This window comes from Primulina eburnea, chromosome 3 (genome assembly GCF_022965805.1).
Source record: "Primulina eburnea isolate SZY01 chromosome 3, ASM2296580v1, whole genome shotgun sequence".
In the NCBI taxonomy this organism is placed as follows: domain Eukaryota; kingdom Viridiplantae; phylum Streptophyta; class Magnoliopsida; order Lamiales; family Gesneriaceae; genus Primulina; species Primulina eburnea.
Genome location: NC_133103.1, coordinates 49,635,793 through 49,707,881, shown reverse-complemented (window position 1 = coordinate 49,707,881; position 72,089 = coordinate 49,635,793). Strand labels below are relative to the sequence as shown.

General features: G+C 35.3%; 1 protein-coding gene and 1 pseudogene across 2 annotated transcripts; both read left to right on the top strand.

Annotated features, from left to right (window-relative positions):
* Nucleotides 1–25,613: 25,613 nt before the first annotated feature.
* On the top strand, nt 25,614–51,299 carry LOC140827803 (germacrene A synthase-like). 2 transcript variants are annotated; one of them, XM_073190652.1, is made up of 7 exons: nt 25,614–25,730; nt 48,379–48,649; nt 49,260–49,635; nt 49,845–50,063; nt 50,230–50,368; nt 50,462–50,707; nt 50,927–51,299. In XM_073190652.1, exons 1-7 carry the CDS (start codon nt 25,635–25,637, stop codon nt 51,230–51,232), a joined length of 1,653 nt encoding a protein of 550 aa, XP_073046753.1. In that variant the 5' UTR covers nt 25,614–25,634; the 3' UTR covers nt 51,233–51,299. The 2 variants fall into 2 exon arrangements, with proteins under 2 accessions (XP_073046753.1, XP_073046754.1); XM_073190653.1 differs by lacking the exon at nt 25,614–25,730 and adding an exon at nt 47,292–47,451.
* Nucleotides 28,546–30,699, top strand: LOC140828439 (germacrene A synthase-like; annotated as a pseudogene).
* Nucleotides 51,300–72,089: the final 20,790 nt, after the last annotated feature.

Here is a 72,089-nt window from a genome sequence, read left to right as displayed (position 1 = left end):
CTTGAGCTTTTCCTTCTTAAGTTGCTCCTTAATTTTTGCTATGGAAGGATCGTTATTTTGCTTCAACTTGATTGTTTCTTGAATGCATGGTTGAGCTGAAAGAGCCGATAAATTTACTTTTCCTACGTCTCTTCGGCTCAAGGCATCTGCTCCCTTGTTGGCTTTACCCGTATCGTAGTTGATTGTTAGATCATAATCCTTCAAGAGTTCAATCCACCGTCTCTGCCTCAAGTTTAATTCCTTTTTAGTGAAGAACTATTTGAGGCTTTGATGATCGGTGAATATCTCGCATTTAGCACCATATAGATAATGTCTCCATATTTTTAGTGCAAATATGTTGGCTGCTAACTCAAGATCATGATTTGGGTAATTTTGCTCATAAAGTTTTAATTGCCTTGATGCGTAGACAATTACCTGAACTTCCAGCATAATTACACACCATTATCCTCCCTTTGATGCATCACTATATATGGTGAAGTTCTTGCCATCTCCGGGAAGTACTAGCACTAGCGTAGATGCAAGTTTTCTCTTAAGAATCTGAAAACTCTTCTCGCATTCTTCCCTCCAAATGAATCTAGAGTTTTTCTGTGTGAGTTTGGTGAGGGGTATGACTATTGAAGAAAATCCTTCAATGAATTTCCTATAATATCCAGCTAAACCCAAAAAGCATCGAATCTCAGTTACTGATTTTGGTCGAGGTCAGTCCACAATTTCCTCTACTTTCTTGGGGTCCACTGAGACACCTATTTCAGAGATTATGTGTCTCAACAAGGCGACACTTGTTAGTCAAAATTCATGTTTCTTAAATTTTCATACAGTTCTTTTTCTCTGAGTATCTGTATGGTGAGACGAAGATGTTTATCATGATCCTCCTAACTTGGTGAGTACACCAGGATGTCGTCTATGAATACGAGCATGAACCTTTCGAGTTATGGTTTGAAGACTCTATTCATGAGGTCCATGAATGTTGCTGGAGCATTGGTCAGTCCAAACGACATTACCGTAAACTCGTAATGGTCGTATCTCGTCCTGAAGGCTGTTTTAGGAATATCTTCGGCTTTGACCTTCAGTTGATGCTATTATGAACTCAGATCGAGTTTTGAAAAGACCTTGGCTTTGACCTTCAGTTGATGGTATTCTTATTTGTAATCATGTTCAAATCTCTGTAGTCGATACATAATCTCATACCTTCAGTTGATGGTATTCTTATTTGTAATTATGTTCAAATCTCTGTAGTCGATACATAATCTCATACTCCCGTCTTTCTTTTTCATAAATATTACAGGGGCTCCCCACGAAGATGCACTGGGTTGGATATGCTTTTTATCCAACAACTCTTGGAGTTGATCCTTTACTTCCTTTAATTATACTGTGGCCATTCTGTATGGCGTTTTTGAGATTGGTGTAGCCCCAGGGATCAAGTTGATCTCAAACTTCACTTCACGTTCAGGAATCGTGCCAGGCAATTCTTCAGGGAAGATGTCCGGAAATTCCTGAATAACTGGAATATCCTCTATCTTCATAGTAACTACCAACTCTGATACCACTAAAATGTCACGCCCCGAGACCGAGGCGTCGGTGACATCCGACATTGTTTATCAATTTACATGAAAACAATTAAGTCTCGTAGCAAATAACCAAACACCAGTCTTTTTCATAAATAAATATTGTCTTTACAATGACAACAAAATGAAAATTACATCAGAATTGCGGAAGCGAAATAAATACAAAGTCTTGAGTCTAGATCTTTTGGTGCGATCACGAGCCCCAGAACGTCTCATGTTCCTCCTCGTTCAATTGTTCATCATTCTTATTAGGGAAGAGATGTAAGGGGTGAGTGCTTTGGGAAACGCTCAGCAAGTGGGGGCCGATCGATTACCACAAATAAATACATATAAAGATAATTTTAAAACATCTTTTAACAGACTTTCAAAACTTATCGTATCAAACATTAACCGAATCAGACTCAAAAGGTGAAAAAAACTTATCAGAACAGAACAGATCGGAACAAATGGAACACTGTTATTCATCTTGTCCTCCATGGCCAAATTGTCCCCCATATGTTAGTCCTCTAAGGGGTTAGGCCAAAACACAGTTTTATACCCACTGATGGGGGCCATAACACAGTTTTATACCCACTGATGGGGGCCATAACAAAATTTACAATCATCGTTCCATATCCAACTCGAATCATAACAGTGTATTACAAAATCAGATACATCAAACAGTGCTTATCAGAATTATTAGAGGACTCAGCAGATTCAAAGAACGTCGAGACCAGAAGAACATATCGTACATCGATCGAGATTTTTATCATACATAATATAGAAATTTTCGAAAATGATTTGACACACATACAAGCAAGTCATACTTATACAAATTTTATGTTACAAAGAAATACATAGCAAAAACCCACTTACTCGATTATTATCTTCGGAATAAAACGTGAAGAACTTGTGGGAGGAATTCCACTCGAACTCTTACGAATAGTGGCAGCACTTGAGCAGCAACCTTAACTCAAAACTTGGGACAAAATGTGGGTAGGACGGAGGTAAACCGAGGCTTGAGAATAACCGCTATGGAGCTCGAAAATATGGACAGCTTGTGCCTTGTTTTTGGTGTGGTTTCCTTTAGCTCTTGGGGGGTATTTATAGCTTCATGGAGTGGAGGTGAAGAGGCTACCATTCAATGCCATTACCACCATGTTCATGGATGGGAGGTGAAGAGGCTACCATTCAATACCATTACCACCATGTTTATGGCCTCCTTATGTCTTTAAACACCATTAAAATGTTGTTATGTCCCTTCAAATTCTTCTTTGAATTCATGCCTTTATGTAGCTAATTCTTGGGTCCTCACATATATGTTTGATCAAGAATGTTATCTTTTAACTTTTAATAAATTTAAAACAATGAGTGACCAATTTCTCCCATGTACGTTATATATTTTTAAGTTGTCACCTGAACCTTGAAGCTATACACATTTATATTATGAAAAATGTATTCCGTATTTGTATTTTTATGGCTTTTGTCCTCTATTATATGTTATCAAATTTTAATCATTGTCCACCACATTTACTTTTAGTGAAATTATGCTCTTGATTTCCGATTTGGCAGAGATGTGACTCTCACACATGTAGTGTCAAATCAACACTTCTGAAGAAAAATGATTAAAATTGTCAAAAATTTTAAACATACGAGACTAATATTAAATTTTAAAATATAGAAGACTAAAATTGAGAATAGACAGACATATACAATGAAAATTTCATTTTCCCTATTATCAATCAAGTAAAGAATTTAATTGTTGACATGCAATTAATTAGCTTATTTCTTCTCGAATTTTTTTATAATAATTTTGAAAATCACATCAAGAAAATTAATTTATTTTCAATGAAACATTTTATTTTGCATATTTATATGAGAAAGAAGATGTTTTGAGAATCTAATAGGAAATCTAACAACACTGAATGACTAGCTTCACTGGACTACTGAAAATTAACAATGCGGAAACAATTCGGGTTGAATAGTGATAATTTATATGTTCAATGCCAACAACAATATAATTAACAAGAAACAGATGGATAAAGAATAGGGAAGAATGTAAAGTACGTAAAGGAAATAAGATAAAAATTTATGGATAGATGTTCGGAGATAAACATTTTTACATCTTACCGTTTTTTCCACAAATAAAGGAATCCAATAAAACTATTTGGTTTTACAACTTTTTGTAGCTGAAATTCATAGCTAGTGATCACTTTATAAGTTCTAGATGTTTAAGAACCCTCAGTTCACTAGACAACAACACAAAAACCAACAATTAGCTTGAACGGTTTGAATTGGTAAGGTGACACAAAGTGATCCTTGAATATCTGATATGTTCTGATGTATATACGTGTACTAAGTGAGAAGCTTGAAGTATTATTGCTTATGTGTACTCAGAAATCTTGAATGAATGCAGACTTGAAATATGTATGTTTCTTATCATGGGTTCAACTAACTGATTCTTCAATCTTGAGTTTGCATATTTATAGTTGAAATGCTTCAACAGTCGGGTATTGCTTTTCCATGATCATATGTACTTGTTACTGACAGAATGACCTTTTTATTATCAACACCGTGGACTGTAATAAATTTCATTTAATGTCCCCTTAGCTTTTTCCGTCTTTAGAACATATAGTCTCTAAAATTTGATTGACTTTGGATACTTTGAAAAACACTATATCATTTGGAGTTGGTAGAATATTGTACCGTTATACATTAACAGAAAAGGCTTGAGTTCAACATACAATCCTCGATTTTCTCATATCTAACCGGTTGAAGTGTGGTTGGACTTTAACGGTAACACTTATGCAATCACAAATTTTGTGGTCAGAAAACAGATGATCTTTGAAGTTTGCGGCAGAAGTTGTTAAAGTGCTGAATGGTCAGACTTGATCTACTGATCAGAAAACTAGAAACTACAAACAATAAGTGGTTGGATTGTGAAACAACTTAATGATGTTATTTGTCAATATCCAAAATTCAGGGTGATAAAAATATTCTAACAAACATGGATTTTTTTTTCCTTATTTGGGCGGGTGTGTGAGGAGTGAATATTTTATGAAATAATCAGCAAACAGGAGTCAATCGAACACAAAAGCAACATAATATATATAATCTTTTAAAGTTGTGCGTAATAGATTATTCAGTTTAAATATATCAAATATAATAAAATTTAGTTTTCACATTATTATTAATGAGATTGAGATTTAAACAAACAATTTTAAAACTATATGAAAAGATATATAAATTAAAAGACTAAAAAATTTAACATTACATAGTTTATATTTTAACATAACGAAATTTTAACAAGTTACATGACTAAAACCATAACATGCCAATTTACAATACTAAAATTGATTTTTTTTTCCTACTTTTGTATTGAAATATGATACTTTTGACATAAAAATAATTATTTTGAGTCAAATAAACATACACTTTCAAGTAACTTGTTAAAATTTCGTTATGTTAAAATATAAACTATGTAATAATTATTTTGAGTCAAATAATATATAAACTATGTAATAATTATTTTGAGTCAAATAAACATACACTTTCAAGTAATACAATTCACATAAAAAGTAATACATTTAATATAAAAACTAATAAGTTGGACATAAAAGTAATATTTTTATTCATAACTTAACTAACACTAAAATTTGCTCACTTAGTATAAAAATTATAAAATTTGATACTTTTACGGTGAAAACCAATATTTTTGACAAAAAAATAATATTTTTATAATTTAATATAAAACAATTCAAAGATAAATAAATATTTACTGAATCAAGAATCAATTTTAATTTCTAAATCGAAATGAGGAGAAACATTCAAGGATCATCATGAACTATAGACCATATAAAATTACAAGCTCTCATTTGCAGTGGTTTCATTTCTTTTGTTTCTTTCTTCCTTTTGTTCTCCACCTCATATCTCTTTAAAGCTGAAATTTTGTCTTTAAGTTCAAACACTCTACAACACATATTTCAAGTATAAGGACACGTTTTATAGCAGCACAAAAACAATTTAAAAACGTGCAATTTATATTCACCCCGTCTAAACATATCGATCGATCCTTACAGAAAGTACCAATCAAGCATACTTTCAATGCGAATTTTACAAGAAAAATAAGAGATGAAGGGGTTATCTCATTTGAAATAAATAAAATATACTCAGTGAAGTGTTATTTACATTTTAAATAGCAATGATAAAGTTTTAATTTGATTTTTAAATTAATGAAATACAGGATACATTTAAAATGTGTAAATTTAACAGAAAATTTATGATTTTAAATAATATATATTATTTTAAATTTTAATTATTGTGTAATGTTGTCAAGAGTTAATAAAATTGTAATCTAGTTTTAAATTTTCTAATGTCATTTACGTTACACTTCAAAAATTTAAAATTTCATAACAAAACTTATAATTTTAAATAATATATTGATTTTAATTTTAATTATTGAATAAAATCTATTTATTAGATAAGCAAGGAAAATTGCAATTTTAGTCTTGTAAGTTGACCTATTTTAGGTTTTAATGTCGTCACTTGTCAAATTTTAGTTTTCGTCCAGTAACTTGATTTAATTTTAGTCTTGTAAGTTGACCTATTTTAGGTTTTAATGTCGTCACTTGTCAAATTTTAGTTTTCGTCCAGTAACTTGATTTTTTTTTGGTCTTTTTTTTTTGTTCAAAACCACTAGATCTATTGAATACTGCTTATTTTACACATATGCTCTCCTATGTGGCTCATGTGACAATTATAAAACTTATATTACGCACATTAAAATACACATAAACAAAAATAAATGAAAAAGACAAAATTTGTTCATCCCATTTTGAATGATTGAGGATCGTTTTGCTTTACTTTTCTCTCTTTTTTTATAGATTTTTCAGGAACAATATTAGAAATTCAGAGGGGGATGAAACTTTTCATAAAGAGGGAGGGAAGTAAAACCCATGATTTGTAAAACAACGCCGATATCGCCTAATCTCGGTCTCGGAGCGTGACAAAGGGTTATCTCATTTGAAATAAATAAAATATACTTAGTGAAGTGTTATTTATATTTTAAATATCATTAATAAAGTTTTAATTTGATTTTCAAATTTCTAATTCAATTCAGTATAAATTTAAAATTTGTAAATTTAATTAAAAAATTTATGATTTTAAGTAATATATATTATTTTAAATTTTAATTATTGTATAATGTTGTCCAGAATTAATAAAATTGTAATTTAGTTTTAAAATTTCTAATGTAATTTACATTACACTTCACAATTTGAAAAATTAATAAAAAATTTATAATTTTAAATAATATATTGATTTTATTTTTAATTATAGTACTAGCTCTATTTATTAGATAAGCAAGGAAAATTGTAATTTTAGTCTTTTAAATTAGCCTATTTTAGGTTTTATTGTTGTAACTTGTCAAATTTTAGTTTCATCCAGCAACTTGATTTTTCTTTGAACTTTTTTTGCTCAAAACAACTAAATCCACCGAATATTACTTATTTGACATAGATGCTCTAATCCGTGACAAGAATAAAACCTATATTACACACATTGAAATATATATAAACAAAAATAAAGGGAGAAGACAAAATTTGTTCCTCCCATTTTGAATTTATCGAAGGTCATTTTTCTTAATTTTCTAATTTTTTTAACATGTTTCAAGTAGGAGAGAATTTGTGCCAAATATCAAGACGAATATTTTCAGCGTGCTTATGTCTTCACTCACACACACTACGGGAAACTTCTAAGGGGTCATTCATCCCAGAATTGCCCCAAGTCAAGCATACTTAACTTTGGAGTTCTTACGTCACGAGCTCCTGAAAAGAAGATGCATCTTCTTGATATGAGTAGTACATATCAAATCTTTTAATATCTTCTCAACTACATAGTCTCAAACATGAACAGTTTTTGAATTCCTCTCATTTTGGTCGGTTCATTCATGTTTTCTTCGCCTAGAAGCCTATCAGGAGCCGCTCATTGTCCATTCAATTTTATGGCACCGACGATCATCCTTGCCCTCTTCGAACCCAGGCGTCACATATATCACTACCAAAGTATTACTTTTGAAAAAATTACAAGTTATTGTATGAAAATCAAATTTTGGCAATTTATATGACTAAAACTCAAAATTAACAACTTACAAGACTAAGACTACAACTCTCCTAGATAATAACAAGATACTTTATCTTTTCTACTTTGGTATCATCATAACAATTTATTTTAAATAAACATCTACGCCTGGGACGTAGTCAGAAAATATTTTGAGCATGGGCTGAATAAATCGATAAACTTCAGTCAGGAGTTCCTCCGCCAGCGGTGGTGGTTACGGCAACAAGAGGCAGAACCAATGATGTAGGACAAAATTTGCAGCTTAGGCCCAAAAAAATTTTAGCCTAGGCTGGGCTGGAGGGACACAAATGATGAAGTACAAAATTAACAGCTTAGATCTATTAAACAGTTGTTAATAAAAAAATTTCTTAGGCCCAAAAATTTTAGCCTGGGCTGGAGCCCACCCCAGCCTTTGGGGTGGCTCGGTCCCTGATCTACGCCAATTTTTTACCCTTTTTTTAAATATATACAAACAAAGGACAAAATTCACAATTCAAAATTAAAACTTTGTTCATTCTTCACACTTTTATAATACACATGGATTACGTGTACTTTAATTTTCTTGCAAAATATAAATTGAAAAATCTGAATTGTGATGTAATCATCAAAATTTTAAATGCATGAGACCAATAATTAGCCTTTGCTACAAGCTAAATCTATCCATTTTTTCGAAACTATTTTCTTAAAAAAAATATATAAAATCCTTTCATATGATGTATAGTTCACTCTTTTTTTTTTTTTGCGAAATATAGTTTGCTACGAGCTAATTCTATTAGTTATTTGAAATCTTTTATTAAAAAAATTTAAAGTACTCCTTTCATACTACGAGAAATTTAATTTTTTGAAAAATATAAATAAAAACGATGATGTACTTTTATAAGATTTAATTTGTATGTACATAATAACTTATTCGATAAAGCTCTTCCAATAAATTATACTGATACATTAAATAAATACTATTATAATTTTTTTTATAAATAATTTTATTTATATTCAAATTAGGTAATATCATAACGGTAAAAAATTAATGGCGAGCCATACCGTAATTTGAAATTATTACATATATTAATTTGATTTGATTATATTTAAATGAGAGTCGTATCATAATTATGAAAAGAGTAATCCTATGTGTACAACTAATTGTACAACAATTTTTACAATACAAAAATTTCATTTATAAAAATACGTATAGTAATTTAAATAATGAATTAGAAAACAAGAAAAACAAGAAAACAATGAAAAAATAATAATCCATGACACTATGTTTTTCGGCTATTAATAACTTTGTAAAAATAATGAATAATTGGAGTGATGTGTAAGTGGAGATTGGGATAAATAAATATTTGTACAACAGAAAATGAGCCATGATTGAAGCTACATGGAATGGAATGCCAGCATATTATTTTTAATAGATTAATTTATATTAAAATACGAATAATATCATAATTATAAAAATTGACGAGAATCATAATGCATGCAATATGTGAAATTGGCCGTACCTAGGGATGTAATCGAGTCGAGCCGAGCCGAACTCTTGAATGTTTGAGCTTGGTTCGTTTATAATCGAGCCGAATAGTGCTTAACGGGACTTAACGTCTTAACAAAGTAGAAAATCAGAAGAAGTACTAACTTAATCAGAACGAATATAGAATCAGAAGCAGAAGATAGGACTTAACGGGACTTAACGTCTTAACGAAATCAGTCTTAAATGTTCCCGTTACTTTACCTAGTACCAGTATTAATTGCAGCATTAATTACTGTACAAAGTCATTTAATACGCTTTACCGATTTTAGTATAAAACATGACTGATTGTTCTGTAGCTTTTCTGCAGGAACCCATTTCGGTAATAAAGCTGATTATATCAGAAGACAGGAGACAATCTCTGATTATAGGACTCAGTTACCTATATATGGAACAAAACCACGTAGAAGAAATATAGCTGAATAATTTTCAATCCTATTTATCCAACGTTTTCGAGCAAATCGCGAATCTTTAATTATCTTCGGGCTCAACTATTAGAAAAGCAGCACACGCTTCATATCATATATCTAATCTGATTGAGATTATCTTGTGCTACTGTTTCTTACACTCTTTAAAATCACTCAAATATTTATATCTTGTTGAGAAGAGTTTGTAATCTGGAAAAGAGTCTTTTCCGGAACATTACTATGTTGTGTTGCAATTGTGTTGAGAAGCTAAGAGTTTCAGTAGGCAAAAGGTAAGCCCTGCTGAAGTGGGTGTGTACAAGTGTTGTACTGTAATATCCAAAGTCTTTTAGTGATACCTTCCGGAAACAGAAGAAGGGGAGACATAGAAGATTTTATCTTCGAACTTCCATAAACAACTATTGTCTACTGCCTACTGCTATTTACTGTTTTCACTTACTCCATCACATTGTTTCCGCACTCATTATTGTAATCTGCTGGAAGTATATACAATAAGATAAGTTATTATCTCTTGCAGGATTTTAGCATCTCCTTTACGTGAAAAAGTTAGAAGAAAAGGAGTTGAGTTTATTCAACCCCCCCTCTAAACTCTACATCGATCCCCAAAAATTGGTATCAGAGCGGGATAGTCTTGTTCGAGAAAATCTACAACAGATGGCACACTTCAGCAAGGTCCCTATGTTCTCTAAAGAAGACTTTGACGACTGGAAGATTAGAATGCAAGCTCAGCTTGCATCGCAGGATGATGACATGTGGTATGTCATCACAGATGGTCCATTGAAGATATTAAAGCCTAACACAGCTGTTGCTGTTACCGACGGTGCAACACAGATGGTTGAAAAACCAAGAAGTGAATGGACTAGCGAAGATAAGAAGAAGGCCAATCTTGAGAATGTTGCAAAGGACATACTGTAAAAAACTCTTGATAAGAACACCTTTAGCAAGATCAAGATGTGTTCTACTGCAAAAGAAATCTGGGAGAAGCTCATTCAGATATGTGAAGGAAATGAGCAGACGAAAGAAAATAAACTGTCTGTAGGAATGCAGATGTTTGAGAATTTAAAAATGAAAGCTGGTTAAACTCTAAATGAGTTTGATGAACGTTTCAGCAGCTTGGTCAATGAGCTGGCGACTCTGGGTAAAGAGCATAGCAACAGAGAAATAGCACTCAAGGTAATGAGAGCGTTACCCAGAGAATGTGATGTAAAAACTATGGCCATGAGAGTCTCTAAAGACTTGAACAAGCTGGAGTTACACGACTTGTTTGCTGATTTAAAGGCATATGAGTTTGAACTAGAAGTGAGAAGCGGAGAAGAGTCCTCATTAAATCATCCTACCAAGGCTCTTGCTGCTACAGTTACTGCTGCTACTCCTATTGCAGTTATTCCAAGTGCATCACCTACTATTGCTATTGAAAGTACCTCTGACAGAATTGCTGAACAACTTAGCAACGATGAAATGTCTTTATTTGTGAAGAAATTCTCAAGATTCATGAAGAAGAATCACAGAGCCTACCAGAATCCTAATCGGAATTTTAGAAAGAAATCACCATCTGGTGATATAGCGTGCTTTAATTGCGGAAAGATTGGGCACTTCATTGCTGATTGCCCGAAGCCCAAGAATGATGATCAAAAGAAGAAGGACCACAAACGAAATGATAAGAAGTTCAGAAGAGATCATAAAGCTATTGTCGCTGAGGAAAGCAAGCCCAAGTGAGAGGAATCTAGCTCTGAATCTTCTGAATCAGAAAGTCAATCCAGTGACAGCGATGCAGAAGAGACTAAATGTCTCATGGCAGATACTGAATCAACCTCGACATTTGAAGAGGTATTTGACTTTGACTCTAATGAATTCACAAGAACTGATTTAGTTAATGCACTGTATGACATGGTGGAAGAGTACTCGAGACTTTCTCAATCATTCAAGGAAGTTAAGACTGAAAATCAAAACTTAAAATATCAGATCAGTAAGTTTACTTGCTTGCAAGAAAACAGCTGTAATGATCTAAAAGTTGAGATAAATAAGTTGAAAACCGAGAATGAAAGAGTAAATGCAGAATACCAGACTATGAGATCTGAGAATCAAAATCTTTCACTACTGGTAAATGCATGAAACAATTCTTCTATTTCCTTGGAGAAGATGCATGAGTTACAAAGATTATCTAGAGACAGGAGTGGTCTCAGTTTCAGTAACAATGAATACACTTCTGAAATGAGTACTGAGCCAGAACTGAATAAAGGCAAAGGGAAATTCATTCACTTTGTTAAGTCCAGTGTGGTATATGAACCAGAAGTACCAAATGTTAGAGTTGAAAAGCCTGTGAATCAGACAAATAGAAGGAACCATTATGGTCTGGGCTACGTTGAACCTAAGAGCAGAATTCACCAGAGTGCTGGATCCAGTAGAGGATTCAACTCAAGAGAACAACCCTCTATGAAGGTTAGAAACTACCAGCACTATAATTGTAGACCTGTTCAGAAGAGATACAGACCAGACAAGAAAAACAGAAGGAAAGAACAACATTCTAAAATTCATAATGTTAGAAATAACAGACCTTCTATTGCACACACCCCTGTGGATACTCGAAGTACAAAATCTCCAAGAATTGTACAAGTGTGGATTCCTAAGGGACTGATAAGGCTTGGACCCAAATAAACTGGGTACCAGTTACTAAATTTGTGTTTGCAGGCATATAAGAAGAAAACCAAGATCAGTAGCTCCATATGGTATCTAGACAGTGGATGTGCCAGACATATGACTGGACAGAAGAGTCTACTATCAGAAGTAATGTGTTGCACTGGACCAAAAATAACATTTGGGGACAACTAAAAAGGTAAAACCGTGGGTAAGGGTAAGTTTATCCATGGTAACATTATCATAAATGATGTGCTTTTAGTTGAAAATCTTTGTTATAACCTAATCAGTATCAGTCAACTGTGTGACAATGGTTATTTAGTAGCTTTTAAGAAGCATATTTGCACAGTTAAAGATGCTAATGACTCTATGGTATTAACTGGGAAGAGGGAAGGCAAAACCTACAGAGAATATAAATCATGTCAATGTTCCCACATGTTTAGTTGCATCTCTCAGTGATAAACAATGGTTATGGCATAAAAGATTAAATCATCTAAATTTCAAGTCGATTAGTAATCTCAAGAAACAGAATTTAGTTAATGGTTTACCTAACATTAGCTTTGTTAAGAATCATGTTTGCACTGCATGTCAACTTGGTAAACAAGTAAGATCTAGCTTCAAGAATAAAGATAGTAAATCAACTTCAAGATATTTGGAATTATTGCATATGGATTTATTCGGTCCAATCCTTATTATGAGCTTAGGGGGAATGAAGTATACTCTTGTTGTTCTTGATGGCTTTTCTAGATTTTCTTGGGTAATATTTCTTGCTGGAAAAGATCAAACCAGTAGCCTTCTGATCAATCTTCTGAAAAAGATTCAAAATGAAAAATCAGTTTCCGTCATTAAAATCAGAAGTGATCGGGGCACTGAGTTTACTAACAAAGTTCTTGAGTCATACTTGGATGAACAGAGAATACATCATGAATATTCAGCTGCCAGAACGCCTCAACAAAATGGAGTCGCTGAGAGGAGAAACAGAACTCTTAAAAAAGAAGCTAGAACAATGCTAGCAGATGCAGAAATCTCTTAGAATTTCTGGGCAGAAGCAATCAATACAGCCTGCTATACTCAAAATAAGACTATGATCAACAAAAGACATAATCAGACTTTATATGAAATATGGAAAGGGAGTAAGCCTGATGTATCTTATTTTCATGTATTTGGTTGCAGATGCTTTGTGCACAATAATGGTAAAAATTACTTGTCTGCATTTGATTCAAAATCAGATGTTGGACAATTTCTTGGATATTCAGCAGTAAGCAAAGCATTTAGGATTTTCAATAACATAACTCTCAATGTTGAAGAATCTGTTCATGTTATATTCGATGAAGATAGTAGTGCTCCTGAAATTTCTAACAAATCAAATCTGAGCAACAGGTTAGACAAGATTCGCTGGAATTGGACATTGAAGATGACACAGAACCAAGAGTTAAGGATACTCAAAATCCAGAACCAGATATCCCTGTGGTGGAATCAGTAGAACAGACACAGGATGTGCCAGAACCAGTAGTTGATATTTCAGAACCTACTACTACTTTAACTGAACATGATCCAAACTCTTTAAATCAGGAAGAAATTTATTTAAACCCTTTTATTTGCAGAAAATCTCACCCTCCATCCTTGGTTATTGGAAATCCAGCAGCTCCACTGAGAACTAGAAGACAAATGCTTAATGAATATATGCATGCTGCTTTCATTTCTCAGGATGAACCAAAGAAAATTGAAGAAGCTCTTCTCGATCCCAGCTGGATTGAAGCAATGCAAGAAGAGCTAAATCAATTTAAAAGAAATGAAGTATGGTTTCTGGTACCTAGACCAACTCATCAAACAGTCATTGGTACTCGGTGGGTATTCAGAAACAAACTAAATGAAGAAGGCAATGTAGTCAGAAATAAAGCAAGACTGGTGGCTCAAGGTTTCAGACAAGAAGAAGTAATAGATTATGATGAGACCTTTGCACCAGTAGCAAGGCTTGAAGCTATCAGAATATTTTTAGCATTTGCTGCCTTCAAAAATATTAAAGTCTATCAGATGGATGTGAAGAGTGCTTTTCTAAACGGACTACTGCAAGAAGAGGTTTACGTCGAACAACCACCAGGTTTTATCGATCACTTCTCACCTCACCATGTCTTTAAATTATATAAAGCACTATATGGTTTGAAACAGGCACCTAGAGCATGGTATGACACTCTTTCACAATTTCTGATTAATCACGACTTTACCATCGGCACGGTTGACAAGACTTTATTCTCATTCACCAAAAATAAGCATATTCTCTTAGTTCAGATTTATGTTGATGATATCATCTTTGGGTCAACTAACCCTAAACTGTTTGAAAAGTTTTCTAAGATAATGCAGGGTTCGAAATGAGCATGATGGGAGAATTAACATTATTCTTAAGATTGCAGATCAAGCAACTGGAAACATGAATCTTTATAAATCAGGATAAGTATACTAAAGAACTACAGAAGAAGTATGGCATGGAAACATGCTCTGCTGCTTCTACTCCAATGAGCTCATCTACTAAACTTGATAAAAATGAAAGTGGAATTTCAGTAGAGGTAACTCAGTATCGTGGTCTCATTGGCTCATTGTTATATCTTACTGCCAGCAGACCAGATATTATGTTTGGTGTCTGTGTTTGGCAAAATTTCAGTCTAACCCTAAGCAATCACACTATATTGCTGCGAAACGTATTCTGAAATATTTAAAGGGTACTCAAAATGTCGGCTTATGATATCCTAAGGACATATCTTTCAATCTTGTTGGATATTCAGACGCTGACTACGCAGGTTTTAAACTGGACAGAAAAAGCACCAGTGGTCTTTGCCAATTTCTTGGTGATATGTTGATCTCCTGGTTTAGTAAGAAGCAGACTTCCATAGCTACGTCTCATGCAGAAGCAGAATAGCTTGCTGCTGGAAACTGCTGTTCCCAATTGCTTTGGATACAGCAACAACTAAAGGACTATGGAATTCAAGCTTCTGAATCACCCATATTCTGTGATAATACCAGTGCTATAGCTATAAGCATAATCCTGTACTACATTCCAGAACAAAGCACATAGATATCAGACATCATTTTATCAGAGACCATGTGTAGAAAAAGAACATGCGTCTGGAATATGTCCCTACTGATCAGCAAGCAGCAGATATCTTTACTAAACCTCTGCATGAGAATAAGTTTTCTTATTTTCGAAATATATTGGGATTAATTGATTTAACTTAATTTTATTAATGTTATTATCTGGTTAATTTTTTATCGACTTTGTGTTAACTATGTTCTCTTTGCAGAAGAATAAAAAGACAATTTACAATAATTACTGATATTTCATTAATCGAAACCATGTTACACGAGACAGTTTATCATCTACAGAATCCTGCCACTCAGAAATCCAATTATTCAACTCATGACTCCTAATCCTTTTAAAGGACTCTGTGCTGGAAATTTTCTCACGAAGATGCCACTCCTTCCAAAGCATCATCCGAAGCAGAACTCTGTCAGTAGCAAACTCAGAGACGTGATCAACCTCAAACTCCCGTTTGTACTTTCTTGCTCTTGCCCTTTGAGCAGTAGTAGTATTCAAACCATTCTGATACACACTCTGTAGCTCCTGCACTTTGAACCATACGGACATAAATTTTATCCAGACATATTCTTCTATGGTTCTCTTCAAAGCTTCCAGATGTGGAAATGACTCTTGTGTTACCAAGACATGAGTGCTGCTATAGGAATCCGAATTGCTTGAGTCCGACATATCGAATTACTGCTTTCTTAACACTTGTTGTCATATTATTTATAGACAGGTTGCAGTTAATGATGAAGAAGTTGAAGATTCAAGTCCAACGAACCATTCACTGTATTACACAGACTGAGTAATTTTATAGAGTCTTGAGAAGCTGAAGAGACGGCGATTTGACTACAGAATTACCAAGATTGATCTATTTTCTCAGAAACTGTATCATCGCATTTATTTATTGCATGAATTGAGGAGGAACAATAGCATTTTTCAAACTGTCACTTTCATACCCTGTCAGAAGCAGAAAGGATGTTTGTCTTTTTCATGAAACAAGTGTCTACTGGTTTTTGTATTAATCTGCTGAAAATAATTCAGCATCTAATGACTTTCAGTAGATATTATCATAAAACGACAAACCTTCTTCTGGTCTTTTTCAGTAACCATCTGGACAACCCGCTCTTTTATTGTTTTCAAATTTTGAAATAATTAGTGTCTCTCTGACACGCTCTGCATGACTTTTCTCATACTCAATCGTAAACATATTGAAAGGTGTCCTTGTGTTTACATTGACGGATGTACATTGTTGAAAACTTACCATTTCTTATTTTATCTTTACCTTTACTATTCCAGACTACTTGCAATCTCGCTACTACTTTCTCTCGTATTTCTCTCTACTGCAGCATCTACCTAATTTGTCTCTACTTACAGAAATGACCAGAGCATACACCCTCAACGCCTATCAAGTTAACTTTGCTTCAGTTCTCAAAATCAAAGATGAGAATCTCGTCAAAATGTTCCAAACCATTGACAAATCCGGACTCAGGAAATTTCTGGAAGCACCTGCTGTAATTTACAAGACTGCACTTTTAGACTCCTATGCCAAGGTAACTGTTCACGAATGAAAAATCATTCATTCTCAAGGAAATGCATCTATCTCCATTGATGCCGCACTATTGGGAACAACCTTTTTCCTTCCATGCTCAGGTATCTCTGAACTTTCTGATGTTTCTAAGCAGGAGATGTCAATTGCTCTCAGCACTTTCTCAGCTTCCGGAGAGGAAATTTCTCCATCTTTCTTCAAAAAACTTCTGAAAATGGAATATCAAGTGCTTGCTGATATTGTCGCAAAGGCACTGTTGGTCAAGGCCGGTACGTTTGATAAGCTGACCAAGGAGAAATTTCAAGTGATGGTTGCTATCACTTCAGGAATTAAGATGGATTGGAGTAGCTTTCTGTTTCGAATGATGAAGGAGATGATCACAAGGAAGAGTTCTGGATTTGCGGTTCAGATCAGCATAATGCTTAAGGATGCTGGTTTTGCGTTTACAACTGAACAAGATGTTGTTTATGTAACAATGATTGATGCTGACAACGTACTCGCGTTAAAACCAAAGCCAACTGTAGCTGAATTTGTTGCATTGAAAAAAGAAATTGGGGATGCTGAGGTTAAAGGACCTCTTACGAAGCTTAAGAGGAAGAGAGTGGTTATTATAACTGATTTTGATAAAAACCAATTCTGAGGAGTTTGCTGCTCCTGTTTTAGAATCTCTAACTGCTACTCCCGGCAAGAAGAAGAAGCCTCGCATTGTTCTCCTCATCAAAAGAACAGTTGATATTGATAACGTGGATATTGTCCCATTGCGACGAGTGTTTCCAGCAGCCACTTCATCTGTACCAAAAGTTGTCTATCGACCAGCAGCAACTTCTACTGCTACAACATCCATCACTGCACCAACATTTAGACCCACTTCTGGGGTTTTATTCGAGAATCTGCTTCGGGATCATCTGCTTTTCGACCGATATTGCCTATTTCATCCTCTGATAAGGGCAAAGGGAAGCTGATTGAAGAACCAAAATCTCATGGAGCCAAGTCATCCGTTTTGAGTGGTATTGATCTTCACATGACAGAGATCGAATATTTTGCTAAGAGAGCTATAAAATTCTTTGATGAATGGCATAAAGTTCGAGTTTTTCATCCGTTCTCCTACTTCAAGACGTTAGGTGCTTATGGAAAAATGATGAAAGCTGAGAAGAGAGTGTTTGCGCTTGCAAAGACAGAGAATGTGATTGAAACCATGCGTCGACGAAGTTTCATCTTTGAGCAACTGAAATGTCAAATTAGTTTTGAAAGATCTCGAATCAAATTTTGATCCAATGATTCCCACTGCTTCTCAAGACAGACAGGTTATCTACACTTTGACTAAGAGATTGAGATAGATGAGTGAGCAAATTCTTGTTCAAGAACACGCTTTTGGAGAGCCAACTCCATATCATGTAGGCTGTGTTCCTGATTTTTCTCAGAATCAAACAGTTGAGGATCGGACCCCAGCTTCACTAGAAGCTCAAGTTCCCAGTACTCTTGCAGCGACGAAGCAGCCTACTCCTTCTTTATCTCTTCTATCGGTTCATGAACTGGCTTTAGTAGAAGAAGTCATTCAATCAATTGTTCCTACATCTTCTACTGCACCAGCATAAGATCAAGATGTTGATTTGATTCAACCACCTTTTCCTCCAGCGGATCAAACAATGGCAGAATCAGATGCTGCTCCATCTCCATTATTGCCAAATCTGGAGAACTTTCTGCTGAATATCAAGCAGAAATAGAAGCTCTTTTGAACCAGCAATCTGAACCTGTTTCTGCAGAACAGCCACTAAAAACCTCTGAAAATATTCCACCTGAAGGAAACACAGTCCCTAATCTTACTGTTGCTGAAGAAACTGTTCCTTCTGCTACTGAGAACACTACTACAGAACCACATGTTTCTACTGCTCTAGAAGTAAGCATTGTTGAACCTGGCCCCTTTGCTGATCCAACAGATGTTATCCCTTCTTCTGCTCAGCCCACTGTTCAAACTTCTACTTCATTGGTATTATCCACACATGGACAAACTGCTCGTGATGATCGTCTTGGTGAGATAAGGCATAGTATGCTTGAAAGGACTCCGTCACCCGAACTAGAACCATTCAATATCGAAAATGAGATAGACATTCGACAGAAGAATCTCAACAATCTCTCTGATATAGTCAGGGAACTATCTCATAAACATACCGCAGAGGTCAGTGGTTCTAAGTTCTTTCGAGAACGTATAAGAAAGGAAATACTTAACACGGCAGAATCTGTGAGCAAGATGCATGCTGAGACTATTGTTTTCAGACAAACCATTTCCAAAGGTTACGGTACCATCATGCTCGGTCACACTGATATTCTTCAAAGACTCACTGATCATGATGCACTTATTCATTCATTCTCAATCACCATGGAATCTATGGATACCAAGATTGAGTCCCAATCTCAATCTCTCACTGCTCTTAATGAACGAGTTTCTACTCAGGCTCCATATCTGGAAATGTTGACGAACGGAATCCAAAACTTGTCTCGATGCATGGATGAGTTAATTCCTCGGGTCATTGCCAATGATGCCAAAAAAGGGGAAGCAGAACAAAAAGGAAGAGAACAAGAACTAGAGACAACGCATAATCATCAGCCAGACGAGAAGACAAGGATATCCAGAATGAAGAAATCACATTCAGAGATATTGGAACTGATGATTAAAATTCATGCTACTTTTAAATTTGTGCTCCTTAATTATCTTAATCTAATCTTTATCTGTTTATATTGCTTTTCTGATATTGTCTAGGTTTTGGCATCACCACAAAGGGGAAAATTGATAGACCTAAATTTATTTGTGGCGATGAAAATCAAAACCAGCAGATCTTTCGTTAAAAAAAGCAGACAAATGAAAAGCAGAATTTAGCGTATTGATAAACCAGAAGCAGTACTCAGTTTTAACAAAGTAGAAAATCAGAAGAAGTACTAACTTTATCAGAACGAATATAGAATCAGAAGCAGAAGATAGGACTTAACGGTACTTAACGTCTTAACGAAATCAGTCTTAAATGTTACCGTTACTTTACCTAGTACCACTATTAATTGCATCATTAATTACTGTACAAAGTCATTTAATACACTTTACCGATTTTAGTATAAAACAGGACTGATTGTTCTGTAGCTTTTCTGCAGGAACCCATTTCGGTAATAAAGCTGATTGTATCAGAAGACAGGAGAAAATCTCTGATTATAGACGTTGGACTCAGTTACCTATATATATGGAACAAACCCACATAGAAGAAATATAGCTGAATAATTTTCAATCCTATCTATCCAACGTTTTCGAGCAAATCGCGAATCTTTAAATATCTTCGAGCTCAACTATTAGAAAAGCAGCACAGGCTTCATAGCATATATCCAATCTGATTGAGATTATCTTGTGCTACTGTTTCTTACACTCTTTAAAATCACTCAAATATTTATTATCTTTTTGAGAAGAGTTTGTAATGTGGAAAAGAGTCTTTTCCGGAACATTACTATATTGTATTGCAATTGTGTTGAGAAGCTAAGAGTTTCAGTAGGCAAAAGGTAAGCTTTGTTGAAGTGGGTGTGTACAAGTGTTGTATTGTAATATCCAAAGTCTTTTAGTGATACCTTCTGGAAACAGATGAAGGGGAGACGTAGAAGATTTTATCTTCGAACTTCCATAAACAACTACTGTTTACTGCCTACTGTTATTTACTGTTTTCACTTACTCCATCAGATTGTTTCCACACTCATTATTGTAATCTGATGGAAGTATATACAACAATATAAGCTATTATCTCTAGCAGGATTTTAGCATCTCCTTTACGTGAAAAAGTTAGAAGAAGAGGAGTTGAGTTTATTCACCCCCTTCTAAACTCTACATCGATCCCCAACAGATTTGATATATTTTTATTGATTTTTATGGATTCTCACAGATTTATGTGAATTCATGTAGACTTTTTTACAAGATGTTTATTGACTTTCGTGAATTTTTTTTATAGAATTTTATAAATTTTGTACTTAATTATAACATATTATTTTTTATTAATTTCTTTGAATCAATAATTAATTGACAAACATAACATATTCAGTTTTAAATAATTTTTCAATATTTATATTAACAAATAAAAATACTTATTTAAAAGTTAAATTATTTAATCCTTATATGTGTAAACATGTGGGTTTGTCTGAATGTTTTTAAATTTTTTAAAATACATCAATTGACTAATCTGTAATCTTGTTTTTGAATTGATAATATACATGTGAAAATAATATTATCTACCATTGTGTGGATATAATTTTGTATAAAATATCATGGCTTATATATTAATTGAAAATGCTAAAAAGAATTTAAAAATCATGGTTTTTGCGAATTTTTTGGATCATCTTTTATTATTATTGAATATTACATTAATTTGTATAAATCATAAATTAAAAATCACAAAACCAATTCTAGAATTAAAAATTTCCTATGATATTCAAAATCAGCCAACAAATGAAAATTTTGAAAAGAAAAGATGAAAATATATAGAGAGTGTCACGCCCCGTGACGGGGGTTGGTTGACACCGGCGTTGCTATCAGAAGTACAGAATTTCAGAAACCAGTCTTTTATTCATAGTACGAAATAAATCAATTGTCTGTTACAACTCGAATACTGATGTTTTACAGCGGAAATGTAAAACCAAATATTACAATATCTCAACAGATGCAGCGGAATAAAAATAAACATAAACTGAGAACAACAATCTTCTTCACCAGCCCCAGAACTGGATCTGCTCTTTTTCTTCTAACATTTCTTCAGTACTCTTATCTGAGATGGGTTTGATGGGTGAGTGATATGATTGTCACTCAGTAAGCAGGGGCGGGAATAACTCCCAGTTTTCGAATTCATTTTCAACAGAAACAGTAACACAATAATATACAGAAAACTCGTATTTTCATAACAGAAATCAGAATTCAGAATTTACAGGTTTCAGAACAGAAATCAGAATTAGTAAGCACTGAGCACGTTAGTGAATTTCATGGCTAAACTGATATCAGCCCCTATATGTTCTCTCCTCTAAGGGGTGAGGCCAGAATCATAATCAGTATTCAGAAATGTTCAGAATATATATTCCTACCATTAGTTCACTAGGGAGTTTCAGTGCTTCGAAGCAGATCTCAGAAATCAAACATACAGAAACTATGCTTTAAAACAGATTTTAACAAACTGATTTGAAGATATTTATACATAAGCCCACTTACCGTAATTTGCTAAAAGTGTTTCGGTTGAAGTCTGAAATCTGCTTGTTCTTGCTATTGGTTCTACTGCTCGAAAATCAGCACTCTCTTTAGCTCGAAAATTCAAGTGATAAATCTCAAGATTTGTGTAACCCAATTCAGAGATTTGAGAGTGTTATTTATAGGCCAATTTCTGACTGTTAGACTCCCAATTAATGACCATAATCTGACATTAACAGCCTTTATTCCATGTTAATGCTTCAGTTACAAGTCCAAGCTGAATCAGTAACTGTCTGCTGCTTCCTTGCTCTTCTGCTGCTGCTGCTTTCTCGCTCTCCTGCTGCTGGATTCTGTCTGCTGGAAAAATACATGTCTGCTGAAAAAAATGCCAACTTCTGAAATATGAGTTGCTACTGAAATTTTGATAGCTACTGAAACATTTTTAGCTGCTGGAATTTCAGGTTCTCACATAGAGATACACTTCGAAAATTTTGAGAGAATGATTGTAAAGCACAAAATCAGTACACGTAAAACAAATGTATTTTTTAATTGGTAAATTATTTAATTAAATTTAAAATGATTTTTAGCGATGCATGGTTTATGAATTTGCATTATTTTAAATTATTTATGTTTATATGATACACGTCAAAATGTTTTCTTGAGTTTCATGTTTCAGGCGATTATTTGATGCGGAATCGACGAAAAGAGACCGACGACGATTTTTTGCGATTTTAAAATGTGGTATTTTATTCTAAGTTAGGATTGGAGCATTTTAAATGATTTATTATTTTTTTATCATTTTAAAAGCCTAATTTAATTATTAGGTGATTTTATGATTTTTAAACTTTTAAAGATTTGTCCCTTGTACATTTTATTTTAAATTAAGAGATTTTAGATAAGTTAGTAGGGGGTTATCATTTTAATTAGCATTTTAATTAGCAACTTAATTGTGTAATTAAGATATTTCATTCCTTTAATTAGATTAAAACTCACGCACACACACTTCTGCACACACACACCTATTTCATCACCTTCTCATTTCTTTTTTTTAAAGAAAAACCTAGGGCTCTAAGAACTAGAAGCAGCCGCCCCTTCCTTTGAATTTTTGAATCAATTCACGTTGATTTTGTTGCAAGAAATAGAGCCTCAAATCATTCTGGATCAACCATCGCATCTTCCCCGCTTCGTTATCGTCGTTTCAGAATTTTTAAAGATCAAAGACATGTATATTCTATTGTTTCTGCATCGATCTCGTTATATTATGTGTCATGATGTTTATTATGCGTGAAAATCTATGTATGTTGTGAAAAAGTTTGAGCAAAAACGTTTGAAATGATTTTTGGATCAAAACTTTTAGATCTAAAAATGTGTATGCTGTCATTTTGATTATTGTGAAAATTCAGTCGATTTTATGGAAATGTTTTCAACATATAAAACGTAGTACTTTTTGATGTCTTCGATTTGACAGTAAATTCGTAATTTTTGGACAAGTAAAGACTGAGTTATGATTGTTTTCGTGGGACTGCTCAAACTACGATTTTATGAAAATGCGTTCTTGACGTGTTCTTGAAGTTTATTTGTTGCAGGCTTCGCTGGGGACAGTTGGTTGATCGCTGTTGCATTTTGGTATATTGAGTATGGGGTTGGAATTGTTTTTGGTGCTTCATTTCGTGTCGATAGGCAATTGGTTGCATTAAAAGTCGTAGGAAACGTGTTGGTGTCAAAATATCGTGTTCATGAGTTGTGTTGCATTGCATGTTGTACTTCATTGTTTTGGGGCGTTTTGTGAGTTGAATCATTTCCATAGTGTCCTAGGAAGAGTCTTGAGGTGTCGGTTCGAGTCGATAGTGCATGGCTTAGAGTTTGCATCAAATTGGAGCTTTTTGGGGTCGAATGGGCGCAGAACTAGCGCCGCAGCGCCCGACACTCGTATGTCGGAGCGTTGCAGCGCTTCCTGGAGGCGGTGCAGTGCTAGGGCTGCGGCCCTTCTAACTGCGGTGCTACAGCCTAGTGCTGCAGCGCAGCAAGGCCCAGCGCCTAGGCGCTTGAACATGATTTTTAAACCACAATTGTAGGCTCATGTCTTTTATGTTTTGGAAAATTCACACATCATTTTAGGATTTGTTTCGGGGTTGATGTCATGTTTAGTACAATGATTAAACGAGGTCAAGTCCCGAGTAATTTAGAATGTCATAAGAAATTTGTCATTTCAGGTGGTGAGCACGACTATTACGTCTAAGCTATGGAAAAATTAAGTGCATGTAATCATGTTAGTATGTGCAGCAGTGGCCCCAAACGAGATCCAACGAATCCTTCAATGTCATGTAAGTATGTTCGATGTGCAAAAGAAAAATATTTAATGTTTTTGAGGTATGCTAAATGTCTTGTGACCAATTATGAACGGGTTTGGAAGTCGGTGAGCGTGACCAAGGACCTCTCCACCATGGTAAATCATGATCGGGTTTAGATCAGGATTGAAAAACAGTAAAGCATGACCATGGATTAATCCACCCGGTAAAGCATGACCGGGATCTCATGTATGTTGTAGTGAATTTTCCGTGCCAGCCCAGTACTGTGGTTTAGTCTGATCAGGCACATTTATGTATGAGTCACTTGCATGCTTTGAAATATATCTCTACGCAAAATGATAAAGTTTATGCATGTTCAAATATGTACGATGCAAGTATGCTTATGAAAAGTTTTATGACGATGGCACGTCTATGTTTACGTTAATATGTTCAAGTTTCAGTATATAAACTCTACTTTAAAATGCATGTGGTTTTGTTATGTATTACTTGTTATTCCCAATTTATACGTGTTGAGTCTTTAGACTCACTAGACTTGATCGATGCAGGTGAGGACGAGTATGAGGAGACGAGGGGTGATGATCAATGAGCCGGCTTGGATAGCACAATCCTTTTAAAATTATAAAGTACTTTATTTTCTTTTAACAAAAAAATATTATAAAAAACTATTTTAGTAATTTATGTTTTTCTTTTATCACTATCATATATACTGTTCAAAATATTTTAAACTACTAAAATATTTTCTTTAATCTTTATTCAAACTTTGTATTTTTTAAATTATTATATCATTTTATTAAAAAAAATTATCATAAAAATATTAAATTATAAATAAAAAAAATGTAAAACAAATATATCACATACATACACATAAAGCGTGCAAAAAATCCCTAATATTCAATAACCATCGAGTTCCAAGTTTAAAGTATTTAAAAAAAATATTCTTAGAATTAATGCGTGTCATCTTAAGATTTTCTCATGTTAAAACGTAATATTGTTAAAAAAATCTCATTTGGAATTGCAGTCTAATCAATTAAAGAATGAAATTATAATATAAAGAATAATTGTAAAGAAAATGGACAAAGAATTGAGGTGGAGTGAGGTTCCCAAAGTGCGGATTCGGGATATAAGATTATAGATTTCTTTTCAAGATATAATATAATATTAATTTTTGTTGACTTGATTATTATTCTATAAATAGACGCAAATCTGCATCCTTCTTTTTTGTCAAATATTTCTTTCTATTATATATATCATTCACACTGAAAAAATGGCTCAAATTTCAAAAGATATGGTTCGCCCGATAGACAACTTTGCTCCAAGCCTATGGGGGGATCAGTTCTTGAAGTTTACATGTGATAATGAGGTAATTCGATTATATTTCTTATGTTTTTTATATAACTGACAAGTACATGCATATATTGTATTGTTATTCTTAAGTTTTAATAATTGTCTATGTCAGAAGAGAAACCGTCATGGGCGGAGTTATATGTGGGGCTGGGTTGGGCTCCAGCCCCATCTATTTTTCTTTTAAAAAAAATTAATATGTTTTTTTTAAAATTTTGTTGATTAATCTTAATGTCCAATTTATTTTTTCCATCTCTTTCACTTCTGTGCTGCGTCATTTCTATTCTTCTCTCTCAAACTATTATAATTTTCATTACTTCAAATGACCGTAACTTCATCATCGGTCGTCAGTTTTCAAAATCGATTATAGATTCGGAAAGCCCATGACATAAGCTTTCTTTTAATACCAAATTTTCGAAGTTTCTTTGTCGTCTTGAAATCAGCCGTCGCCCATCGGTCGCCGTTTTCACTAAAAATAATGAGAAAATCTAAGTGTTAGACATTCTACAGCTCGTTCTTATTGTTCTTAGTTAGATTTCGAATTTTAAAGGTAATTTCAGATTTTAGTGTTTCGAAATTTGGGTATTGTGGTTTTTTTGAATTTTGATAGTTGATATATATTAAATTGTTGATTGTAGTTACTATATTTGAGCCGATTTATGGTATTGATAATTTTTTGGAATTTATTTGAGCATTATTTCGATTTTCCAGATTTTATATTGGAGAATGTCGATTTTTAGTGTTGATTAGTTATTATTTTGATGTTTAGATGCTATAGAAAATATAAATGCAAATTTATGGAATTTTGTAGGAATTTTTAAAAAATTCAGAATTATGTAAATGAGATTTTTGAATTTATAAGGCTGTAAAAAATTTTATATTTTAATATATTATGACTTAAGATTTCAAATTTTAAATTCGGAATTATTTTGGAATAATTATAATTGTTTTAGGTTTATTAGATTAAAGTAACAATTATTTAGTGCTGGTAATGTTGATTTGATTCAGTTAGCCATAATAAATTAAACTAAAGTGATATTTTATGGTATAGACGGCACAATAAATTAATAATAAGTTAAACTAAAGTGATATTATTTAATCCTGGTAATTTTTTTTGGTTAAAAAATTGATAACGATTTAATAATTAATGAGTTTTATTTTAAAAAGAATCGATGAACACAACTTCAGTAGTGTTTTATCTCCATGTTTTTGAAAGTATTAAATATTAAATACTCTTGTTCTATGTTTTTATGAAGTCAATATTTACATATTTTTTATTTTAAAATTTTTAATTATTTATTTATTTTATTAAATACAGCATGGAACGGAGTCAGCCTCAGGTAATTTTGAATCCTGGCTCCGCCCCTGGAAACCGTAACATGACGTTTGAGTTATTACACTGTTTAAAATATTGGAGTTGCACAATAACCACTAACTATAACTTTTCGTAAAACGTCAAGCGCTCAGTTTTACAATTAGTATCAAAATCTAGAGTCACATGTGTTGATTCTTATTGAATGTAAATAAGTTAAATTATTGGGAGGGGAACATTGAGGTTCAATAATTACCTCTATTTGAGAGAAATCGAATCGTGATACTTGAGCTTGCTGCTCAATAATTGTCCCTTCTGGAAGAGAATTAGAAACGTGACGCTTGAGCTGCTATGATATTTAAAAGATTGAAGTTGTATCATTAGCATTAGGTATAACTTTTTGTACAATATGACTAAGTGTTTGATCATAAAGAAGAGACATTTTAATTGTCACTCGACACGAGACATGACCATTATCAAAATGTTATTACCCTATTAATCAAAAAGTTATAAATAACAGCAAAATAATATGGTTTTCCAATGCAGGAATAGCTAAAAATATAAACTGACAAGATACCGCAAAATTTCTAGTTGTCATATTAAATATCCAAAGTCAATAAATAATATATTCATGATTGACCCAAATAATCTAGTACATAAGAAATAGGCTCACTTAATTTAATATTATCATATTAAATTAAGTTTCATGCATGACGGTAAGTATGAAATTTTAGGCTGATCACTTAATTTAATATTATCATATTAAAGGGTTCTTGTACAAAATTTTCTGTTGCAACATTTAGTACACATAATCTACTTGATGAATTTATATAAAAATTACTAGGAAATTAAATATTAATTGATTAAATTTATGCAGGTAGAAGAAGAATATTCCAAGGAAATCGATTTGTTGAAAGATGAGGTGAAGATTAATTTGACAAATCCAGAGGGTAAAATGGTGGACACCATGAATTTGATCGATAAACTCGAACGCCTTGGCATATCTTATCACTTCGAAGACGAAGTTGAACAAAAATTGGAGCAATATTTTGGTCTGAATACAAATTACGAAGATGAAGCCTATGACTTAAACACAGTTTCACTTCATTTTAGATTATTCAGGCAACATGGACTTCACTTAACTTCCGGTATGTGTCAATACCTCCCTCATGTGTTTACATTCCTTTCTAATATAAAAATAATTAATAATTTCTCTAGCTCTTATAAAATTTACATAGAAAATGTTTCCCATTTTTACAAGAAATTGTTTAGTTTCTTTATATATACTTGATTAGATAAAATTACAAAATTATTTCTATAAATTGTTTTCGGTCTCATGTATTGAAAAATTTAGTTTTTCTTAGTCGGCCAATAAGTTGAAAGTTTTTACTTTTATGCATTTTTCTTGACTCACGGTAATGTACAACTTTGTGTCGATTTCTGCTATGCAATAACACGTAGCAGAAAACTAGTTGAAAAGGAAAAACGAAATCAATTAATTTATTATACTTGAACTTAAACCAATTTAGAGGATAAACAACCAAATTAAAATACGTCAACTAATGGGTTGTATTTTTATTGTCCCATCTTGATTATATCATGCAAACTCGAGCATAATGGGACAATTATATTTGAAGATATCATAATTCTCGAAACGATAATTACTATTATTTATGTTTCGATCGGAAATTTTTAACAAATTCAGAAGCAGCGATGGGAAGTTCGATGAGTCGCTTAAAACTGATGTGAGGGGCTTGTTGAGCTTGTATGAAGCAGCACATTTGAGAAAGCACAATGAAGATATACTCGAAGATGCACTTGTTTGAACAACTGAGTGTCTCAAGTCTATGGCCCAAAACCTCAAATCACCCCTCAAGAAACAAGTCGAACATGCCCTCATGCAACCGTTACATTTTGGGAATCACAGATTTGAGTCATACCATTACATCTCTGTCTACGAAGAGGATGAATATTCTAGAGATGAATCACTTCTCAAGTTTGCCAAATTAGACTATAATGCAGTGCAAATGCTCCACAAAAAAGAACTCTCTGAACTCTCGAGGTAATGTTACTTTGTTGTTCGTAAAGTAATGAGGAAAGTAAAGACAGCCATCTCACTTTTGAAGTGAAATTTTTTACAGTTATATATAATCTATAGGTTTTGTCATCTTATAGCATATTAAAATTTTGGTGATTGTGTTCTAGAGCTCAACTAGACTAGAATTTTAATCGGGGCATAATTTGGTTTACTTCTTGTTATTTTACAGGTGGTGGAGAGAGCTGAACCTTTTGTCTAAACTTCCTTATGCTAGAGATAGACTTGTTGAGTGCTATTTTTGGACTGTGGCAATATATCATTTGCCTAGGTATTCTCGCGGTCGAGTCATGCTGGCAAAAATAATCAAAATGATATCTTTAATCGATGATACATTTGATGCTTATGGTACAATTGAAGAACTAGAGGCCTTTACTATGGCAATTCAAAGGTAAAAGAAAGCACTAATAGCTCTTGTAAACATGAATTTATCTGCTTCATGTGGTCATAGTGTCTATAGTTTTGAGTTATTTAACCACTTCTCATTGGTTGGCTAAAAGAGTTGGAAGATTGAAATTTATAACTTAACTATTTCACATGCTTTGATTGTTATTTTGATTTTTGGTTGTTTCAGGTGGGATTTTAAAGAGGCTGATCTACTACCAGAATATATGAAACCACTTTATACCGCCGTCTTGAAACTCTATGGAGAATTTAAGGAAGAATTAGCAACAGAAGAAAGATCTTATGTTGTAGACTATACCATAAATGCAGTATGATTTTTTCATTTCAAATGACTAAATAAATCATTTCTTCTTATCTAATCAGCATATAATTAACATGGATTTTGATACTATGTTATTTAGTTGAAAGAACAAGTGAGGAGCTACAATGTCGAGGCCAAGTGGTTTATTGAAGGTTATTTGCCACCATTTTCCGAGTACCTTAGCAATGCTCTAACAACTTGCACTTACCACCTTCTTTCGAATGGATCATTAATGGGAATGGATTTTGCCACTGGGAGGGAGTTCGAATGGCTAAATATGATGCCAAGGATGCTTAGAGCATGCCAAGAAATTTGTAGATTAGTCGATGATATAAGTTCATACAAGGTACAAATGACCATGATTCCCATTATTCTTTCTAATCCGTAAGAATTGATTACTTCAAATATATCTTCATTTGTGAAAATGATTAATATAAATTGTTATTTTAATTGTATCACAAATACATACTTTAGAAATTTTTTCCTCATAAACCAATGTACTGTTTGTGTGTTATAATCATCACTCCGTTTAGAGCATAACCACTTATTTTAATTATCATATTATTGTAGATTGAGAAAATAAGAGGCCAAAATTCCACCGGCATCGACTGCTACATTAAGGAAAATAGTGTGGCAATGGAAGAGGCAATACATAAGATTGAAGAAATTGTTGTAGGTGCATGGAAGGATATTAATGAGAATTTCAAGAAACCATTTCCGTGTTCAAAAGCTGTCCTCTTGATAATCCTCAACTTGGCAAGGATGGTAGATGTAATATACAAGAACTATGAAGATGGATATACTGAACCGGAAAAGGTTTTAAACCCCTCATTGTTGCCATATTTGTTGAACCCTTTAAGATTCAGACATTTTAAATCATGCTGCGACTCATGAAGTGTTGCAAGAAAAACATCCTTTTATTTGTGTTATTTTTTAAAGTTTTTTGTGGGGATATTTGTTTCTGTAATATATATGTTTGATCAAGAATGTTATCTGTTATTTTTTAAAGTTTTTTGTGGGGATGTTTGTTTCTGTAATATATATATATATATGTTTGATCAAGAATGTTATCTTTCAATAAATGTAAAACAATGAGTGATCAATTTCTCCCATGTACGTTATATATTTTTAAGTTGTCGCGTCAAACTTGAAACTATACACATTTATATTATGAAAATTTTAGTGTGTATTTGTATTTTTATGGTTTTTATCCTCTATATATATATGTATCAAATTTTAATCATAGTCCACCACATTTACAAATTTGATATTTCTTTAATCATTCTAGTGGCTCAATTCCCTAAAGTTGTTGTGGGCCAAATGATTAATTAAATAAAAATGAAAATGATTTTGTTTTGTTAAAAAGATTATACACATGAATTTTTGGCCCAATAGGCCAATGCCTGCAGTGATATTTTTTTGCACCAAAAATAAATTATTGGCCCAAGAAAGTGTGAATGAACGCCAACAAATTAGAAAAAAAATATTGGCCCATTAGAATAAAATATTTTAAATGGCTAATTGGTTGAAATATTGAAAAAGTATGTGGCCATGAAGCCCACATGCAACGACGTGAAACATTGGAGATCGTGTATTAAGATCATGGAAGAAGTGGGGAAGTCCCCTTAAATGAAACAAAAACATCGGCATAAACAAATGAGAAAAAAACAATTCAACTCTACTTCCACCAAACACTGCAAAGTCTTTCTAGCTAGTCAAATTTCTATCAAGCTTTCACAGTTAGTATTCCTAGTATTTTGTCTTTCAAATTTTCAACAACTCTTTTTTTTTTTGTTTTTATGTTCATTTTAGATTCCTTGTCATTGTATAAATACAATGATCATGGTATGAATTTTATTTTTTCTAGTATCGTTTTTCATTCAAATCCTTCGGTTTAGCGTCATATTTTCTGAAGATAATAGAACTAAAGATCAAATTTAAGATTCGGGCCCGTATTCTGACGAAATTGTGCAAACGCTTTGTCTATCTAGAACACATGAAAACATCATTGAAGGATACAGAGCTTTAGAGGAAAGGATAATATATTTTGAAAGATTTTTTGTGCATTTTTTCTCGAATTTCGTGAGAAATGTTATGTTATTCATACATAAAACACCAATAGTTTTTATGCTTAAAATTATATAAAAAAATATTTTTCTTCAGTCCCATAATTTTTCTTACAAAGTTTTGTTTGTTTAATATTATTTAGTTTCATCATCCACATGATATATTTCTAACTCTACTACGTAGTGATGGCCTATGTAATATTTATATTTAGTCAACAAGTCATTAATAACCTATATATTTCACTCCTGTAAAAAAATGCTTACTGTTTACAATGTTACATTGTTAAACAATATCGGATCATACACTTCGGTCTCGGGGCCTGACACTAAAGACATGCATGTGTCCATAATACACAAAGGAGCTAGGTTCATTTGAATAAAATGCGATACCGAAAAACTTATCATATTGTGTCATTAAATCTATAAATTATAAGAAAATAATCACAACATTATCAAAATTATTCAGCTTCTTAAATTGCGTAGAGCCTACCTGTACATCTTAAATTGCCGGCCTAACTGCAGCCCTAATCCTCTAATCACATGCAAGATGGTAAAGTTTATTAAACTAGTAGGCTTATCATCTATTGGAGGCACACTAATTATTTTCTTATAGAACATAAAAATAGGGAGTCATTAAATTTAGAGGATCATGCACGTTCCAATATTTTATCGACCTCAAAATTGTGTTAGGAAGAGAGTATCAGTCTTAATTCCCATAGCGATATTATATTGTAATTAATATAACAAAGATAATAATTTCAAAAACATGTCTCTCAGAACCTTTTTCATGCTCACTCTATCTTCATATTTATATTTTTACATTTGTTAAATAATAATATCACAAAAATTTCAGATTCAGAAGCTATAATTTTTTAAAAAAAAATTAAAAAAATTCACATTAACTATAATAAATTTTTAAGAATTACAAAATTCAAATCGTTTATATAGTTACTGAATAAAATTTAATAGATATCATTCATTAATAATTAGTAACACGGAGATTTTAAAATTCAAGATGATGATCACATGTAGTTTTACGTATTTAACCACAATCTTGCATGCTTGCATCAATTTGTGCGTGAATAGAGTTTCTAAGAATTATAAAAACTACCATCTATGTGCATGCAGTCGATTTTTTTTTTTAAAAAAATTATTTTATTTAATTATTATATTTAATTAGATTAATTTATATTTATATATATATATATATATATATATATATATATATATATATATATATATATATATATATAAAATATCATAATTATACAAATTGACGAGGAGTCAATGCATGCAATCTGTGTAGATAATATCATAATTATACAAATTGACGAGGAGTCAATGCATGCAATCTCATAATTATACAAATTGACGAGGAGTCAATGCATGCAATCTGTGAAATTGGCGGTACCAAACTTACCAAATTTTTCGTCTCTTTTAGGCTAACATTTAATATAGTAGTGATATACTGTTCAAAAACTTTTAAACTACTAAAATATTTTCTTTAATCTTTATTCAAACTTTGGAATTTTTAAACACACGAGATTTATAATGATTCATTCTCAATGTAAGAGTTACGTTCACTTGTCACCGATACAAATTTCCACTATATTGTAATTAATATTACAAAGATAATAATTTCAAAAACATTTCTCTCATAACTTTTTTCATGCTCTCTCTATCTGTGATAATACACGTGGGAGCCTAATTTTTATAGCCTGCTCGTGTAAGCATAAATTTTTCTCTGCGTTTGATCATCATTAGAACTATATGTAATGAACACGATTTAATTCATATATACAAAGATATATTAAACACATATATCATGCCAATATAAAATTAAACAATACACCTTCAGCATAAATATATTTCTCACATTAAAAGTAAATTATATTCAATCCATATTTTATATTGAATCGAATCACTTCTCATCTGATTAACCAACATATATGTTAGAATAGTTCTTTTGTGAGACGGTATCACGAATCTTTATCTGTGAGACGGATCAACCTGTAACGTACTGTACTTTACTACTCAAAAATTTGCGGAAAAATTAAATTTCTTAAAAGAGTAATCAACCTTCAAAATCCAATGAAAATATACCGTTCATCCAAAATCTTTGCGACAAAAGATGTCAAATAAGTTTCTAAAGAACGTACTCGTTTCAAAAACATCATAAATCATAACGTGAAATAAAGGTATTTTGCGCATTGCATAAAAACTTCAAAACATGACGGTCCTCGAGTTTAGCCTCCGGCTCAGTCCAAGCCAGCTCCTTGGTCTCCACCACTAGCCTCCTTATAAACATCCTCACCTGCATCGATCAAGTCTAGTGGGTCTAAAGACTCAACACATATAAATTGAGAGTAACGAATAAGACGTAATAAAACCACACGCAACTTTAAAATAGGACATACATACTTGAAACTTGAACTTGCACGAAACTTGAACATGCGTACATAACTTAGACGTGCCATAACGTAAAACTTTCATAAACATACTTGCATGCTTGTACATACTTGAACATACGTGAACTTCATTATTTTGCGTAGAGGCATGTTTCAAAGTAAATGACCCATAACATAAATCGCCTGATCAGACTAAACCACAGTACTGGGCTGACAGAGACGAATTCACTGCCACATACATGAGATCCCCATTCATGCTTTAACGGGCGGATTGGTCCCCGTTCATGATTTAACGCTTTCCAATCCTGATCTAAACCCGTTCATCTGGTCCCCGTTCATGATTTAACGCTTTCCAACCCCATACATACATTGGTCACAAGACATTTAGCATACCTCAAAAACTTGAAAATATTTTCCTGCGTCAACATACTTACTTGACGTTGAGGGATTTGTTGGATTTTATTTGGGGCTGCTGCTGCACATACTAACATGAATTCAAATGCTTAACTTGCATAACTGAGACGTAAATATCATGCTTACTTACAAGCTCATTCGATTCCTTAGGAAGTTCTAAAATTCCCATGACTCGACCTTGTAAATCATTGTACTAAACCATGACATCAGACCTCAAAGCATACTATAAAATTTTTCCCAAAATAACAAACACACGGACCCCGTGCCCAGGTCCGGCTCCGGCTCCGTGTCCGTGCGGTGAAATGTGTCGTGAAGAAAAGGGGGGGCACGGACCCCGTGTCCTGGTCCGTGTGTGTACGCAAACTTGACACCGAGAAGAAAACAAAGGCACGGACCCCGTGCTCAAGTCCGTGTGGGGGTCCGTGTCAGCTCGCAAAAAGGACACTCAAGAAGAAACGAAGACACGGACCCCGTGCCAGGGTCCGTGTACCCTCGTTGGACGCGAATACACGAAGAATCTGTGCATGCCAAACTTATCATCCTAGACTCGATTGTACGGACCATGAACGGATACCCCGAGACCCATCCTAGCATTCCATAACATTGAACCGAACTCGTACAAGCACCCAAATCAACGACGTCCACCCTACGACACCGATAATTAAAAAACGTGGCAATTGACACCAAATCGATTCCTACGACTTCCAATGTATTCGATTGCCTATCGACACTAAACGACCTATCAAATAACAACCCAACATCATACTAAGCATACTTAGACGCAGCAACGATCACATGTCAATCCCCAACGTAGCCTGCAACAATAAAATCTCGAGAACACATCAATACATCATTTTCTGAAAAACGTAGTTTGAGCAGCCCCACGAAAAACAACATAACTCACTCAATTTGTACACAAATATTTCTAATTTACTGTCCAATCGAAGGTATCGAAAATTTATACAATTTTCATGTTGAAATTTTTCTCATAATCACGACCAAAAAATCACAGTATTTAAAAGAGGCAGCAAAAACGAGTTTCCAGATCTAAAAATTATCTCACAACTGATCCAAACCATTTTCTGCTCAAACGACGAACGTCACACATAAATTTTTACGCATAAAAATAACACAACACATATTATGACAAGATCGATGCAGAAATAACAGAATATACGTGCTTTTATTGTGAAAAACTCACGATACAGCGATATCGAAGCGGAGACGGAGTGAGGCCTGATCCGGGATGATGGTGGCTCAATTTTTCTTGTACAAAAATGACGAAAACTCGTTGTAAATTACAGAGGGAAGGGGCGGCTGTTCTCAAGACTAAGAACCCTAATATTACCCTCTCAAAATAATAAAATTCTGAATTGAAACATGTGTGTGTGTTATACGGTTTCTAGTGTGTGAGAAAGTGTGTGTGTGTGGGTGATTAAAACGTGTGTGTGTGTTTTTAATTAGGAGAAATTATAGATAAATTAAATAATTAAAATACGAATTAAAGGTTAACACACACTAATTTAGTCAAACTCCTCAATTAAAATAATTACACACTAAATTATATAAAATTTTCCTCTTTAAAAAAATAAACTACATAATGCTAACTTTAAAATTCTAAAATCACTAAATAAATAAATAAGGCTTTTAAAAATACTAAAGCTTAGTAAATCCTTTAAAATTTCCCATCCTCAACTTAAAATAAAATGCCACATATTAAAAATTTCCAAAGTCGTCACCGGTCTCTATTCCTCGATCCCGCCTCGAATAATCATCTGAAATATGACACTTGAAAAACAATTTAACGTGCATCGCATAAACATAAATAGTTTTGAAATAATGCATTTAAATAAGTCATGCATGGCTAATGCTCATTTAAACTTAAATAAATGACTTAATAATTAAATAAATGCATGGGTTATACGTGTACAGAATTCGGACACTACAGTTCCTCCCCCTCTAAAAAAAATTTCGTCCTTGAAATTAAATCTTATCGAACAACTCCGGGTAGCGAATCCTCATGTCCGCCTCTGACTCCCAAGTGGCTTCCTCCACTGATTGGTTCAGCCACTTGACTTTTACCAGCTTAGTCACCTTGTTCCGAAGTCTACGCTCCAGTTTGTCTAAGATTTGGATGGGTCTTTCCTCATATGACAGATCTGGAGCAAGTTGCAACGGCTCATAGCTCAGAACATGCGAAGGATTAGCTAGATACTTCCTCAGCATCGAGACATAGAATACATTGTGTACCCCGGCCAGATTCGACGGAATGGCAACACGATAAGCTAGTGATCCAACTCTGTCCAGAATTTCAAACGGTCCAATAAACCTAGGACTAAGCTTGCCTTTCTTCTCAAATCTCGTAACACCCTTCATGGGTGCTATCTTCACGAAGACGTGATCACCTACGGAAAACTCCAGATCTCTTCTCCTCTTATCGGCATAGCTCTTTTGGCGACTTTGGGTAGTCTTCATTCTGTCTCGATTCTTGACCACCACATCTGCAGTCTGCTGAACTATCTCTAGACCAAGTTCTGCTCTCTCGTCAACCTCATCCCAATGAATTGGTGATCTGCACTTCCTTCCATACAATACAACGCCTCATAGGGAGCCATACCTATCGATGATTGGAAACTGTTGTTGTATGTAAGATCCACTGGAGGTAACTTCGATTCCCAAGTCCCCTAGAAATCGATCATACAGGCTCGTAGTAAATCCTCCAAAATTTGAATCACTCGCTCAGACTGGCCATCTGTCTGCGGGTGAAAAACGGTACTGAAAAGCAACTTCGTCCCCATGGCTGCACGTAAGCTCTTCCAAAAGGACGATATAAATCTCGGGTCCCTGTCGGACACGATCGAAACTGGGGTCCCATGCAACCGAACTATCTCCCTGTTATAGAGCTCTGCATACTGCATCATGGAGAAAGTCGTCTTCACTAGCAAAAAGTGCGCTGACTTGGTGAGTCGGTCCACTATAACCCAAATGGCATTGAATCCTCTGACTGAACTCGGCAGACCAACCACAAAGTCCATTGTAATATTTTCTCATTTACACTCGGGGATAGGGAGTGGCTTAAGCATTCCTCCTGGCCTCTGATGTTCTGTCTTCACCTGCTGGCAAGTGAGGCATTCAGACACGAATCTGCGGATGTCTCGCTTCATCCCTGGTCACCGATACAAAATCTGCAAGTCTTTGTACATTTTGGTACCTCCTGGGTGAATGCAATACGGTGATGCGTGTGCCTCTGTCAGAATGTCCTATCTGATCGAATCAACACTAGGCACCCACATTCTGTCCCTGTATCTCACAATACCATCTGACACTGGGTAGAGTACACTGCCTTTGGCTTCATCCTTCAGCCTCCATTTTTGCAACTGCTTATCTGAAGGCTGTCCTGTCCGAATACGGTCTAGCAAGGAAGATTGGACTGTCAGATTAGACAGCCTTGGAGCTCTGCCTTTGCGATAAACCTCTAATCCAGACCTCTGAATTTCAGACTGAAGAGGTCTCTGTACCGACAACTGTGCTACAATTGCCACTTTCCTGCTTAAGGCGTCTGCGACAACATTAGCCTTTCACGGATGGTAGCTAATCTTGCAGTCGTAGTCTTTCACCAACTCTAACCACCGTCTCTGCCTCATGTTCAGATCCTTCTGCGTGAAGAAATACTTGAGACTCTTGTGGTCAGTGAATATCTGACATTTCTCGCCATACAAGTAGTGTCTCCAAATCTTTAACGCGAAGAAAACGGCTGCTAACTCAAGGTCGTGAGTCGGGTAGTTCTTTTCATGCACCTTCAACTGTATGGAAGCATAAGTTATAACTCGACTCTGCTGCATCAATACTGCGCCTAACCCGAGCTTGGATGCATCGGTGTATAGCACAAAGTAACCTTGCCTTGTCGGCATGGCTAATACTGGCGCTGAAATAAGAGCTTGCTTCAAAGTATCGAAACTCTTTTGGCACTCGCCACTCCACACAAACTTAGCATTTTTCTTGGTCAGTGAAGTGGGTGACACTGCTATGGACGAAAACCCCTGAATAAACTTACGGTAGTAACCGGCTAAACCAAGAAAACTGCGGATTTCTGATGCATTCTTCGGCTCAACCCATTCTTTAACGGCTGCTACCTTGGCTGGATCCACCTCGATCCCACTGCTAGATATTATGTGACCCAAAAACGCCACCTTCTCCAACCAAAACTCGCACTTACTGAGTTTCGAAAATAAATTGCGACTCTGCAAGGTCTTGAAAACTTTATTTAAGTGTTGACTGTGCTACTTATGACTCTTCGAGTAAATAAGAATATCGTCAATGAACACTATGACGAACTGATCAAGGTAGGGCTGAAATATTAGGTTCATGAGGTCCATGAAGATTGCTGGTGCATTCGTCAGTCCGAATGGCATCACTTAGAACTCGTAATTCTCATACCTGGTCCTGAAGGCTCTCTTGTGCACATCTGCATCTTTCACCTTCAGCTGGTGATACCCTGATCGAAGATCTATCTTAGAGAACACTGTAGCTCCCTGCAATTGATCAAACAAGTCTTCGATCCTAGGAAGTGAGTACTTGTTCTTTATCGTTACCTTGTTTAACTCTCGATAATCGATGCACAACCTCATACTTTCATCTTTCTTCTTTATAAAAAGCACTGGTGCGCCCCATGGTGAGAAACTGAGGCGGATAAATTCCTTGTCGAGAAGCTCCTGAATCTGTTGCTTGAGTTCTAACATCTCCGCTTGAGCTAATCGATACGGGGCCTTAGATATTGGCGCTGTGCCTGGAATGAGCTCAATTGCAAACTCCATCTCTCTCTCTGGTGGAAGACCTATAACGTCGTCAGGAAAGATGTCTGGGAAGTCTCTGACTACTGGCACATCTGATACCGACAGAGTGGGCACGTCAAGTGCAGAAAATAACGCTGGCCAAGAAGGCCTGACACCCCTTAGAAATAAGTCTCTGAGCCTGCGTGCATGAGATCATGCGAGGGAAACTTATCCATCTGGATGGTTCAAACAGAAACTGCTCCATGCCCACCAGTCTAACCAAAACGGATCTCTTCTGAAAATCAATCAAGACTCTGTTCCTCGTCAGCCAGTCCATTCCCAGAATGATATCGAACTCTGGCATGGATAAGACGATCAAGTCGGCATACACTAGGTGGTCGTGTAATTCCAGATCGATGTCTCTGACCACACTAGTAGCTGATAATTCTTCCCCTGAAGGGATTGTCACTGAATAATTCATGTCGAGTACAATGGTCTTGATATCCAAGTGACTAGCGAACGTTTCCGAGATAAATAAACAGGTGGCTCCTGAATCTATCAGGGACCGGGTGGCTATTCTCTTAATGAAAATATTTCCTCAGAGACGTTAGCACAACACAAACTTATATCCCAAATTACTAATATTAACCTTAAGCATAGAAGAAATCAATACTCCAAGTTACTCAAAATATCGCTATCACATTAATAATCTCAAACAAAATTCCAACATGCAAGGAAAAATAATACTGAGCTCAGGTAGAAAAGTTTACCGGTCAGTAAAGTCGTGTCTGGGTTCGCCTCTTGTGCATGCATGGCGAACACTCTGCCCTGAGTTGGCTGCTTCCACTGTGGGAACTCTTTCAGCATGTGGTCACTAGCTCCACATTTAAAACACTTGTCTGACCCATATAAGCACTGCCCCGGATGCTGGCAGTTGCACTTAGGGCATACCGGGAAATTTCCGGGCTTATGAGGTGCCACCTGTTGCTGAATTGGACCCTTGCCCTTTGGCGGTCCCTGATATGGCTTCTTCCCTGGCGGCCCCTGAGACGGCCTCTTAAACTGAGGTCGTTGTTGTTGGTGCTGCGCTGGGGCCTGATAGGGCCTCTTGCCCTGTTTTTCTGTCTCTATATCCCTATGATCCTGCTCTGCCACCAGAGCCCTGGATACGGCAACTGCATAACTAGTAGCACCAGCTACTCTCATATCACGGCGCAAGATCGGCCGCAATCCATCCATGAAATGCCTCAGCTTACTCTGGGCATCATTAGCTATCAGAGGTACAAAGTGACACCCCCTTTCGAACTTCCTGACAAAGTCCACCACGCTACTGTCTCCCTGTCGCAGCGTCATAAACTCCATCGTCAATCCGGATCGTACTTCCTCAGTGAAGTACTTGGAGTAGAAGACCTCCTTGAATCCATTTTAAGGCAACACCTGCAAGTCGACTGCCACTGACGCACTCTCCCACCATAATCTGGCGTCCCCTGACAGAAGGAACGTGGCACACCTGACCCTATCTGTATCGGTCAGTTACATAAAATCAAAGATTACCTCAATGGAATTAATCCATCCATCAGCTATCATCGGGTCAGTGGTACCCGAAAACTCCTTCGGATTCATCCTCCTGAATCTTTCATACACCGCCTCAGGTCGGGGCCTCGCCCCTGCATCAACTGTAGCCTGGTTCCCCGCAAACTGTGCGAAGAACTGCGTCATTCCTGCAAGCATCTGTGCCTGTATGTCTGGCGGTTGTGGAGGAGGAGCGTCTATCCCCTCCTCACGAGCCTCTCTATCCTCATTCCTAGCTTCCCGGTTAATCAAACGTCTAGGAGGCATACTGTTCCAACAAATACCCAACACGTAAACCCCATATGCATGAACATGATATCAATGACATAAGATGCACGTACTTGAACTTAAAAATATGCACATGATGAAATCAGAACTTCATGCTTACTACATAACATACATTTAAAACTGTAAACTTACAGACTTGAGGTGTGACTTCGTGAGCTTCTTGCGACTGGCAGTAGGCGTAACCCTTTACAAGAACACGGCTCTGATACCAACTGTAATGTACCGTACTTTTACTACTTAAAATTTGCGGAAAAAATAAAAATTTTCTTAAAGGAGTACTCAACCTTCAAAATCCAATGAAAATATACCGTTCATCCAAAATATTTGCGACAAAAGATGTCAAATAAGTTTCTAAAGAACGTACTCGTTTCAAAAACATCATAAATTATAACTTGAAATAAAGGTATTTTGCGCATTGCATAAAAACTTCAAAACATGACGGTCTTCGGGTTTAGCCTCCTGCTCAGTCCAAGCCAGCTCCTTGGTCTCCACTCCTAGCCTCCTTATAAACATCCTCACCCGCATCGATCAAGTTAGTGAGTCTAAAGACTCAACACATATAAACTGAGAGTAACGAATAATACGTAATAAAACCACATGCAACTTTAAAATAAGACATACATACTTGAAACTTGAACTTGCACGAAACTTAAACATACGTACATAACTTAGACGTACCACAACGTAAAACTTTCATAAACATACTTGCATTCTTGTATATACTTGAACATACGTGAACTTCATTATTTTGCATAGAGGCATGTTTCAAAGCAAGTGACCCATAACGTAAATCGTCTGATCAGATTAAACCACAGTACTGAGCTGACAGGGACGAATCCACTGCCACATACATGAGATCCCCGTTAATGCTTTAACGGGCGGATTGGTCCCCGTTCATGATTTAACGCTTTCCAATCCTAATCTAAACTTGTTCATGCTTTAACGGGGTGGGTTGGTCCCCGTTCATGATCTAACGCTTTCCAACCCTATACATACATTGGTCACAAGACATTTAGCATACCTCAAAAACTTGAAAATATTTTCTTGCACGTCAACATACTTACTTGGTATTGAGGGATTCGTTGGATTTCATTTGGGGCCGCTGCTGCACATACTAACATGAATTCAAATTTTTAACTTGCATAACTTAGACGTAAATATCATGCTTACTTACAAGCTCATTCGATTCCTTAGAACGTTCTAAAATTCCCATGACTCGACAATTAACAAACACACGGACCGCGTGCCCAGGTCCGGCTCCGGGTCCGTGTACGTGCGGTGAAATGTGTCGTGAAGAAAAGGAGGCCCCGTGCCCTTGTCTGTGTGTAGGTCCGTGTGTGTACGCAAACTTGACATCGAGAAGAAAACAAAGGCACGGACACCGTGCTCAGGTCCGTGTGGGGGTCCATGTCAGCTCGCAAAAAGGACACTCAAGAAGAAATGAATACACGGACCCCGTGCTAGGGTCCGTTTCCGGGTCTGTGTACCTTCGTTGGTCACGAACTCACGAAGAATCTGTGCATGCAAAACTTATCATCTTCGACTCGATTTTACGGACCATGAACCGACACCCCGAGACCCATCCTAGAATTCCATAACATTGAACTGAACTCGTACAAGCACCCAAAGCAACGACATCCACCCTACGACACATACAATTAAAAAACGTGGCAATTGACACCAAATCGATTTCTACGACTTCCAATGTATTCGAGTGCCTATCGACACTAAACGATCTATCAAATAACAACCCAACATCATACTAAGCATACCTAGACGCAGCAACGATCACCCGTCGATCCCAACAAATCCTGCAACAATAAAATCTCGAGAACACATCAATACATCATTTTTTGAAAAACGCAGCTTGAGCAGTCCCACGAAAAACACCATAACTCACTCAATTTGTATCGAAATATTTCGAATTTACTGTCCAATCGAAGGTGTCGAAAAGATCTACAATTTTTGTGTTGAAAGGTTTCTAAGAATCACGACCTAAAAATCGCAGTATTTAAAATAGGCAGCAAAAACGAGTTTCCAGATCTAAAACTTATCTCAAAACTGATCCAAACCATTTTCTGCTCAAACGATGAACATCACTCATAAATTTTTACGCATAAAAATAACACAACACATAATATGACAAGATCGATGCAGAAATAACGGAATATACGTGCCTTTGATGTGAAAAACTCACGATACGGCGATATCGAAGCGGAGACAGAGTGAGGCCTGATCCGGGACGATGGTGGCTCGATTTTTCTTGCACAAAAATGACGAAAAATCGTTGAAATTACAGAGGGAAGGGGCTGCTGCTCTCAAGACTAAGAACCCTAATATTACCCTCTCAAAATAATAAAATTCTGAATTGAAACTTGTGTGTGTGTGTGTTATACGGTTTCTAGTGTGTGAAAAAGTGTGTGTGTGTGGGTGATTAAAACGTGTGTGTGTTTTTTTAATTAGGAGAAATTAGAGCTAAATTAACTAATTAAAATACTAATTATAGGTTAACACACACTAATTTAGTCAAACTCCTCAATTAAAATAATTACACACTAAATTTTATAAAATTTTCCTCTTTAACAAAATAAACTACATAATGCTAACTTTAAAAATTCTAAAATCACTAAATAAATAAATAAAGCTTTTAAAAATACTAAAGCTTAGTAAATATTTTAAAATGCCCCATCCTCAACTTAAAATAAAATGCTACATATTAAAAATTGCCAAACTCGTCACCGATCTCTATTCCTCGATCCCGCCTCGAATAATCGCCTGAAATATGACACTTGAAAAACATTTTAACGTGCATCGCATAAACATAAATAATTTTAAAATAATGCATTTAAATAAGTCATGCATGGCTAATGCTCATTTAAACTTAAATAAATGACTTAGTAATTAAATAAATGCATGGGTTATACGTGTACAGAATTCGAGAACTATACAACCCTACCAATATTCACAATAAAAAGTAATACTTTTTCAAGATGACCCAAATAATAGACCTGTCTCACAAAATACTACCCGTAAAACCGTCTCATACAAATTTTTCTCTATATGTTATCGGTTTGTATTCCATCAGTAGGTGTTTTATCACCTTTCGGTTGGCAGAAAATATGTTCACCTTCGGTTGGCAGAAAATATGTTCATACATTGGTTCCCAGTTATCTTCATATTCAAAGAAATATATCAACAATTTTTACATTTGTTAAATAATAATATTACAAAAATTTCAGATTTAGAAGCTATAATTTTTTAAAAAAATTACTATCTTGCATGCTTATACAGTTGTGAATAGAGTTTCTAGGAATTATAGAAACTAGTTAATTAATTATTATTTTTACTAAAATAATTTATATTAAAATATGGATAATATCATAATTGTAAAAATTGACAAGGAGTCATAATGCATGTAATCTGTGAAATTGGCCGTATCTAACATACCAAGTTTTTCGTCTCTTTTACGCTAACTTTTAATACAGGATAGAGATAGAGATAGAGATATTTCATTTCTTATCTATACTATATATATTATCTTATATAGTTTAGGACACCTAAAATAATTAATTTTAGTGTCATGATGAATTTTTTTAAAATACTAACAATATCCTTCTAAAATTATAAAGTACTTTATTTTCTTTTAACAAAAAAAATTATAAAAATCTAGTTCAATTCGCATATAGACAAGCAAATTGTGTAGCCGATGCGTTAGCAAAAGCTGCTCAACTATATGCTAGTCCTTCGATTTTCTTGGAGAGTCCGCCAGATTTGATTGAACATTTAGATGATTATTGTAATTCTTTGTATGATTAATGAAATTCCCTTTCAAAAAAAAAAATTCTTTAATCTTTATTCAAACTTTGGTATTTTTAAATGATTATATCATTTTATTAAAAAAATTAGTATTAAAATATTAAATTTTAAATAACATAAAAATGTAAAACAAAAATATCACATAATCTATACTTCTATACTATTATATTAAGTGTGAGGGCCTTAGAATAACTACCTTTGAGGACACCAAAATATTTAATTCCATAATTACCCTTCTTACTCTACTAAAAATCTTTTCAAGTCACTCCATATTTTAAATATAAAAAAATCAAAACAAAACATCCCTTTTAAATCGAACAATTTTTCTAAATCGAAAATAATTTCATGTTAATTATTTAGTATTATTTAATCAAATTAAAAATAATAAAAGCACATGCAATGCATTTGCATCTTTTACTAGTACACATAAAGCGTGCAAAAAAATCTCTATTATTCAAAATCTCTAATATCACCTTTCGGTTTGCAGAAAATATGTTCATACATTGGTTCCCAGTTATCTTCATATTCAAAGAAATATATCAACCATTTTTACATTTGTTTAAAAAGCATGCAAGATATTATTTTTTATGTTAAAAACATTACTTTTCAATACAATTATGAATAAGATTGATATATCTCATGATATTGTTATGTGAAACCGTCTCATATGATATGTAATTCTTTTAAGTTATGCACATGCGACCTTTCATTTTTAGTGTGTCTTATCACAATAATGGTTTCATCATCATAGACTTTCGGCTGGGATTCTTGTAGAGAGGTAACAAGTAACCATTAATCTATATTTTATAACACATATATTGTTCATTATTTTTATTTAATAGTTCAAAAAAAATATCATCAACATGAAAAATTAATAGTACAACATTTTTTTACCATTAAATTAACGTTGTACACATTAAATTGACCAATCCATTATTTAATTAATAAATGGGTAACAGCTGGCACAATTATCAATTTTGTTTCCATTCTTTGACTGGTCGGCCATGTACATTCGAGCTCGTGGACTCATCGTGGGAAAGGAAGATCTTCTATTCATATTTTGGTAAATCTAAACACACTCATAATAATTATTATCGTCTGTTTACACTTATTTACTTTTTTTAATTAATTTAATTTATATTCATGTACAAGTGATATCATAATTTATAAAAAAAAAATTAGCGACTCACTATAATCATTTTGAAACTATTATTAATTACAATATGATTTGATTATATTTACACGAAATTCATACCATAATTGTGATAACGAGTGAATGACTAAACTACAAATTCAAAATAATGAATAAAAAAAGAGAGAGAAACGAAATCAATAAAATTTGTTGACAAAAATTTGTGTGAAACGGTTTCACGAATCGTATTTTGTGAGACATATTTCTTATTTGGCTCATCCATGAAAAAATATTACTTTTTATTGTGAATATCGTTAGAGTTGACCCGTCTCACAAATAAAGATTTCATACGACTATCTCATAACATACCTTACTCAAATGTATTAGGCGCCAGATTTGAACACGCTAACAAGTGCTTTCATACCAAGTTTTTCGTCTCTTTTACGCTAACATTTAATATAGGATAGAGATAGAGATATCGATAGAGATAGAGATATTTCATTTCTTATCTATACTATGTATATTATCTTATATAATTTTAGGACACCTAGAATAATTAATTTTAGCGTCATGATGAATTTTTTAAAATACTAACAAAATCCTTCTAAAATTATAAAGTACTTTATTTTTTTTAACAAAAAATATTATAAAAACTTTTTTAGTAATTTGTGTTTTTCTTTTATCGGCTATCATATATACTGTTCAAAAAATTTTAAACTACAAAAATATTTTCTTTAATCTTTATTCAAACTTTGGTATTTTTAAATGATTATATCATTTTATTTAAAAAAATTATTATACAAAATATTAAATTTTAAATAACATAAAAATGTAAAACAAAAAAATCACATATATAAGTGGGGATTCGGGATAAATATATGGTGGAAAATGAGCCACGATATGGAAGGTAATGTCGCCTGATATAATATTATGTTTTTTTTTTCAAGATATAATATAATATTAATTTTTGTTGACTTGATTATTATGATATAAATACAAGCACATCTACATCCTTCATTTGTTAAATATTTATTTCTATTACATATATAATACACGCTGAAAAAATGGCTCAAATTTCAAAAGATATGGTTCGCCCGATAGACAACTTTGCCCCAAGCCTATGGGGGGATCAGTTCTTGAAGTTTACATGCGTAATTTGGTTCTATTTCATATGTTTTTATAACTGACAACTACATGCATGTATTGTATTGTTATTCTTAAGTTGTAATAATTATTCATGTCAGAAGAGAAACAGTAACGTAACATTTGAGTTATTATACTGTTTAAAATATTGGAGTTTCACAGTAACCATTAACTATAACTTTTCATAAAACGCCAAGCGCTCGGTTCTACAATTAATATCAAAATCTAGAGTCACATGTTTGATTCTCATTGAATGTAAATAAGTTAAATTATTGGGAGGGGAACATTGAGGTTCAATAGTTAGCTCTATTTAAGAGAAATCGAATCGTGATACTTGAGCTTACTACTAAATAATTTTCCCTTCCGGAAAAGACTTAGAAATGTGACGCTTGAGCTGCATATTTAAAATAGTGAAATATTTCCATTAGCATTAGGTATAACTTTTTGTGCAATGACTCAGGTGTTTAATCGTACAAAAGAAACATTTTCTATCAAAATTTTATTACCCTATTAATCCAAAAGTTATCAGTTACAACAAAATAATATAGTTTTTCAATGCAGGAATAGATAATAAAATTATAAACCGACAAGATACCGCAAAATTTCTGGTTGGCATTTTAAATATCCAAAGTCAATAAATAACGTGTCGCATGGCTCTCTATGTATGAAATTTAGGCTCCTTGATTTAATATTATCATATCAAATTAAAGGGCTCTTGAAGTTTACATGTGATAATGAGGTAATTAATTTGGTTCTATTTCTTATGTTTTTTTATAATTGACAAGTACATGCAAATATTGTATTGTTAGTATTAAGTTGTAATAATTGTTTATGACATAAGAGAAACCGTAACATGACTTTTAGTTGATGAATATATAATCTAGTTGATGAAATATATAAAAATTACTAGGCAACTAAGGATTAATTGATTAAATTTATGCAGATAGCAGAAAAATATTCCAAGAAAATCGATTTGTTGAAAGATGAGGTGAAGATTAATTTGAAAAATCCAGAGAGTAAAGTGGTGGACACAATGAATTTGATCGATAAACTCGAACGCCTAGGCATTTCTTATCACTTTGAAGACGAAGTTGAACAAAAATTGGAGCAATATTTTGGTCTAAGTACAAATTACGAAGATGAAGCCTATGACTTAAACACAGTTTCACTTCATTTTAGATTATTCAGGCAACATGGACTTCACTTAACTTCTGGTATGTGTCATTACCTCCCTCATGTGTTTACATTCCTTTATAATATAAAAATAAAATAATTTCTCTCTTATAAAATTTACATAGAAAATGTTTTCCATTTTTACAAGAAAAGTTTACTTTCTTTATAGCATGGATGGAACGGAATGTGCCACATTATTTAATCTTTATTAGGTAAAATTACAAAATTCATTAATAAAATTGTTTTATCTAAAGCATTGGAAAATTTAGTTTGGTCTTCGTCCAATAAGTTGAAAGTTCGTCCAATAAGTTGAAAGTTTTTACTTTTAGCCATTTTTCTTAGATAGCTAATGTGACATTGGACTTGTTGGTAATGTACAACTCTGTGTCAATATATGATGTCACGTCGCACACCAGCAGAAAACTATTTGAAAAGGAAAAAGAGAATCAAGTTATTAGAGTTAGCCTGAAATTAAATGATTTAGAGGATAAACAAGCAAATTAAAATACACATACTAATGGATTGTATTTTTATTGTCCCGTCTTGATTATATCATGCAAACTCGAGCATGATGAGGATATGAGACAATTATCTTTAAAAGATATGACAATTATCAACAAAAACTATTAATGTAATTTATGTTTCGATCAGAAATTTTTAACAAATTCAGAGACAGCGCCGGAAAATTCGATGAGTCGCTTAAAACTGATGTCAAGGGCTTGTTGAGCTTGTATGAAGCAGCACATTTGAGAAAGCACAATGAAGATATACTCGAAGATGCACTTGTTTTCACAACTGAGTGTCTCAAGTCTATGGCCCCAAACCTCAAACCACCCCTCAAGAAACAAGTCGAACATGCCCTCATGCAACCGTTACATTATGGGTATCAAAGATTTGAGTCGTATCATTACATCTCTGTCTATGAAGATGATGAATATTCTAGAGATGAATCGCTTCTCCAGTTTGCCAAATTAGACTATAATGCAGTGCAAATGCTGCACAAACAAGAACTCTGTGAACTCTCAAGGTAATGTTACTTTGTTGTCCATAAAGTAATGAGGAAAGTAAAGTGAGTCATCTCACTCTTGAAGGGTAAATTTTTACGGTTACATATAATCTTTAGGTTTTGTCATCTTATAACATATTAAACATTTTGGTGATTCTGTTCTAGATAACAACGAGACTAGCATTTTAGTCGGCATACATTTCTTTTACTTCATTCTTGTTATTTTACAGGTGGTGGAGAAAGATGAACCTTTTGTCTAAACTTCCTTATGCTAGAGATAGACTTGTTGAGTGCTATTTTTGGACTGTGGGAACATATCATTTGCCTAGGTATTCTCGCGGTCGTGTCATGCTGGCAAAAATAATCAAAATGTTATCTTTAATCGATGATACATTTGATGCTTATGGTACAATTGAAGAACTAGATGCCTTTACTATGGCAATTCGAAGGTAAAAAATAGCACTAATAGCTCTTGTAAACATAAATTTATCTGCTTCATGTGGTCATATTGTCTATAGTTTTGAGTCATTTAACCACTTCTCAGTGGTTGGCTAAAAGAGTTTGAAGATTGAAATTAACAACTATTCCACATGCTTTGATTGTTGCTTGTCTCAGGTGGGATTTTAAAGAGGCTGATCTACTACCAGAATATATGAAACCACTTTATACCGCCGTCTTGAAACTCTATGGAGAATTTAAGGAAGAATTAGCAACAGAAGAAAGATCTTATGTTGTAGACTATACCATAAATGCAGTATGATTTTTTCATTTCAAATGACTAAATAAATCATTTCTTCTTATCTAATCAGCATATAATTAACATGGATTTTGATACTATGTTATTTAGTTGAAAGAACAAGTGAGGAGCTACAATGTCGAGGCCAAGTGGTTTATTGAAGGTTATTTGCCACCATTTTCCGAGTACCTTAGCAATGCTCTAACAACTTGCACTTACCACCTTCTTTCGAATGGATCATTAATGGGAATGGATTTTGCCACTGGGAGGGAGTTCGAATGGCTAAATATGATGCCAAGGATGCTTAGAGCATGCCAAGAAATTTGTAGATTAGTCGATGATATAAGTTCATACAAGGTACAAATGACCATGATTCCCATTATTCTTTCTAATCCGTAAGAATTGATTACTTCAAATATATCTTCATTTGTGAAAATGATTAATATAAATTGTTATTTTAATTGTATCACAAATACATACTTTAGAAATTTTTCCCTCATAAACCAATGTACTGTATGTGTGTTATAATCATCACTCCGTTGCATAACCACTTATTTAATTATCATATTATTGTAGATTGAGAAAGGAAGAGGCCAAAAAACCACCGGCATCGACTCCTACATTAAGGAAAATGGTGTGGCAATGGAAGAGGCAATACATAAGATTGAAGAAATGGTTGTAGATGCATGGAAGGATATTAATGAGAATTTCAAGAAACCATTTCCGTGTTCGAAAGAGGTCCTTTTGATAATCCTCAACTTGGCAAGGATTATAGATGTAACATACAAGAACTATGAAGATGGATATACTGAACCGGAAAAGGTTTTAAAACCCCTCATTGTTGCCATGTTTGTTGAACCTTTAAAGATTCAGACATTTTAAATCATGTTGCGACTCTGCATTATGTGTTGCAAGAAAAACATCCTTTTATTTGTGTTATTTTTTAAAATTTTTTGTGGGGATGTTTGTTTCTGTAATATATATGTTTGATCAAGAATGTTATCTTTTAATATATGTAAAACAATGAGTGATCAATTTCTCCCATGTACCTTATATATTTTTAAGTTGTCGCGTCAAACTTGAAACTATACACATTTTATTATGAAAAGTTTAGTGTGTATTTGTATTTTTATGGTTTTTGTCATCTATATATATGTATCAAATTTTAATCATAGTCCACCACATCTACTTTTAGTGTAATTATGCTCTTGTTTTCCGATGTGGCAGAGATGTGACTCTCACATGTATAATGTCAAATCAATATTTTTGATGACAAATTATTAAAATTGCAAAAAATTTTATACATGCGAGACTAAGACTAATTAAAAACATAGAAGAAGAAAATTGAGAATAGATAGACATACACAATGAAAATTACATTTTCCCTAGTATCAATCATCTAAAGAATTTAATTGTTGACATGCAAATAATTATCTTATTTCTTCTCTATTTTTTTTTAATAATTTTCAAAATCACATCCACAAAATTAATTTTATTTTCAATGAAACATTATATTCTGCATATTTATATGAGGACGAAAATGTTTTGAGAATCTAATAGGAAATCGAACAACATTGAATGACTAGCTTCACTGGACTAATGAAAATAAACAAGTGCGAAAACAATTCGGGTTGGATGGTGATAAATTATATGTTCAACAATTAACAAGAAATAGATGGATAAAGAACAGGCAAGAATGTAAAGTACGTAAAGGAAATGAGACACAAATTTATGGATGTTCGGATATAAACACTCTTATGTCTTACCCTTTCTTCCACTAAAAAAGGAATCCAATAAAAGTCTTTGGTTTTACAACTTCTTGTAGCTGAAATTCTTATTGATTACTTTATAAGTTCTGGATGTTTAAGAATTCTCAGTTTACTAGACAACAACACAAAAAACAACATTAGCTTGAACGGTTTGAGTTGGTAGGGTGACACAAAGTGATCCTTCAAGACCTGATATGTTCTTATGTACGTATACTAAGTGTGCTCGGAAATCTTGAATGAATGCAGACTTGAAATATGTAAGTTTCTAGTCATGGTTCAACTAACTGATTTTTCAATCTCGAGTCTGCATATTTATAGTTGACGAAGGATTATTTTTGAGTATTTTCCTCTTGGCTTAAAACCAGACTCGATTTTATTCATCTGTGTTTACATTCTTAGAAAACTGGTTAATTTGAATGCATTTTTCCTTGTCTGAACTGAATAACTGAAATGAGAGGGATCGGTTTTTGCATGTATCAGTTTAGTTATTGTGAGAACTGAACTGATAACTGCTCGAACATATCAAATAAGTTTGAAAACGATAGTTAAACAGTTAAGTACACAAGATATGTTTATGGATGTTCGGAAACTTCAATTGCTCCTATGTCATCCCTTCTACCACCTCGGGTAGAATTCACTAGAAGACTTTGATTTATACAATGTCTTGTACAAACCTACTCAGCTTAGGATTTACCCTACTACCTAACTGAACTCCTAGCCTAAACTGAAGGCAAGACCTTCCAGCCAACACTTGTTTAACATGTATGTGTTAAATACTACAAACACAAGTTTATTTTATTTGTGCAAGACTCACTCATATTATCAATACGCTCAAATCTCTTTGTGTATATGTGAGTGGTGGAGTGTGTGTGTGCGTGTGAGAACTGATCTATGAATACGATACGAAAGTGTCCGTACACACTGAGGGAATTATGCTTCTAATCTAAGCTGATAACACGTTGAGCTTTCCGTTTTTCTCTTACTTGAGTTTCACACACTCTCTCTTGTTTTCGTCGATGGTCTTGATCTTGTATATATAGAGGCAATGTGATCGTTCACCAAGACTCATCGAATATGTTCGTTGCAGTTTGAATTCGTTCCTCGATATTTGTGTTTTTTCATACTTGAAAGCTATTCTGGAACGTCTCGATTTTAAGCTCTGCTGCAACATTCATTATTGTACTTTGACCAGACAGTTGCTTTTATACCGTAGTGCACATATGGATTCCATTATATAAGCTTGTCTTGTTATGCAAACTGGTCTGTTTCTAACTGATGCTCTGAACTGGTCAGTTGAACTGGTTTGGTGAAATCAGTTGGATTGTCAGCTGGACTAATTTCACTGCTTCAGTAGAATTGGTCAGCTGGGCTCTTCATTAGCTGAGCTCTCCATCAGCTGGCAGGGCTTCTGAAGATTTTCTGCTAAATTACTTATCAGCTAGACAATCAGTTGTACTGGTTCAGTTTGGGCAATCAGTTGACACTTTCAGTTTGCATCTTGATAGCTTCAGTTTAGGCTCGGTAGCTTTCTACGCACTTAGGTAAATTCATTAGAAACTAAATAACAAATTTTGTTAACATCAAAATCAAGATTGCAAACTTGAAATGATCCAACAATATTTATAGTTGAAATTCTTCAAAAGTCGGGTATTACATTTCAATGATCATATGTACTTGTTCCTGATGGAATGACCTTTTCACTATCAGAATCTTACACTATAATGAATATCATTTAATGTCCACTTAGCTTTTTACGGATTTAGCTCATATAGCCTCTAAAACTTGATTGACTTTGGACACTTCCGGAAAAACTATATCATATGGAGTTGATAGGATACTGTACCATTATATTTTAACATAAATGGCTTGAGTTCAACATACCATCCTCGATTTGCTCATATATAACCGGTTGAAGTGCGGTTGGACTTTAATGGTAACACTTGTGCAATCACAAATGTTGCGGTCAGAAGGCAGATGATCTCTGAAGTTTGTGGCAGAAGTTGTTAAAGTGCTGAACAGTCATACTTGATCCAGTGAACAGAAAACCTGAAATTACAAACAATAAACAGTTGGATTGTGAAACAACTCAACGATGTCATTTGTCTTACCAAAATTCAGGGTAATTAAAATATTCTAACAAATATGGATTTTTTTTATTCTTATCTGGGCGGGAGTGTGAGGATTGAATATTTTGTGAAATACTCAGCAAGCGGGAGTCAATCGAGCACAGAAGCAACATAATATACATATATAATCTTTTAAAGTTGTGCGTAACAGATTATTCAGTTTAAATATAACAAATATATAAATTTAGTTTCCATATTATTATTAATGAGTTTGAGATTATTCAAGTAATACATTTGACATAAAAAGTAACGTATTTAATATAAAAACTAATATGTTTGACATAAAAGTAATATTTTTATTCATAACTTAACTGACACTAAATTTTTCTCACTTATTATAAAAATTATAAAATCGATAGTTTTACGGTGAAAACTAAAACTTCTGACATAAAAAATAATATTTTTATAACTTAATATAAAATAATTCAAAGGTAAATAAATATTTACTGAATCAAGAACCGATTTTAATTTCTAAATCGAAATGAGGAGAAACATTCAAGGATCATCATGAACTATAGACCATATAGAATTACAAGCTCTCATTTGCAGTTGTTTCTGTAACGTACCGTACTTTAAACTATTTCAAAATTTGCGAAAAAATAAAAATTTTCTTAAATAAATAATAGTCATTCAAAATTCAATAAGGATAAACTATTCAACTAAAATATTTGCAAGAAAAAGGTTACAAATAGAGTTTGCTAAAAATAACTTGTTCAATAACGTAAAGCAATCTCGTGAAAATAAGAGTTTTAGAATCATCATGCATAAAATCTTAAAACATTGGCGGTCCTCGGGTTTAGCCTCCTGCGCAGACCGAGCCGGCTCATTGGTCCCCACCCCCCGTCTCCTCATACTCGTCCTCATCTGCATCGATCAAGTCTAGTGAGTCTAAAGACTCAACATGTCAAATTGGGGATAACAAATAATACGTAATAAAACTACATGCAACTTAAAATTAGGACGTACATACATAAACTTGAACTAAGGACATAAACATAGATGCGCCATCATCATAAAACTTTTCATAAACATGCATGCATCATACATACTTGAATATGCATAAACTTCATCATTTTGCGTAGAGATATGTTTCAACGCAAATGACCCATACATAAATATGTCTGATCAGACTAAACCACAATACTTGGGCTGGCAGGGAAAATCCACTACCACATACATGAGATCTCCAGTCATGCTTTACTGGGTGGATTGGTCCTTGGTCATGCTTTACCATTTTACAATCCTGTCTAAACCCATGCTTTACTGAGGTGGAGAGGTCTTCGGCTACGTTCACCGACTTCCAAACCCGTTCATAATTGGTCATAAGACATTTAGCATACCTCAAAAATAAAATACTTTCTTTTGCACGTCGAACATACTTACATAGTGTTGAGAGGTTCGTTGGATCTCGCTTGGGGCCATTGCTGCATATACTAACATGAGTTCAAACACTTATCTTTCATACTTAGACGTATTAGTCATGCTCACACCCAAAAATGACAAATTTCCTTATGACGTTCTACTTCTCTCGGGACTCGATCTCGTTTGATCAACGTACTAAACCACGACATCGAACCCAAAACAATTCTTGCATTTTTTTCCCAAACATAGAAGACACGGACCCCGTGTAGAAATCGGTCGGGGTCCGTGTAGACTCTGCAATTTAACTATGGAATTAACAAAGATACGGACCCCGTGTCAGGGTCTGGCTAGGGGTCCCTGTAGACTCTGGAAACTTCACCTACATAAACAACAAAGGCACGGACCCCATGTCAGGGTCCGGCTAAGGGTCCATGTAGGCTCTGAAAATGTGAACCAACGGGAATCACTACACTTAAGGCTTAATCCTCCTAACTCAATCATACGCACCCATAAACCAACACCCCGAGACCCATTCTAGGATTCTATGGCAATGATTCAAACTCCCATGACGCCTCAAAACGACGATACAAAGCATACAAGCAACTCAAACAATGAACACGACATTTTGACACCAAATGTTTCCTACGACTTCTAATGCAATCAAGTTCCTATAGACACGAAACGAAGCACCAAAAATCATCCCAACATCATGCTAACAATACTTAAATGCATCAGTGATCAGCCAACAGTTCCCAACGAAGCCTGCAACAAATAGCTTCAAGAACACGTCAAGAACTCATTTTCCAGAAAAATATAGTTTGAGCAGTTCCACGAAAACATTCATAACTCACTCTTTTCTTGTTCAAAAATTACGAATTTACAGTCAAATCGAAGGTATAAAAAATTTCTACATTTTATATGTTGAAATTTTTTCTAGAAAATCGACCGAAAAGTCTCATTATTTAAAATGACAGCAAATTTCTAGTGTTTAGATCTAAAAGCGTTTTAAAACCGATCCAACAATTTTTTGCTCAAATGTTTCCCAACATACATGGATTTTTAAGAATAATAAACATCACAACACATAATATAACGAGATCGATGCAGAAACAATAGATTATACATGCATTTAGATTTTTAAAGTTACCGAAACGACGATACCGAAGCGGGAAGGATGCGAGGGTTGATCCAGAACGAACGTGACACAATTTTCTTGAAGAAAGTGATGAAAACTTACTGGAAAAATTCAGAGGATAGGGGCGGATGCTCTTGGTTCTTAGAACTCTAGGTTTTCTTTTCAAAAATATGAAATGTGATGGAATGAAACTGGGTGTGTGTGTGCTGCCGTGTATGTGTGTGTAAAAATGTGTGTGTGTGAGTTTTGGTGTGTGTGTTTTAGGTAATTAGGGAGTGTAAAAATTGCTTAATTACATGATTAACAAGGTAAACTCCCTACTCACTTCTAATAAAATCCCTTAATTTAAAAAATAAAAATGCATAAATACTAAATCTTTAAATTTTTAAAATTTTAAAATAAGCTAAAAATTAAATTAAGCTTTAGAATGCTAAAACTAAGTAAATTATTTAAAATGCCCCAATTCTAACTTTAAAATAAAATACTATATTTTAAATCGCTAAACTCGTCCTCGGTCTCTTTTACTCGATCCTGCATCGAATAATCGCCTGAAACATGAAAATCAAGAAAATATTTTAACGTGCATCGTCTAAACATAAATAATTTAAAATAATACATTTAAATAAATCATGCATCTCTAAAACTCATTTTAAACTTAATTAAGTAATTTAACAATTTAAATAAATGCATGGGTTTTACGTGTACTGAATTTGGGCTCTACAATTCTTCCCCCACTTAAATAATTTGCGTCCTCGAAATTAAGTCTTACCAAACAACTCCGGGTAGCGGATCCTTATATCTGCTTCGGTCTCCCAAGTGGCCTCTTCCACTGCTTGGTTCAACCACCGGACTTTGACCAACTTGGTCACTTTGTTCCGAAGTCTTTGCTCCTGTCTGTCTAAGATTTGGACAGGTCTTTCCTCATAAGACAGATCTGGAGCCAACTGCAATAGCTCAAAGCTCAAAACATCCGAAGGATTGGCTAGGTACTTCCTCAGCATCAAGACGTGGAACACATTGTATACACTGGCCAGATTCGGCGGTAGGACTACACGATAAGCTAGTGTCCCAACTCTGTCAAGAATCTCGAACGGTCCAATAAACCTCGAACTAAGCTTGCCTCTCTTCCCAAACCTCACAACACCCTTCATGGGTGCTATCTTCACGAAGACGTGATCACCTACAGCAAACTCAAGGACTCTTCTTCTCTTGTCAGCATAACTCTTCTGGCGACTCTGGGCGGTCTTCATCATGTCTCGGATCTTGACCACCACATCCACAGTCTACTGAACAATCTCTGGACCAAGTTATGATCTCTCACCGACTTCATCCCAATGAATCGGCGACCTGCACTTCCTGCCATACAATGCCTCGTAGGGAGCCATACCTATAGACGATTGGAAACTGTTGTTGTAGGTAAACTCTACTAGAGGTAGCTTCGATTCCCAATTCCCATGGAAATCGATCACACAAGCTCTCAACAATCCTCCAAAATCTGAATCACTCGCTCAGACTGGTCACCTGTCTGTGGATAAAACGCTGTACTGAATAGCAACTTCGTTCACATGGCTTCATTTAAACTCTTCAAGAAGAACGATGTGAATCTCGGGTCCTGTCAGACACGATAGAAACTGTGATTTCGTGCAATCGGACTATCTCCCTGATATAGAGCTCTGCATACTGAGTCATGGAGAAAGGCGTCTTCACCGGTAAAAAATGCGCTGACTTAGTAAGTCGATCCACTATGACCCAAATGGCATTGGATCCCCTGACTGACCTCGGCAAACCGACCAAGATATCCATGGTGATTTTCTCCCATTTCCAGTCAGGGATAGGGAGTGGCTTAAGCATTCCTGTTGATCTCTGATGTTCTGCTTTCACTTGTTGACAAGTGAGGCATTCAGACACGAATCGGCGGATGTCTCGCTTCATACCTGGCCACAAATACAAAATCTGCATATCCTTGTACATCTTAGTACCTCCTGGGTGGATAGAATACGGAGATGCATGTGCCTCTGTCAAAATATCATCTCTGATCGAATCGAAACTAGGCACCTGAAAGAGGATCGGTTACGGTGACCGGAAGCGCAACGGAAGTTCAAAAAAAACAAATTTTATGTAAAAAATTTCGGCCACCTTGTTGAAAGTGTGTAGCAAATACAATAAACACAAAATGACATTCATAGTGTGTTAAGAAATGTACCTATCAATCACAAGGATTGATGTATGGCTCCAACCAAGGTGTAAACACCTTAGCTCTTCAATGGCAAGACCCTCTACAAGCTTTCCTTGTTCTTGAAATCTTTCCTTCAAATTAGGTCCACCACCAACAAGCTAAATCCATTCTAATTTTGCACTAGAAAAATTAGAGCATTTTTCATTTGAGAAGAGAGTGTTTCTTCAACCATTGAAGAAAGAAAAATGTGAGAGAGAAAATGAATAGTATTTTCGGCACTATTCATCCTAGGAGAGAAGGAGAGACATTTTTTGGTTGTGGGAAAAGTTAAAGTAAAAAGGTTGCATGCCAAGCCTTGGTTCTACAAAAAGTTGTCTCCCAACTCTTCACCTCCCCATGCACATTCTACTTGGGCTTGTAACAATTACAAGGTCCATGGACTTTTATTTAAATGTCTCAAACAAATTTGAGTCCATTTAAAGTTTACTTGATTTTACTCAAGCCCACTAGTTGAATAATTATTTCAAATTGGGCTCTACAAGGCCCAATGTTATTTAATTAATCCAACACTTGAATTAATTTAATTACTTGGACTCTACTAGACCCACTAGTGTTTAATTAATTCAACACTTGAATTAATTTAATTTAGTCCATAATAATGTTTATGAAAATCACAATTTCAAATATATTACTCGTTTGGCCAACTTTTAATTTAGGAACATTTCCTTAAATTAAAAGTTATATTTCTCTCATAGAATTCATGCTTCTATTTTTCATTACGTTTATAAACTCATTTATAAGCCGTTCAACACATGGAACTAATTTCTCCTTTATAGAAGTCATACTTCTAATTTTCCTTACGCTTATAAACTCCTTTATAAGCCGTTCAACACATTGAACTATTTTTACTTCTCAACGGGATCTAGAATGTTAGCACTTGTGTGACCCTCAATGGTTCATTGATACAACTAGCCGTGGGTTCACATCTCCATGTGATTCGGACTAAACATGTCCTTATATGAGCATACCCCAATTGCTCCATTCTTACTTATCAACACCTTGATAACAAGAACGTCAGAACTCAAGTCTGATAGTACCCAACCAATCATGTTAAACGCCTAGCAGCATCGCTTACATGATTCCCTAGGTATCAAATGATAGTGCCTGCAAGAACCATTCAATTATGGTTAGCGTACAGTACGGTCCCTTCAACTCATATATCCCGACCGATTCGACAACCATTGGTTTATCGAGAGTTGTCAATGAATCGATAATCTATGTCATGTTTTAGTTGCATCGATGGTGTAATCTATGAAACCCCTTTCATAATTACAACCATACTCTGGCCAGAGATTTCAACCTACATACACATGATAACACATAGGATATCCATACCCGAAGGTAAGCGGTGAATCCCCGACTACAATGCGTCGACTCCTATGTGTTTCGACAGAACACCCAACCTTGCCACCTGATGACCCCATGAGAGTCGGTAAACAATTCAAAGTGTAATTCTAGTACATAGAGTCTCAATGTTGTCCCGGGTCATAAGAACTAATGGTGTACAACCATAAACCAAGACGTTTCCACTCGATAAGTGAGAACCACTTGGAAAGTCCTTTAATGGAGGGTTGTTCAGTGCACTCTACTAGGAGCACCTATCTGCATGCTCGGACATCACAATGTCCCCTACCAATGAAACATGGTACTCACATCGCAGATACTAGTCTCTAACTCGAGCGGCCTATATCCTTCTTAGTGGCGGCTGAATCGACTAGGAACCGTTTAGAATATACAATATTACAAATATGAGTTTCATGATACTCATCATATGAGCATCTCATATTCTTTCTACTATTTGTATATTCAAGGGCTTTATCTATGCAACTAGCATGGGTATACAGATAAAGATGTGCCAAAATAACAATTTCAAATATTACTAAAATAAAGATTGCTTATACATAGAGTTTAATTGTGAACACTCGGCCAACACTTGGCTCGACGGGCACCTACTCCAACAATTTCCCACTTGCACTAGAGCCAACTACCCATATGCTTCAAACCCATTGATTCGCGATGCATCTCGAATAATGGTCCAGGTAAAGGCTTAGCTAGTGGATCAACAACATTATCTGCGGAGCCGACTATGTCAAAAGACACCTCTCTACTTTCCACAATCTCTCCGAGGATGTGGTACTTTTTCAATACATGTTTGGTCTTCTGATGAGACCTAGGCTCCTTTGCTTGAGCAATAGCTCCCGTGTTGTCACACAACACCGGGACAGGAGCAACTACATGACGTCCAACTCTTAGACGAAATTCCTTATCCAAACAGCCTCCCTCGCTGCATTAGTAGAAACAATGTATTCGGCCTCTGTGCTGGAATCCGCAGTATTGTCTTGCTTGGAACTCTTCCAAGAGACAGCAGCACCATTAAGCATGAATACAAACCCAGAGGTTGACTTCCAGTCATCGATATCGCTTTGGAAGCTAGAGTCGGTATATCCTTCCAATTTTAGTTCTCCACCCATAGACCAAGAACAATTTATTGGTCCTTCTCAACTACTTGAGGATGTCTTTCACAGCTTTCCGGTGTGGAAGACCAGGGTTCGATTGATATCTACTCACTACACTTAGTGCGAAAGCCACGTCAGAACGTGTAGATATCATCCCATACATGATGCTACCAATCGCAGATGCATAAGGAATGCTTTGTCATCGCCGCTATCTCTGCATCAGTCTTGAAAGACAGACTTGGATAGGGACACGCCATGACACATTGGTAGATGTCCTCTCTTGGACTTATCCATCGAGAACCGCTTCACGATGGTATCAATGTATGTGGACTGGGTGAGACCAAGCACTCTTTTCGATCTATCTCTATAGATCTGTATCCCAATACAAAAGATGTTTCACCCAAGTCCTGCATCGAGAACTTACTCGCTAACTATATCTTAGTTGATTGCAACATTCCTACATCATTCCCAATGAGTAGAATGTCATCAACATAAAGCCCCAGGAATGTCACAACACTCCCACTGACCTTCTTATACACACAGGGTTCCTTAGGATTCTTAGTAAATCAACTCTTTGATTGTACTATCGAATCTAAGGTTCCAACTCCTAGATGCCTGCTTTAGACCATAAATAGATCTCTGAAGTTTGCATACCATATGCTCACTTCCGATAGATGTAAACCCTCCAGGTTTGAGACATGTAAATCTCTTCCTTAATATCCCCATTAAGAAAGGCTGTCTTGACATCCATCTGCCAAATCTCATAGTCATACCATGCAGCTATGGCTAGCAAAATCCTTATGGACTTGAACATTGCGACTGGTGAAAAAGGTTTCCTCAAAGTCAACTCCTTGTCTTTGAATACATCCATTTGCCACCAATCGCGTCCTTGAAGGTCAATACCTTCACATCCGCCCCAAGTCCCTATGGGAACCGTTCCCTCAGGTGGATCCATAAGATCCCACACTTGGTTCGAATGCATGGAATTCATTTCAGATTCCATATCTTCAAGCCATTTGGATGAATCTGTATCAGATAACGCTTCCTTGAAGGTCCTTGGATCACATCCATGGTTAGGCTCATCATGGCCCTCTTCAAGAAGCTGACCATACCTCATAGGTGGTCTCGAGACTTTCTCGGATCTTTTAGGAGCTTGTATTTCCTCTCTTGGCTCTTCGGGTGTGGGTTCTATAATTGTGGATGTCTCTCGAACCTCTTCGAGTTCTATCATCTCCCATTTTCTATCCAATAGAAATTCATTTTCCAAAAAAAGGTTGAATTCCTAGAAACAAATACTTTTGTTTCTTGGGGATGATAGAAATAATATCCAACTTAATTCCTTGGATATTCCACAAAGTAACATAAAATCGATCTACTATCCAATTTATCTCCCACTACCTGCTTTACATAAGCAGGGCTCCCATATTCTAAGATAAGAATATTTGGGAGGCTTACTCATCCATATCTCATATGGTGTCTGCCTTTTAATGGACATTTAATTGAATATCTTTCAATTTTAAGTTATAAAAATCGTTTTCAAGTTCTCAAGTACCAATTAAACATTCATTATTGTAAATGTTGCAAACATCTTTGCTAAATAAACAAGAATATCCATCTTTATCACAATAGAAATGGAAATAATGTTTTTCACCAAAAAGGTACAAACAAAACATCTCTTAAAAATTAACTTAAAATCATTGTTCAACAATAAGTAAACATTTCTTAAGGTCTTGACAGCAACTCTTGCTCCATTGCCTATCCTCAAGAAGGTCACACCTTCCTTAAGCTTTCTACTTCTTCCCATCACCTGTAACTCATTACAGAGATGTGAGTGACAACCGGTATCTAATACCCAATAAGTAGAGCTAATTGAAATGTTTACTTCAATTTAGAACATACCGTTTCCAGAACTCTTCTGGGCCAGATATTCCTTGCAATTTCGCTTCCAATGTCCAGGCTTCTTGCAGTGATGACAAACATCACTAGTCTTGCCAGCCTTAACTGGTGTGGCTGCCACAACGGGATTCGGAGATTGCCTCATCAAGGGCACGTTCTTCTTGGGACGTTGGAAAGAACTCTTCTTTCCTTTCCCATGTGGATCAATCTTCGTACCAGATGAAGAACCCACATAAAGAACCAACTTCTCTTTCTTGATGGTTAATTCAAACGTAACAAGCATGTTCACCAACTCCTCAAGGGTCGGTTCCATCTTGTTCATGTTGAAGTTCACCACAAAAGGATCAAATGAGCTAGGCAGCGATAAGAGCAACACGTCGGTGGTCAACTCCAAAAGCAAGATCAGATCCATGCCAACGAGCTTGTCCACGAGCCCGATCATCTTTAAGCCATGCTCATGGACCGAGGCCCCATCTCGCATGCGCAAAGTGATCAGCTCCTTGACGGTAGCATGCCTTAGAAGTCGTGTTTGCTCACCAAAGAGCTCTTTGAGATGCAAATGAATGTCAGCAGCACTCATTGCATCCTCAAAACGCCTCTGCAGCTCATCATTGATAGAAGTTAGCATATAACACCTGACTATCAAGTTTGATCGTATGTTTGCCAGATTCATGCAACTTTGTTATTATCATAATAATAACGCACATACTCATTATTTATAACATATCATGCATATATTATAAACAGTAAACAAACAAGGATGATCAATTGCCCCAATACTAACGGACCGTGTGAGCTAAACACGGGCCTAGGTCCAATCCTAGGGAAATGCACGGGATGCAAATGCAACTATTACACAAGCTTCCAATATTTACATGTCTTCGATCTTCATAATCATCATGGCCACCATCTTCCAATCTTGATCATCCACTATACTAATATTTACAAATAAATATCCATGGCAAATAGGGATACATCTCATGGGGTGGGAACGGGCCATAAACCAAGCCCACTTTATAAATTGATAATTATTACAATCATTCAACACAAAATATCCTAGCATACACCTAGCAAATTGGGCTTGGGCTTTTGATCATCCTTCATGCATAATATCACATATCATACACCATCAATTAATTATCACAATAATTAATTGATCCAATATTATATATCTTGATCCAATCACTAACCGCCACGATTATAAACTAAATTAACAAAGTATACAAACAACTTTGTCTACTTTCTAATTAATTTATTTATAACCGAATTTCTTGTAAATCACAATTTACTATAAATAATTAAAGTCCAACTTCAATTATTTATTTTATGAGAAAAATTTGCAACTTTTGTAATTTTAAACTTAAGGGCCCAAAAACTTATTTTTCACCAAAAACATTTTTGGCCCAATTAAAATTCACCAACATGTTAGCCATCCAATGGTCCAACAACTCAAGGCCCATGACACTTTGATAATCCAAAACACTTTTGGAAACCCTAGTCGTCATTGCCGTCGCCGGAGCTCCGTCGCCGGATTCCGGCTACAAATTTTTTTTTTATTTTAAAATGGGGGCTGTTCGGGCAGCCCAAGGGCTGCCCTTGCTGCCCGTTTCGGGCAGCCCCTCGGGCAGCCCAAGCTGCCCGAAATGGGCAGCAACTTGCTGCCCAAAAGCCGCCCCAAACCCGGCCTTGAATCGTTGCAAAACTTCACCTCATGCGGTTAGAAATCGATCTCAACATAATATCTTGTAGTTGCTACACAAAATCGTAACCATAGCTCGGATACCACTTGAAAGGGGATCGGTTACGGTGACCGGAAGCGCAACGGAAGTTCAAAAAAAACAAATTTTATGTAAAAAATTTCGGCCACCTTGTTGAAAGTGTGTAGCAAATACAATAAACACTAGTGTGTTAAGAAATGTACCTATCAATCACAAGGATTGATGTATGGCTCCAACCAAGGTGTAAACACCTTAGCTCTTCAATGGCAAGACCCTCTACAAGCTTTCCTTGTTCTTGAAATCTTTCCTTCAAATTAGGTCCACCACCAACAAGCTAAATCCACTCTAATTTTGCACTAGAAAAATTAGAGCATTTTTCATTTGAGAAGAGAGTGTTTCTTCAACCATTGAAGAAAGAAAAATGTGAGAGAGAAAATGAATAGTATTTTCGGCACTATTCATCCTAGGAGAGAAGGAGAGACATTTTTTTGTTGTGGGAAAAGTTAAAGTAAAAAGGTTGCATGCCAAGCCTTGGTTCTACAAAAAGTTGTCTCCCAACTCTTCACCTCCCCATGCACATTCTACTTGGGTTTGTAACAATTACAAGGCCCATGGACTTTTATTCAAATGTCTCTAACAAATTTGAGTCCATTTAAAGTTTACTTGATTTTACTCAAGCCTACTAGTTGAATAATTATTTCAAATTGGGCTCTACAAGGCCCAATGTTATTTAATTAATCCAACACTTGAATTAATTTAATTACTTGGACTCTACTAGGCCCACTAGTGTTTAATTAATTCAACACTTGAATTAATTTAATTTAGTCCATAATAATGTTTATGAAAATCACAATTTTCAAATACATTACTCGTTTGGCCAACTTTTAATTTAGGAACATTTCCTTAAATTAAAAGTTATATTTCTCTCATAGAAGTCATGCTTCTATTTTTCATTACGCTTATAAACTCATTTATAAGCCGTTCAACACATTGAACTAATTTCTCCTTTATAGAAGTCATACTTCTAATTTTCCTTACGCTTACAAACTCCTTTATAAGCCGTTCAACACATTGAACTATTTTTACTTCTCAACGGGATCTAGAATGTTAGCACTTGTGTGACCTTCAATGGTTCATTGATACAACTAGCCGTGGGTTCACATCTCCATGTGATTCGGACTAAACATGTCCTTATATGAGCATACCCCAATTGCTCCATTCTTACTTATCAACACCTTGATAACAAGAACGTCAGAACTTAAGTCTGATAGTACCCAACCAATCATGTTAAACGCCTAGCAGCATCGCTTACATGATTCCCTAGGTATCAAATGATAGTGCCTGCAAGAACCATTCAATTATGGTTAGCGTACAGTACGGTCCTTTCAACTCATATATCCCGACTGATTCGACAACCATTGGTTTATCGGGAGTTGTCAATGAATCGATACTATGTGTCATGTCGTAGTTGCATCGATGGTGTAATCTATGAAACCCCTTTCATAATTACAACCATACTCTGGCTAGAGATTTCAACCTACATACACATGATAACACATAGGATATCCATACCCGAAGGTAAGCGGTGAATCCCCGACTACAATGCATCGACTCCTATGTGTTTCGACAGAACACCCAACCTTGCCACCTGATGACCCCATGAGAGTCGGTAAACAAGTCAAAGTGCAATTCTAGCACATAGAGTCTCAATGTTGTCCCGGGTCATATGAACATCTCATATTCTTTCTACTATTTGTATATTCAAGGGCTTTATCTATGCAACTAGCATGGGTATACAGATAAAGATGTGCCAAAATAACAATTTCAAATATTACTAAAATAAAGATTGCTTATACATAGAGTTTCATTGTGAACACTCGGCCAACACTTGGCTCGACGGGCACCTACTCCAACAGCACCCACATCCATCCTCTGTATCTCACGATGCCATCAGACACTGTATAGAGTACACTACCTTTAACTTCATCCTTCAGTCTCCATTTCTATAACTGCTCATCCGAAGGCTGACCTCTACGAATTTGGTCTAGCAAGGAAGACTGGACTGTCATATTAGACAGTTTAGGAGCTCTGTCCTTGGGATAAACCTCTAAACCAAACCTTTGAATTTCTGACCGAAGAGATCCATACACTGACAGTTGTGCTACGACTACTATTTTCCTGCTCAAGGCATCTGCCACAACATTAGCTTTCCCTGGGTGGTAACTAATCTCGCAATCGTAGTTTTCACTAACTCTAACCACCGTCTTTGTCTCATATTCAGCTCTTTCTACATGAAGAAATACTTGAGACTCTTGTGATCAGTAAATATTTTGTATTTCTCGTCATACAAATAATGTCTCCATATCTTCAATGCAAAGACAATGACAGCTAAATCAAGATCATGAGTCGGATAATTCTTCTCATGCACTTTCAACTGTCTGGAGGCATAAGTTATAACCTGACCATGCTGCATCAAGACTGCGCCTAACCCGAGCTTAAAAGCATCGGTGTATAACACAAAATCGCCTTGCCCTGCTGGCATGGCTAACACTGGCGCTGAAATAAGAGATTGCTTCAAAGTATCAAAGCACTTCTGACATTCATTACTCCATACGAATTTAGCATTCTTTTTAGTCAATGAAGTGAGTTGCACTGCTATCGAAGAAAATCCCTTGAATGAACTTTCGGTAGTAGCCTGCTTAGCCTAGGAAACTGCGGATCTCTGATGCATTCTTCGGCTCAACCCATTCCTTAACTTACTGCCACCTAGGCTGGATCCACCTCGACACCACAGCTAGATATTATATGCCCCAAAAACGCTACCTTATCCAACCAAAATTCACACTTACTGAATTTTTCAAACAACTTGCGACTCTGCAAGACCTGAAAAACTATACCCAAATGTTGACTGTGCACCTCATGGCCCTTTGAGTAGATGAGAATGCCGTCAATGAATACTATGACAAACTGATATAGGTAGGGCTGAAATAATCAGTTCATGAGGTCCATAAATATCGCAGAGCATTCGTCAGTCTAAACGGCATCATCAAGAACTCGTAATGCCCATATCTGGTCTTGAAGGCAGTCTTATGAACATCTGCATCTTTTACCTTCAGCTGATGATACCCAGATCGTAGATCTATCTTAGAGAACACCGTGGCTCCCTGCAACTGATCGGACAAGTCCTCGATCCTTGGAAATAGGTATTTATTCTTGATTGTTACCTTGTTCAATTCTTAGTAATCGATACACAATCTCATGCTCACATCCTTCTTCTTTACGAAGAGTACTGGTGCGCCCCAAAGTGAGAAACTAGGGCGGATAAATTCTTTATCTAAGAGCTCCTGAATCTGTTGTTTGAGCTATAACATCTCAGTTGGAGCTAAACGGTATGGTGCATTTGAGATTGGCACGCTGCCTGGCACAAGGTCAATGGAAAACTCTACTCTCTCTGGTGGAAGGCCTGAAACGTCATCTGGAAAGACGTCAGGAAAATCTCTGACTGCTGGTACATCCGATATAGATGGAGTGGGCACATCAGGTGCGGAAGTAATACTGGCCCAGAAATCCTGACATCCCTTACGAATAAGTCTCCGAGCCTGCATGCAAGAGATCATGCGAGGGAAACTTCTCCATCTATCTGGCTCAAAGAGAAACTGCTCCATTCCCAAAGGTCTTATCAACACTGACCTTTTCTGGAAATCAATGAGAACTATGTTTTTCGTAAGCCAGTACATTCCCAAGATAATATCAACTTCTGGCATCGACAACACAATTAGATCGGCATACACTAGGTGGCCTTGCAGTTCGAGATCTATGTCTCAGACAACGCTAGTAGCTGATAACTCTTCCCCTGATGGGACTGTCACTGAATAGCTCACGTCGAGTCCAATAGACTCGACATCCAGATGATTAGCGAACGTCTTCGAAATAAAAGAGTGAGTGGCCCCTGAGTCTAACAAGGCCTTCGTGGCTACCCTCTTATGAAAATATTTCCCGAGAGACGTTAGCACAACACACAAGACTTACATTCCAAATATTCTAATCTTAACTTCATGCACAGTAGAAAGATCTCTACACAAGTCACCAAAGATACCAACTAGCAAACTAATAATTCCAGATAAAATTCAAAACATGCATAGCCAAAAATAATGTGGTGCTGAATTAAATAAGTTACCAGTCAACAGGGTCGTGTCTGGGTTCGCCTCCTCTGCCTGCTTGGCGAACACTCTAACCTGGGTCGGCTGACTCCACTATGGGCAGTCCTTCAACATGTGATCGTTGGCCCTGCATTTGAAGCACTTGCTCTATCCCCATAAGCACTGTCCCGGATGTTGGCGGTGGCACTTCGGCAATACTGGGTACTCGCCAGGCTTCTGTGGAGCCTTCTGCTGAGGAATGAGACCCTTGCCTTTTGGTGGTCCCTGAAATGGTCTCTTCCCTTACTGTCCTTGGAAGGGCCTCTTGAACTGGGTTCACTGTTGCTGCTGCGGCTCAGGTTCCTGACAGAGTCTCTTGCCCTGCCTGTCACCCTCGATGTCCCTCTAGACCTATTCTGCCCCCAGGGCTCTCGACACGGCAACAACATAAGTAGTGGGACCAGCAACACTCACATCGCGGCGCAAGATCGACTGCAAACCATCCATAAAATGCCTCAACTTCTCCTAGGCATCATTTGCAATTAGGGGCACAAAGTGACACCCCCTCTCGAACTTCCTCACAAACTCTACAATGCTGTTGTCTCCCTTTTTCAGCATCATGAACTCTCTATTCAATCTGGAGCGTACTTCCTCAATGAAGTACTTGGAGTAGAAAACTTCCTTGAAGCCATCCCAAGAAAGGGTTTGCAAATTCACCGATACAGAAGCGCTCTCCCACCACAATCTAGCATCTCATGTCAGTAGAAAGGTGGCACATCTGACCCTGTCTGCATCCTGCAGCTCCATAAACGCAAAAATGACTTCAATGGACTTAATCCATCCTTCAGCTACCATCGGGTTAGTAGTCCCCGAGAACTCCTTCGGATCCATCCTCATAAACCTCTCATAGACTGCCTCCGGTCTGGGTCTCGCCCTTGTGTCAACTGCAGATTGATTCCCCGCAAACTGTGCGAAGAACTGAGTCATTCCTGCAAGCATCTGAGTCTGCATATCTGGCGATGGACGAGGATGAGTGACCCTCTCCCCATCCTGAGGTTCTATGTCCTCATCGCCAGCTCCACGCACAATCCTACGTTTGGGAGGCATAATGTTTCAAAATTTGTTCAACACGTAAACCCGATATGCATGAACATAATATTAATATCATAAGATGCACGAAATTTTGAAATTAAACATCACATGCTGAAATCATGAATTAATACTTAATACATGAAAGAATTTAAAACTTAAAAACTTACAGACTTTAGGTGTGACTTCGTGAGCTTCTCGCAACTGTCAGTAGGCATAACCCTTTAATAGAACACCGCTCTGATACCAACTGTAACGTACCGTACTTTTAAACTATTTCAAAATTTACGGAAAAATAAAAATTTTCTTAAATAGATAATAGTCATTCAAAATACAATAAGGATAAACTATTCAACCAAAATATTTGCAAGAAAAAGGTTACAAATAGAGTTTGCCAAAAATAAATTGTTCAACAACGTAAAGCAATCTCGTGAAAATCAGAGTTTTAGAATCATCATGCATAAAATCTTAAAACATTGGCGGTCCTCGGGTTTAGCCTCCTGCGCAGACTGAGCCGGCTCATTGGTCCCCACCCCCCGTCTCCTCATACTCGTCCTCATCTACATCGATCAAGTCTAGTGAGTCTAAAGACTCAACATGTATAAACTGGGGATAACAAATAATACGTAATAAAATCACATGCAACTTAAAAGTAGGACGTACATACATAAACTTGAACGTAAGGACATAAACATAGACGTGCCATCATCATAAAACTTTTCATAATCATGCTTGCATCATACATGCTTGAACATGCATACTTTGACATGGAGAGGAATGCCTAAAGTCATATTGGTGCATATAAATAGTGGCAAAGGAATGAATGGAAATCACACCAAAACATCATCAAAAGTTCTCTCCAAAAGTTGCAATTTATGAGTACGAAAAATTCTGCACAATTTCAGAAAGTTTTTCTCATTGTTTTACATGTCCAAATCCGATCTCCACAGTTCACAATACACATACTGTGTTTTGAGGAACATGTCCAAAACTCAGATCGATCCAACGGTTCAATTAGGCGCAAACATTTTTGCAAGGTGACTGATTTTTCACTGTCAAACTCCAACTTGTTCATTCCAAGATTTTAAGAACAATCTTTCAAGTGAGTTTTTGCTATATTCTTATGTACACTTGCATTTCATAAGTGTACTACTTGATATATATATCGACATACTTGTTCTTTGTAAGTATGTCCACTATTTGTTTAAAAATACGTTATGTATGTTTCTTGAAATTCGATCGGCATAATATATTTGTTCATATTTGTTACGAACATTCTTGAACAATTTGTTGTTGGATATTAGTTATAATATTTGAAAGCATGTTTGAAATATTTGAAATGCACTGTAATGATTCGAATTAGAAATGACAAGAAAACTCCTATATTTGATATGTTTTGTTTAAGGCTCTGATGCGATGGGATATAATAACCGTTCTTTTGTCCTCGCCCCTTAGAGGAGTAACATATAGGGGACTGATCAGTAAACCAGGGAAAATGAGATGATTTTCAGTGTTATGTTTGTACTTTTTTTATATTCGACTCAACATGCTTGCTATCGAAATTATGATTCCATTGAAATTATGATAATATATTCGTATAATTATCACCTTGATATTTGTTATGGCCGATCGGCCCCCATTTACTGAGTATTTACCAAGTACTCACCCCTTACATTCCCACCCCAGATAAGAATGAAGAACAAATCAAAGATAAAGAAGAAGAATACTTTTGGTGATGGTGATCCGATTCAAGAGCCAGTATCGTTATTCTATCTTTTAGTTAGATTATCGTATTTTACGCTTTCGCATTTCG

Excerpts from the sequence above, each read along its gene's own strand:
- LOC140827803 (XM_073190652.1), top strand. The coding sequence starts at position 25,635 with ATGGCTCAAATTTCAAAAGATATGGTTCGCCCGATAGACAACTTTGCT. Across the intron at positions 25,731-48,378 it reads AGTTTACATGTGATAATGAG|ATAGCAGAAAAATATTCCAA; the intron begins GTAATTCGATTA and ends AAATTTATGCAG. Across the intron at positions 48,650-49,259 it reads TGGACTTCACTTAACTTCTG|AAATTTTTAACAAATTCAGA; the intron begins GTATGTGTCATT and ends TGTTTCGATCAG.